Source organism: Nuphar pumila, chromosome 1, assembly GCF_984573655.1.
Source record: "Nuphar pumila chromosome 1, dmNupPumi1.hap1.1, whole genome shotgun sequence".
NCBI lineage: Eukaryota > Viridiplantae > Streptophyta > Magnoliopsida > Nymphaeales > Nymphaeaceae > Nuphar > Nuphar pumila.
Genome location: NC_143249.1, coordinates 162,559,504 through 162,631,592, shown reverse-complemented (window position 1 = coordinate 162,631,592; position 72,089 = coordinate 162,559,504). Strand labels below are relative to the sequence as shown.

Sequence of the window (72,089 nt, the reverse complement as noted above, 5' to 3'; positions counted from 1 at the left end):
CTAAAAGAAAGGGGTGAGAGAACATACCTCAAGGGTTGTCCGACGAGAGAGGGGGTGTGGTAGAGCGGTCAATGGAGATTGAAGTCGCGCCCAGCACGTCTTTGAAGGTCTGCACGGTGGTTCTATGATGGTGCACCCGTCCGGAGGTCGATTCGAGTGGGTTAGAAGAAGAAGAAAAAGACCGTGTGGGGGATAGGATCGGTCCTCCCCGTAGATGTAGACGGCACACCGATGGGGACAACCTCCTTAGGTCTGCAACACCTGCAAAAACATAGTCTAAAATGATAAAAAAAAAACATGGTAAGAGTGAAAGAGAAAGCAAAGAGACATAAGGAAGAACACGCAGCGGAGGGCGTGCAATAGAGAAGAAGGGAGAGAGAGAGGGGAAGTGAGGAAAGGAGGAGAGAGAAAGAGGAGGGCGTCAACTCTAAACTCCAAAAATGGTTCAGCCCATTTTTCTAAACTATTTATATGTCCTAAAGTCAACCATAATTCCAAAAGCCACCTACATAAGAAATTAGTTTTGGTTAAATGCCTAAACTCTATGTTATTTGCATCTAACTACCAAAACAAGTTAGAAAGAGGGGGGTTTCGAAAAAAAATTATGAAAAATGTGTTGGGTCATGTGGGTTTATGGATATTTAGGATTTGGGTCCAATCCAAGATCCAAATTGAAGCCCTTGGGTCGGAACCGGATCCCGTCTACCTCGAAATCTGATCCAAAACCTTAAAAATGCAATATTGTCTTTGCTTTAACTCCAATTCGAGTGAAATTTGAACCGTGAGCTCTTTGAACCTAAATACATCAATACATGGGTTTAAAACCATTAAAAACATGTGAAAATGCATGAATATCCTATAAAATTGATGTGCATTTCATGCATCAGCAGCCATCTTTTTCTTTTAATGCAGTCAGAAAGAGGAGGGTCACTCGTGTTTGGTTGAATATTGCATGCCCACATGCTCAAACTCGCATTGGATCAACACCCACATGCAGTAAGCATGCTAGTGACATTATTTGTTCTTGTCCCATCGGGAGGCTTCTTCTACTATGCTTGCCAGTGTGGACGTCCCCATGAATTCATTCGGATGTACAGCGCCATGAGAGATGGAGCTTTTTAAACCATAAGGTGGATTTGAGTAGGTACAAAGAGGAGATTTCTTCAAGTTGTCAGAGAATTGTATAAACTGGTGCAAAGCAGTATGTTTCTGTAGCTGCAACATACAGTTTATTACAAAATACGATCAATGTTGTATTATTCATTGAAATACGACGCACTTCAAAAAGGAGTGTTCACAATGGCACATATTCACAGTACATGTAATAAATACCGATTCATATTTGTGCAATTGTGCTTGATTTTTCAAAGTTCAACTGCTGACTAAGGAATGTATTTTTTCCAACTATTGAAAAGATGCTGTAACAGCAACTCTTTTACGCAAGATATGAAACGGATAGAGATTTTGTTGTATTCCACATCCTAGTTTGCCAACTTATCTTTCATTTTCTGAATAAGAAGCACCCGAAGACATCTCTAGTGTGAAAAAAAGGAACTTAATACAACATCATTAAGCATTATAGGCACGTACAACATAACTTCAATGGCTCATCACCACGTGGACTCCATAATAGATCAGGGTCATGTTTGTACATAACAGATTATCGGTTATATTGAATTCCTAAGGCATGTCTAACGTGGGAACCTTGCATCTCGCTTGGGAACAGAGTGAAGCCCACACACTATATCAAGTGAGATGTACAATGAAGATTAAATATAGCATATAAATTACATGAATGTAATCTGACCTATGCTTCTCTATAGATTAGAAACAGTGCACAGAGAAACCTATTTAGCACACAAAGCTTGCAATTGAACCTATGAAATGTGCCCTGCAATAGAGAAAAAGAAGGGATGAAAGGGCAAAAGGAAGCTAGTTTACTTCATCAGAAAGCGTAAGTAAATTTCTCCTGAAAAATCCTCAATTGCACTGTGCAGACACGCAAAAAGCAGTGTCATCGGATGGAAACAATCCAAGTTATATGCAACCGACCACGGACTGTGCACCACTATCAATCGACAAAACAACTTCACAAAAAGCCCACCTCAACTTCCGTCTGCATGCCGAACCATCAACCAGAATCGAGCTCCCAAAATGTGGTCCGGCATGCAGGACCAAGATCAGCCACCTGTCAAGTCGATGTCTCTGTGTACTGTTTCTACATATGACAAACTTGCACAGCCTTGAAATCAATTAGTACCAGATCAAGTCAAGCTACTTCAGTGGGGTCACTAAGCTATGACATTACAAGTTTTTAAAAGTTGAAGCAGCAAAAACATCCTATTACTGTGCAAATTCAACAGTCACTATAAGGATGAGGGTTAATAGCGGCGATTTTTCTTGCCGTTATTTCCAAAAATGTCGCCGCTATAGGCCAATAACAGTGACTTAAAGTCGCCGCCTAGAAATGGCCTTTGTTGGCCAATAACAGCAATTTTTTTTCTCTCCATTAAAGGGTGAACCAATAGCGGCGGCCCAAAAGTTGGCCATATATCCAATAGCAACGACTTTTTGTTGCCGCTATAGGCAATAGCGGCGACTTTTGGTCACCGCTATTGGTTCATCCCTTAACGGAGACAAAAAAACATTGCCGCTATTGGCCAACAAAGGTCATTTCTTGGCGGTGACTTTAAGTCGCCGTTATTGGCCTATAGCGGCGAATATATATATATATATATATATATATATATATATATATATATATATATATATATATATATATATATATATGTATATATATATATATGTATATATATATATATATATATATATAAGAGTCCTGGACATTCATATATATATAATATATAATATATAATATATAATATAATATATATATATATATATCAGCATGTGAAATGTCTAATGGAATAGGTCGAGGTTTGAATCCTAACCCCCAGCTTGGCAATAAAAAAATAGTGCAATGGCACCCCTCTACAATTCATCAATATCCACAACAATAAGTTAGTTCAATAAGTGAAAACCATAAAGAAACAGGGAAAATGAAAAAAAATAATAATAAAATCCTTTGTGCTTAGAATCCAGTTGAGAAACTCTTAACAATCATGGGTACTAATTCTGAGGCCAAATTACTTAAAAGGTTTTGAATTCAATATAATATAGCAAATAAAAAGCATAGACAAGCCCTATCTACCGTCACCATTCTCAAATGTTTGATCAACTTTCATTCTCTTATATATGCCTATGAGAGCTTAATATAAGAAAGAATGAGGTTATGCTTCATCAATGAAAGTCTAAATGAGACTTGATTCAAGCTGCAATTCCCCAACAAAGTCCCTAAAACAATGTAGTAGAACTTGCATGTATACAAGTGATTAACATCAAGAAGAATTCTTGTTTCCAATAAGTATTGAAATTGAGATTTAGAGAGAGGTGTGCAAATGAACAGGCAGGTTAAAGGGTTTTTGTTTATGGCTTGTCACTGGTGAAGGCTGACCAAAAAGCAAAATTTTTGTTAACCAGTTTACAAGCTCATTTCAAATGCCAGATGACTGTTATCATCTACCTGATTGGAATCTGGAGCTATGGGTGTTTATGGAGTCTATGCATTTTAATAAGTGGCAGCTGACAAAATCCATGATTTAGTGTAAATACAAAGGAGAAAGGGCCTCACTTCCCATCCCAAATGCATACCCAACAGAACCACCAAGGTAGTTTGACCAAGATTTTGCGTCAGGACAGCCAAATGCATAAATGTCCATCTCAACACAAACAGGCTCTAAATCGCAAAGAATAAGCCCTTTCAAATCACACTTTATTTAAGAACCTGTGAAAATTTTAATATTTGTTCACCACCCACAAAACCACTAAATAAGTATACAGATTATCAACAGACACTAATTTCTTGCTAGGTTCAGAAAAATGTTAGATCAATTGTTTACATTAAATGTGGTGTCAAAACAAGCCTCTCCAAAACAATCAAAGTTTAGTCTTGACTTTGCAACTTGAGGGCGATGTGCTGCTTCTCCTGCATAGAAAATTTCAGCATAGACAGCGAGCTTGGAGGTGGAGAGATAGAGTATGTTGGCCCCGCTCAGCACTCTGAACTTGGTGAAGCAAGGAAAAACTCAGTGTCACTGAGTGCAAGAGAAAGATCGTCATTGTTATGCCTGCTTTTGAATTCAATTGGGATTGGACTGCTGGACGTTTTGCTCTTCGCTATTCCATTCCTAGATGTTCCATCACTTACACAGGTTGGCGTATAAGAGTATGGTGCTTCTGCTTTACCATATCTGGCATGTTTGGCACCAAAAGAACCATTACTGAATGCAAATGGGGAAGGAAGTATGGCTGCTGCAGACTAAATTCTAGTTCCTAGTCTCCTGTTGACAGACATGTCAACCAAAAGAACAAGGGTGAAAAGGAAAAAGATTCAAGCTCCTTAAGTAATCCACAAAAATGCAAAGTTGAGTGAATGAATATACAAACTATATGATCTAAATTATATATCTTGATGTTCTCAAAGCAAATCTATCTAAAACAAGGTATCTTAGTCTAGGCATCCCTGTATTGTTTAGTGAATCTATCATTTACCATCGAATCACTTTGGCCCTTTTGGGTTCATTGGAATAGCTTAGTCAGTTACTAACTCATTTTTTTCCGATATTGGAAATCTAATTAAAGATCTTAAGTTTAGTGGCAAGAATTGGCTCATTTCATTCATGATTGATCATCACAAATGATCAGGTTGTTAACTAACTTGTTGTCTATTCATCTTTCTTATAAATGATGAAATAAATGTATTTCATTCGTACGCTAGAATGAATCTGCGGTCAAACTGGATACTTGTTAGATATACATATGCGGCCGTGGAGAATATAAAAAAAATAGAGTAAAAAATCAATCAAAAAATATGGAATCAAGCACAACACAAAACTAAAAATCCAAACAACCAGAATGAAAATATGGATCAGAAACTAATTCACCAATTTTCATAAACTAAGGCCAGTCCCGCCAAACTTTACTTGTATTTATGAGTATTCTGAGCCAATCTGATTCCTATGACTTTTTAACCTGTCTGCTGAACCAGAATTAGCGAAATACCTCAAAGTGACTCTCCTATTCCTTAAAGAAAAAACTTGATCAACTCGATATATTCTTCACCAATATTCAACCAAACTCGAGTCACTCTCCTCTCTGTCACTGCATTAAAAAGGAAAAAATGCCATCAAAAACTATCAAAAGTAGAAAAAAGAAAAGAAAAGATTAAACATAAAGTTCAAAACTTTTCACCATAAACACTAGCATAATATGAATCAGACCATAAAAACAAGAGCAATGTAAGATCATAGAAAAACGCAAGAGCGACAAACAGTATTCTCTAAAATTATAGAATCTTCCTTAATTCTAAGTGCTTAAATTTGTTTTTTATATGAGATGCAGATGTTATGACAAGGAAGTTGTACACGATAATTCAAGTACAATATTTTGATGATGAACAATTAGAACAACTGGATTTCAGCTATGGCAATAAAGAAAGAAGAAAAGAATTGAAGAAGTTTACAAGTTTTACATTGAAGAATTGATTGAAGATTTTGTGCAAGTGTAAATCTCTTTAAATTCTTAGATTCTTGTAAGAGCCTTACTTTGATTGTATATCTCACTTGCATTACACCTAAAAATACTTAAGAAAACTTTTTTAAAAAAACCTTTGCAAAAATCATTTTAGAAAGCCCTTTACCTATATTTTTAGTTTTATCAGTTGATCAATAGTCTTATCAGTCGACCGATTTTCTCGCGCCTTTTTTAAAGCCAAATGTCTATTTTTTGATCAGTCGACTAATCTACTCTTAGTCGACCGACCCGAATGTCCGATTTCTGAAAAATTTAACAGAAGTCAACTAAAAGCTTTTTTCAATCTACTGATGATTTTCATCAGTCGACTAATTTTTCTTTAGTCGATCAATTTTCAAAATCTCGAATTCAAAGTAGTTGACTGATTTAACAATCAGTTTGCTAATATTTGATTTCAGTCGACTGATAACTTTTTTAGTCGACTAATATAGTCATTTTTGAACTTTTCAAAAGTTGCGTTCTTTCATTTTTCAAACATTTTGACTATTCAAAACTATCAGTTTGACACCCCTTCGTACCACCAACGTCTAAAAATTTTCAGCTATAAATAAGAGTGAAATCTACACTCAAAATAAATAAATTGAAACATCGAATTCTGTGTTTTTCACTCTTATTCTTTCAAACATTCGTTTTCTCACTCACTAAGTCTTTTCACTCAAGTTCTTCACTCTAATTTCTTTTGTGAGTTAGTGAAATTATGAGTTGAGTGTTTTTGAAGCCTTAGAAGCCTCTGCAAACATATTTCATTTTATTTGCATTCATAAGAAAAGCTCATAGGCTGATTGTAAGTTGTTTATTTTATTTTATTTTTAAAAGACAGAGTCTTCTTGGTTTAAAGGAGAAGTTTGCTTTCAACAGGGTTATTGCTGAAAGTGAGACCGGTTTTGGTCTGTTTGATCTTGTGGTGACACAAGTTTGATACTAGAAATCTCAAGCAGATTTTGCTTGGATACTGGATGCAGGTTTGGAGGACCGAACTAGGATAAAATCTTTGTATTCTTTGTGTATAATTGCTTTGCAGAATTCAAAAAAATTTAAATTCTAAAGACAAGTTTAAAAACACTATTCCCCTCCCCCCCTCCTATCTATATCAATCGATCCTACGGTCAGCGGAGAGAGAGAGAGAGAGAGAGCAAATTGCATGACTATTCAATGAGATTTTTTATTGAAATCTGAAAATATGTCACTAAAACAGAAAAAAAATGACTATATCCATCAATTTCTTCACAAGGTGTGCTCTAAAAAAATTTCTCAAAATGCCGCTTTCAGGGTCCGAAAGCAAAGAAAAACCCTCAGCTATCTCAATGACTAAAGAACGACATGAATATCATAAAAAACGACCCACAAGAACTACACTTTATGGACGAAATCCATTAAAACCCGTACGGATTATATGCTAGGAACTGCCCAAGCATGGCCGTATCTAATTTCACACTAAGATCCAGGAATATTCAGCGCCTATTAACATAAAAAGCAAATACTTTCATTACAAACACTAAATCTCAATCATTTCTGAAAAAAAATGACATCACCTAAATCTTAATTTATAGTGAGTAAAAAGATGACAATGGGCTTCACCTCTATACTGCCGTGAGAGAGAGAGAGAGAGAGAGACGAGGGATGAGGTGAAAGAGGTAGCTCGAAAGGCAGGAGCCTTTTTTAGGCCCGTACAAAATTTTTTTTTTTATTTTTTACATTCAAAACTTTAAGCATTGACGAAAAAGCGAACGACTCATTTTCGAAAATGACACGATGTGAATCCCCTGGGAATGCTTCAGTTTACATGAGGCTTTGTTGGACTGTTGGTCATCTGGATCTCTTAATTCCCTTTGTCTAGACCCGACAGAACAGAAAATCAGTCGACCTGAGGGTAGGGGTGGCAATCCTGTCGGGTTGGCGGGTCGACCCGACGGGTTGGTGGGTCAGCATACCTCAACCCGAACCCGACCTGTTTATTAAACGGGTCGGCTGTGGCAAACACGAACCCGGCCCGTTTAATAAACGGGTAACCCGACACGACCTGTCATCCAATTTAATAAATGGGTTGGGTCGGGTAAACGGGTTCTCAGGTTCGCGGGTCAGGTTGGCGAGTCGACGGGTTGACGGGTCGGGTTGGTGGGTTGACCCATCCGCCTAACCCGTTTATTAAACGGGTCAGCCGGGTTGGCATACCCCTAACACGAACCCGATCCGTTTAATAAACGGGTTAGGCGGGTCGACCCGTTTATTAAACAGGTTTATTTTTTCCAAACCCGTACCCACCTAAGAGGCGGATTGGCGAGTCGTGTCAGGTTTTGCCACCCCTACCTGAGGGTCCTTCGAACTTGTATTTGGATTGATTTTGGGGGCGCCTGTGCAGTTTTACCTGCTGCCATGAGACTTCTTCGCCGGACAAGTCATTGCAGAATGATTTGTCGAACCACACTGCGAACAGTAGCAAACCTTCTGTTCATAAAATGAGATTTCTTGATGTTGATGAAAGGTTCATGGTGATTTAAATTTGATGCTTTAGCATCAAGTCCAACAAGACAGCCACAAAGATTCTTGCTAAAGCACAACCAATTAGGGATGGCAGTGGTCTCCACCCCCGCCCCGCCTCAAGATTAGAACCTCCATCCCCGGTGGGGATGGATTTTAACCTCCACCCCTGCCTTCATCCCCATTTCATGTCCTCCATCCCCGGTTCAAACGGGGATGAGGCGGGGTGGGGATATTGCGGGGAAAAGTGATGGAGATGGGTGGGGGCAGGGATGAGGCGGGGATCGTGGCAGGGGCGGGGCAGGGAAAAGTGTACGTTCATCCCCGCCTCCATCCACGAACGTGGATGGATTTTAATCTTCGTCCCCGCCTCCATCCCCGTTTCATACCCTTCATCCCCGGTCCAAACTAGGGATGGCAGTGGACCAGGGGAAAGCGGGGCCCCGCCTCGCCCCGTTTGGACCGGGGATGAAGGGTATGAAACGGGGATGGAGGCGGGGGTGTAGAATAAAATTCATCCCCGCCGCGGAGGCGGGGCGGGGGTGGACGTGCACTTTTCCCCGCCTCATCCCCGCCACAACCACTTTTCCCCGCAATATCCCCGACCCGCCCCGCCTCATCCCCGTTTGGACCGGGGATGAAGGGTATGAAACGGAGATGGAGGCGGGGGTGAAAACCTTGTCCCCCGCCCCGTCCCACTGCCATCCCTAGTCCAAACGGGGGGGGGGGGGGGGGGCTGCTTTCCCCTGGTCCACTGCCATCCCTACAACCAACCATCCATGACTTTAGTATACGGTATACCCATCAATATCAAGGAGATGGCCCTGGCTATACCTTCGAACACATCGGCCGATTAGGAGAACCCGATTTGACACCTGAAGTTTCAACTCCATCCCAGGCTTCCATTGGTGAGCAACCATGATTTTACCTGTCACTTTTCATGGGCCTCCATTCAACACGCAGATCATATCCTTCCAATTACTTAGCCTTATCATGAAAAGGTCATGTTGAATTGATGAGAATCAAAGGGGCGATGAAAATTTCCAAAGCGCACTCAAGTCTTTGAAAGCAAATCGGTATTCCAAATGCTTTCTGGGATTGCCTCCCAAAAATCCGACCAACAATGTCCATTGAATTCAGGTCTAGCATCTCATCGTGACGATTTGTCGCCATGAATCACCATTGTTGCCTTGGGGAAGCCCCCAACATATGTCAAACCTTCCACTACAGTCGTTGCCTGGACTGTGAGGGGCGTCATTTTTTTTTTCTCCCAGGGGAAGAGGGCGAGAAGTGGCGGAGCTGAAGGCCAAGGTGGGCACGCGCCCACCCTGACCCTAAAATCCCCCAATAACGGGGTTCAGATCAGGGTGGGGCAGGCGATCGGGTCAGGTGCAATTAGGGATGGCAGTGGACCAGGGGAAAGCGGAGCCCCGCCTCGCCCCGTTTGGACCGGAGATAAAGGGCATGAAACGGGGATGAAGGTTAAAATCCATCTCCGTGCCGGGATGGACTTATGCTTTCCCCCACCCTGCCCTGTCCCTGTCTCAATACCTGCCTTGCCCCACCCCGCCCCATCCCCAATCCTTCTAAGGGATGACACTAAACCGAGGGGAAATGAGGCCCCGCCTCACCCCCGTTTGGACCGGAGATGGAGGACATGAAACAGAGATAGAGGCGGGGGTGGAGGTTAAAATTCATCCCCGTGTGGGGATGGAGGTTCCGATTTTGAGATAGAGTGGGGGTGGAGACCTTGTCCCCGCCCCTGCCCCGATCCATTGCCATCCCTAGGCGCAATATGATTGCACAAAAAATTGTGCATTAAGCACTCCATCAGGTCTTGGGTCCCACACCTGACAGGCCCTGTCCGAAAGATGAAGGGTGATCAGATGCTTAATGCTCAAATATTTGTGCTATCATATTATTGCACCTGATCTTTTCACTGGCCTGATCTTTTACACTTCTCTTTCAGAGGCAGTGAATATCTCACTATTAGTAAACTTGAACCTGGTTTGAGTATATTCATAACCTTTGCACATGACCCATGGTTAGCTAGACCTGAATTCAGACTGAATATAGCTGTCAAAGTTGCACCCTGTTTAGGCTATAGCCAGTCCTTGTGGGGGTGCTTTAAATTGGACATTGTTTTTTATTCTGAAGTTTGGTTGAGTATGATCCGTTTTCATCACCAATTTGAGACAACCGTTGAGACATGATTATTATCGGGTCAGTGTCAAGTTTAGTTGGATAAACGCCTTGTTTCCCTGTAACCCAAAGTTAGCATGAAAAAGGGTCAAATTTGAGTCGGATCAGAATGACTCCAAACTCTGTCTGAAGTTTGAAGAGACTCCGGTTTCAGAATGAGATCCAAATTGAATATCACATTGAGGTGGGTTCTAGATTTGGTTATGAGTTGTGTTGTGGTACAGAATGTAGTGAAATTGGGTAAAAACAATTGTTATCATGTGTAAAATGTAAAAGATGGATAAAATTTTACTAGATCATATCTTGGATCCATCCATGTCTGTTTACACTAATTCAGATATGAATTCGAACCAGACCCGACCATATTGATATATGAACTTCATGACCCAAAAATCCCCCCAATAGATGGGTTTGTGCCCACCATAGTTTGGATTCCTAGCTCTGCCCCTCGAAAATAAATGACTTGGAGACCTATTATCTAACTACATAAGTTTGTCATTAGAAATTTTCAGAGTAATTGAACACGCTACGTGAGTAGGTGTTGCATGCCAAACCCGGGTCCCACCCGAGTTTTGATTAAGGTTCACAATTTTTCATTGTCAAAAACATAAAGATATTATTTTACTGAGTATGGATTAGGTCTGGTTTATGTAATTCTTATCAGATCCGGGTATGGTTTTTCTTATAAAAAATCTTGTCCGACTTGAATTGGAATCGATACCCACATCATTTAATCGGATCCAGGTTTGGACCCACACATTTTAGTAGGGGTCCTACCCATTGGCACCCCAAGACTAGGGCTGCAAATGGATTGGATATGGTCAGATATCTGATCCGAGTCTGACATGGTTTTTCTGGTTATGGATCATTTGAGTAATATCCGAATGTACATTCATATCAGATTCGGATAAGTTCAATTTGATTACTTTCGCATTTGAGACTGATTCAGATCAACATTTTAAGTTGGATCTTGAATTGATCATATTCAAAATCTGACTCGATTACAATTTTTTACATGTAAATAGCTTGTTTTTGTTCAATTTTTTGGGATTTAGTATTATTACTGTATTTCAGAATTAGATTTAACCTTACCTCCTTAGATCTGGATTCAAATTCGGATCTACTGTTTATATTTTGGATTTGGATTCAGATCTGGAAAGATCTGTCTCGAGTCCTACCCATTTGCACCCCTACTCAGGACACAATGTAAACGAACTATGGCCTAGTCTGAAACAGCCGATTCATGTTTACTTTAGCATCTGTCTTTTATCAAATGAAAATCTACGTGACATTTGGATTTACCTTGATATGAATGTGAAGCCTATAATCAGATTTGACTATGATATAGAATTTGCCAAATCCAGTTAATGTATTTTGGGTTGATCTGGTGCTGTAATCCATATCATCGAGCATGCGTGTACTCGCACGCGCATGCAGACACACACATGCAGCGGGCAAGCAGCAGCTAGTATCAGAATCATGGTAGGATCAGCAACATGCATTACTGGGTCTTTCCAGATTCAAATTGAATCTGAATAGCATAGTTTAAAAACTCGCCCGGTGATTCAGCCCAGATCGCCCAGTCACCGGGTCAAAAACCAGGTTGAACTCGGCATTAAAAAAACTCAGGCGGGTCATGCAGACATGTACATATATAATATACTTTATATATAATTACATATATTATATGAAATATAATATAAATATTATGTATATTCTATATAGAAATATAATTATATATGTATTATAAAAATATCATATAATGTATATTATATATAATATATTGGTAAAATACTATAAAATATAGATAATAATCATAATATATACATATATTTATATATTTTATATAAAATATAAAGTTAAGTTACTCAAGTACGAGCCGAGTGACGAGTCACCGGGTTTTAAAACCTTGCTGCATAGGTGTATGAAGTCGGATCTGGTTTAGAATCAAGTCAATGCTGTTCTCTTTTACATTTTTACCTTGTTAAAGCAATAAACCTAATCTGTTTTACCGAAGTCGATTGCACAAATCTCAGATCGGATACAGTCCGGGCTTTTAATGCGAGAACCAAATTAAGACCGCATTCCGAGTTTAACCCGACTTCAAAATTTTGAAGTGTCAGTTCAGCATTCTGATCTTAACCCGCCTTCAAAAATTCATGTCAGTTCAGGATGATCTTACCCAATTGCATTGCTCTCTCTCTCTCTCTCTCTCTCTCTCTCTCTCTCTCTCTCTCTCTCTCTCTCTCTCTCTCCACGCATATTTCATTATATCTTCTGCAGTTCTGATTTTAACAAGCTCAGAAACGTTCTATTTCCAACATCTGGAAAATTCAAAATAATGCCTTCTTCGGGTTGGTACCGTACTGATCTTAAAACTCCTTGAGAACGTCACCCAAGTCTTTTTAGGGAGCGTTTGATCCCACAGACAGTGGTGTCCGTGGGGTGGGACGTCCATCAAGTGGGGCCCATGCTTCCATGAGAGGGCAAAATATGACACGACCCGCCAACCCGCTTTTTAATCGGGTTTGGGTTTGACTTAAACGGGTTCATGTCGTAAACAGGTCGACCGGTCTAACCCGTTTATTAAACGGGTCGGGTTTGTGTTAAGGGTAAGACAACCCGGCTGACCCGTTTAATAAACATGTTAGGTGGGCGGGTCAACCCGTTTACCTGAACCCCGACCCACCCGTTTACCCGAACCCAACCCACCAACCCGCCCGCTAACCCGCCGACCCGACCCGTTTATTAAACGGGTTAACCGTGTCGGGTTACCCATTTAATAAATGGGTCGGGTTCATGTTTGCCACAGCCGACCTGTTTAATAAACGGGTCGGGTTCGTGTTGAGGTATGCTGACCCGCCAACCCGACCCGATTGCCACCCCCTAACGAGAGCTCACGCAAACCCAGATGGGCAGGACAGCACATCCCCAAGGGGCACTTTTCCTGTCCCATGCTGTTCCACCATCCCCTGGAACAGCATGGGCGGTTTATGAAAAAAAAATGGTTTTCCATCCACATGCCATGGGCTGACCACAGACAGGACAGGACAACCGTCCTTGTCCTACTCTGTCCGTGAATCAAAAGCCCCCTTAAATGAAAGTGCCTTCCCGAGAGTTTAGTTGGAACTTGGAAACAATCCAAAGTAGTCGAGCTCCCGCCATGTCATGCTTTAATTGTATGGATGTAGTGTGGCATCTTAGAATGGACAGCAAAATATGGAGATTTTAGAGAGAAATTATTTGACATTTTCTGAATTCGGTACCGGATCAAGATATCATTTTCGAATTCAAATGCTTACTTTCCATAAGGCTTACATTACAATAAACAAAATGGTACTTATGGCGTGCAACACATTATACAATTATTATTTTCTCTTGTTGATTGGAACCACGAAGTGCAGTTTTCATAGTAATACCACTGTATTGAGTCTTGACATTCCACATACTATTTGATCAAACAGAAGATGTTCAGGGTCTCCCGAAGTATAACCACACTTTAAAGCCCTAAACAATTTTCAAGGATGAGTTCATGCCATACTCAATCTAATATGTAGGATTTAGCTGCATAACAAACCAAATACATAATATGTGGATGATGGAAATAATCCATGATCAACAGTATGGATATTACTGGGTGTCATCATTGTGTTTGGTAGCAATGAATCAGGAAGCTCGCCCAACGGTATACACCTAGAGAAACCAGAAATTCCACATGAAATATGATGAGCAACAAAAGGACAATTAGTTCATTATCAAGTATTGATTATCACCTGAAAATCTTTCACAAATTAGTTATCGTTATCATCATCGCTATCCTGATCATATATTTCATAGTCATGATCACTTAGATCAACATCCTGAGTTCTGCTTTCAATTTGGTCATCCTCAGCACCCACAGCAAATGGAAATCCACCAAAGAGTTCCTGCAAGTAGTTTCCTGCATGGGCTTCTTCTCCAGGATCTAGGTTCATATAGGAAATTACAAATCCTGAAGCATGAAAAATAATTGCATCTAATTGTCAAGCAAGAACCAATCACCAAGTGTATTCCACATGAATAAATAACCAAGCATGCTCACCGTTGGGTGTGAGATTGAGTTCTCCAAATTCCAAGGGATTCCACATCTTCCAGTGCTTTAAAGTTAATTATCCTTGAATATTTAAGCACAAGTCCATCTGATTCCTTCATAAGCCTAAGACAAGGCCTATGTAAACTCATCGCCAATATATTATTCAAAATATTTTGTGTACGTGTCAAGAGATGAACTTACATGAGCATTTGCAACAAGCAGCAGCCAATTGTACTCGAGCAGTGTTGTATAGTAACAATACATACATAACCAAGTCAACTTTCAAACAAGCCAAGTGGCCAGCGGCATTAACTCTGACGTGGACTATTTACCAAGCTAGTAAATATGTCAAGCTATGTCACAGGGATTCGGCTAGCAGGGTGTCGCACCCGCATCGACGCGACTCGACGCGGGTGCGGGTGCGGCACCGGGTGCGGTCAACCCGATCCTGGGTGCGTTGACTGCACCCAGAATCATTTAGGTCCATTTTTTTTGGATTTTTTTTTTTTAAATTTGCCCTATGAAATGGGCTGCGGAATTTTTTAAAAAAAAATTTCTGCTGACAGCTGCTGCTGCCTTTTCAATCCTGGTCCTTCTTTTTCGTAAAGGATTTTCTCTCTCCATAATAAATGATAATAATGGTGGTAGCCTTGCTTATCCTTCTTTTTCGTAAAGGATTTTCTCTCTCCATAATAAATGATAATGATGGTGGTAGCCTTGCTGGCTATTAGTATTCACTGTTCTCCTGACGAGATGGGTGCGCTATCGTGCAGCTGTATATAAAATGAAATTTGAAAAAACCCGCGTCGGGAGAACCCCCGAACCCCCTTACCCCCTTATATATATATATATTACATTTTTTCCCCTGTCACACCCCCGCACCCGGGTTTTTTGGAAGTGCCGAATCCCCGCACCCGCACCCGCACCCATGTGACATAGTTGTCAAGCAATCCTGTGCTGCTCATAAATGAACCTGCTAAAACTATCAGCCTATATAAAAACATGCATACATAAAAAAGGTCAACTTTCAGACAATGCCAAGCCACTGGTTGCTTGAGCTCAGGGCATGATCCTTTATACCAAACTACAACTTGACAAGCCTAAGCTGCTTGCAACTGGATCTGTTCCTTTACCTTTATCTGGCTTCTATAAAGCTCAAGTAGGGATAATCATACAAAAACTGATTTGCTTTATTCAAAATTGACATGAAAAGCTTTTGGATATAGCATCATATAGAATCTTCTTTCGGATTAGGGATATTTACGTTCCTCTTAGGAAAATGACGTACAAGAGAGAGAGAGAGAGAGATTTGAGGGGAAACAAGAAGTTGGATTCTTCCTTCCTATCAGTTGTATTCATGGTTTTTAAAGGCAATAGGCCTCATTGATGGGAAGTGAGGCCCATACCTCCCCAGCAAAGAGGCCTAACCCTCCTCTACATAAGGCATGAACCCCTATGAGAGGCCCATGCCTCTTTCGAAGATACTTAGACTTACTTGCCTTAGGTATTAAGTTACCTTTATAGGTAACATTTGTCAGTTATTGTTTAGATAAATTTACATTTGAGCCCCAAAAAAATGCGAAAACTTCACCCACTTATGTTGCTAAAAATTGTAAATTGTAAAATGATTAATTTATTCAATTTTAGCTATAAGTTGTATGCCTACACAGAAAAAGTTAAAAAGAACTCTACACTATCTAACTTTATATTACCAGAAAAGAAACAAAAAATCAAAGGGAGGATATTTTTCACCAAAAAGTTAATTATAGGTAATTATTTATTATTTATATTTTTGCTCTTACATATTTTAATAGAATAATTTCTGTGTAAGAAATTCTAGTTAATTTTGTTCTTATATATTTGTTTGATGAATTCTAGTGTTGTCTGTGTTTGTATACATGTTGGACAAACAAACTGAAGGCAATTATTTTTTATTTTTATTTTTGTTCTTATATATTTTGATAAAAAATTTATTTTTGTTATATGTTTATTTGATCTATTTCTTGTGTATGCTACAACAACTACAGCAATCAACCTATACCTATAATTCCAGTAACAAAACTTGGAATTGCATTTCTCAAGGATACATGAATACTGCAATGGAAAGGCACCTGCATGTCCACCACCCTGTAGGAAAAGAAACAAATGCTTCAACTTATATTGGTAAAGAAGTCCAAATTAAGTAAAAGAATCTTAGAGAACTGGTATAATAAATACTCATTCATGAGAAATAGATCGCAGTAAGATCAAATCAGAAAGGCATTCTTACAATGTGTGGTGCTCCATATACATCATATTCTTCTTCATCTTCATCTTCTTCATCAACTTCATCGCCTACTTCCCCTTTATCATCACCATATAAGTGATCCATGTCTTTTGAGTTCATTAGTTGTGCTCGTGAAGTATTATCATTGGGATCTGCAAGTTGCAAGACATCCATACTTAGTATAGTGCATAGAAAGGATTCTTTATGGTTACTCCAATATATAGAGCATTATCTACATGATACAGGCACTCAAGAATATATAATATAACTCATGCAAAAATGTATCTAAACATCACTTGAGGGTAATGAGGGCTATGGAATGAGACGGCAATTTTAGACAAGAAATTACTCAAACTTACAAAGGGAACTGGCATAAAGCTCATGTTAGTAACTGTGTGCTATTAAGAAAACCAACAGTAGCATGTCCCTCTTACAAAGGGAACAGACCACAAAGTTTTTGCATCCTAATAATATCATGCTCCTTATTAAAAGTGCTCAGATTGGCAATTCTACAATATTTGCACAAATCTTAGGTGCAGAGACATAATTATTGCAAGCTATATATCACATGGATGCCTGTTTAGCCTTGAATGTGTCAACATGATCAAGCATGGAGGCACACAGGATACTTTATGACACAGAGTAGAGAATCAATGCAATGTCACACCAAACCCCATTGTAACTCGTGATAAATATTTTTTTCTTTGAATTAGTTCTTTGTTCTATGAAGAAATTTCAAGTTGAATCTTTTAATCACAATTTGTAGAACTCTCACTTCTGAAATTGATGCTTTTAAATTGACAATTTTAGTGTTCTAATTTTGAATTTTACACACACAGGACTCCGCCCATGTCCATTTTAGACATCTTGTCAGAAAGAAAATCATGCTAATAAAAAAAATCAATATTGCATGATCGTTCTAAAAGTAATTTACTAAAACAAAGTCATGACAGCAGCATTTGCTTTGTACCTCCATCAGCAAGTTGAAGATCCTCTTCATCTGACAACAAACCCCCTTGAGTTCCTATTTTTTTGCAGTTTTCAAGGCGTTTAGATGCAAGCTTTAGCAAATTTTTTGCCTCTGGGCTAGAATGTATTGAAAGGAATCTTATATGAACAGAAAACTGCAAGCGATGGAATCTGCTTCGAGAAAACCATCCTGTTGAACGCTGCATAGAAGTAAAACTTCTCATAAGAATCTAAGGGTAAGTGCTGACTTACATTTGATCAATGATACAGAACGAAAAATACATAAAAGCCAATTATCACAGTAACTGCTAAATAGAACTATGGATTCATGCATAATATCAAGATGCATCTAACATAAAAACACCAGAAGATGGAAAGGCAATTTCAATTTTATCAAATTAAAAGAATCCTTGTAGAAGATTAATAAAATACTTCAAGTTGCTCCATCAACATATCCTAACTTATACTGGTATTTCTGCAGAGGTTTTGGTACAGAATATAATTTAAGATGGCTTCAAGTTGCCCAGTTGAAGATGCAAGGTCCATTAATTGCCTTAACAGGTGGGTTAAAATAGTTTTGAACTGGTTTCGTTGAGTTGAATTTAGATCCATATTGATCCATTAGTCCTTGAGTATTTAAGTGAACATTGTAATGAGGGTTTCAGTCATTGTTGAATGATGTCAAGCTTTTGAAGGTTTTTCCCCTCAAAGATAAGAATGTTTAGCGCACGTGCATGGTTTGTGGTGCATCTCTTTCTTCTATAGCACATGTTCTTTTATCCCTATGGTGATTTCAATTTTCAACCGAACTTTATCACACAGTTGGTGAAGGTAAATCACCAAGGAATTGGCACTGAGTGGTCTCCACAAGTGAGTCCAAGTCTCTCTCTCTCTCTCTCTCTCTCTCTCTCTCTCTCTCTCTCTCTCTCTCTCTCTCTCTCTCCCTTGAGCCCTTGTTTCTTGTCACTTATCATGCTCATTTTTGCTCTTTAACCTCTCTCTCGTCTCTGCTCTCACTCTTTTCATCTCTCATGCTCTCTTCACTCACTTCTTCTGTCGCCGCAGCCCAGGCTAACATCCAGCAATAATGTAAGGAAATGAAGATCTTCCACGAAAGTACAAATGCTTACAACAAGTGTCTATTAAAGACATCTTAATCCTAACCCACAAAAGGGCACAAAATGAGAGAACTCAAAAGAAAAATAACAAACTTATTTCATTCACATAAAATGCTGATAAAGCATTTCTTACAATGAGAGGGGAGTGAAAGAATCTCCTCTTTAACCTGTGTTGAGAAGAGAGAGAAAGTAATAGGAGAAGAGAGGTTGCAGCTGTCACGATTTTGTTAATGAAATCGTGACCTAACGACTGTATTAATATGTTTAAGTTTATATTGTGGGTTCGGGTCTGGTGTAATATCCAAACCCGGAACAAAAGTAAAAATACCGAGTAGAGAGTTAGACATGAATGGACTCGGGTCTGATATAAGATCCAGACCCCGAAACACACACACTTTTTCACCCCCTCTCAAGTTGTTCATGGTTCTGAACCATGAACAACTTGCCTTTAAGCATCCAAAAGCGATCTTTTGTCAAGCCCTTGGTAAAAATGTCAGCAACTTGTCTTTCGGTGTTAACAAATCCAGGCTCAATCTCTTTTTCTTCAACCTTTTGTCTCACAAAATGTTGGTCGATCTCAATATGTTTGGCGTGACTGTGGTGTATTGGATTGAATGACATATTGAGAGCATTTTGATTGTCACACAGCAAGGTAGACGGAGAGATAGTTTCTCCTACTTCAGTTAGTAAATGTCTGACCCATGTGACTTCAGCAGTAGCGGCAGCCATGGATCTATACTCAGCTTCAGTGCTTGATCTAGCAACAGCCTTTTGTTTTCTACTACTCCAAGAGACTAAGTTTCTCCCAATAAAAACACAATATCCCGACGTGGACCTTTGCTCATCAGGATTTTTTGCCCAGTCTGCATCACAATATACAGTAAGTTCATGCACATTCTTACTAAACGATTCTAGAGAATATATCAAGCCATCTCCAATAATCCCTTTCAGATATCTGAGTATCCTTTTAACTGCCTCCATGTGTCCAGTACGAGGTGCATGCATAAATTGAGACACTTGATTGACTGAATAAACAATATCAGGTCGAGTAAATGTGAGATACTGCAACATGCCTATTAGACTGCGGTACCTGGTGGGATCCTCATACAGGTCTCCATCATGAGTACTTAATTTTTGGTGGAGCACACTAGGAGTTGCTAAAGGTTTGCAGTCTTTCATACCTGCCTTGCTGAGAACATCTATCGTATACTTGTGTTGAGTGAGGGTCAACCCATGAGCCTGGCTATCGACCTCTACGCTAAGAAAATAGCGCAAGGATCCGAGATCTTTCATTTTGAACCTCTGTCCTAATAGGTCTTTTACTTCTTTGATGTTATCTTCAGAGTTTCCTGTGATAACTATATCATCAACATAAATTAACAATAGAGTGATCACATTCTGACTTCTAAAAATAAATAATGAGTGATCTAGTAGGGAGCGTGAGAATCTATGCTTCTGAATCTTAAGAGAGAAGCTGTCAAACCAAGAGCGAGATGCTTGTTTTAGTTCATAGATAGCCCTTTTGAGCCTGCACATATGCGTTTTGCAATTTTGCTCTTGATATCCAGGGGGTTGTTCCATGTAGACTTCCTCCTTCAAATCCCCATGTAAAAAAGCATTCTTAACATCAAGCTGACTCAGCTTCCATCCATGTTCAACAGCAAGTGAAAGAATAATTCGAATTGTTCTCATTCTCACTACTGGACTGAATATCTCATCATAGTCTTGCCCTGCTTCTTGAGTGAATCCTTTTGTAACCAATCTCGCCTTGTATCGTTCAATGGTTCCATCTGGTTTATACTTTATTTTGTAAACCCATTTACATCAAACAACATTTTTGTCAGGTGGTCTGTGGAAGATTTCTCAGGTTCCACATTCATGTAAGGCTTGCATTTCATCATTCATGGCTTCTACCCATTTGGTAGAAGTAGCTGCTTGATAGTACATGATAGGTGCATCTTCCTTATTCAGAGCTGTTAAGAAGAGCTGAAAGTCTAAGAAGAAATTGTTATAACTGACCCATCTATCAATAGGATGTCGCATGCGATTGGATCTTCTGACCTCAAGAGTATGAGAGGAAGTAGGTGCAGTTGCTGAGGCATGATTTGAAAATTTTGGTGGCGCCATCGTTCTCTGTCTAGTATAGCAAATGCCCTTGTATCTGCCTGGTACATATGGTATTTCTTCCCCATTCTGTAATCCTGATGTGACAATAGTCTCAGACATTTCTTCTTCCTGCTGCCCACAATCTGGAGAGCAGACTTCATTGGAACCAGCAAAAAGTTCTGAATTCAGCCAAGGATGGTAGACTTCGGTGGTGGTAGAGGGCATATCCATTGTGCCAGCTTTGTGATTAAAATTGTGTTCATCGAAGATGACATTTCTTGAGATTCTGATACGTCTATTGATGGGATCGTAACACCTATATCTTTTGTAGTCTTCGGCATATCCCACAAATCTACACTTTTGAGCCTTATCCTCAAACGTGTTTCTTAGAGACCGATCAATATGCACATAACAAACACATCCAAAAGCACGCAAATCATGATAACTAGGATGAGCTCCAAAAAGACATTAATAGGAAGACTTATTTTCTAGAACCATAGGCAGTCTATTTATCACATGTACGGCGGAATGAAAAACTTTTGTCCACAGATTAATGGGAAGATTACTATCATGGAGCATACTCATGGCACTTTCAACAATATGCCTGTGTTTTCGCTCAGCAAATCCATTTTGTTGAGGTGTGTGTGAGCAGGACACTCTTCTTCTTATCCCATTGTTTTGAAGAAAAGAAATAAAGTCACTAGATGAGAACTCACCACCTCCATCACATTGGAAGAATTGAATGGACTCAGAGAACTGATTTGTTACTAAAGAAACAAAGTTTTGGAACAAAAAGAAAACTTTCGACTTATTTTTTATGAAATATATCCAGGTGTATCGAGAGTAGCTATCAATAATGATTAGGTAGTATCTGCTCCCAGACCCAGAGGCGGTTGAGACAGGTCCCCATACATCAGAACATATTACCTCAAAAGGCTTTGAAGCTCTCTTATTAATAGAATGGAAAGGCAATACATGACTTTTGCATAAAAGACAACTGGAACACTTTTGACTTTTCTCATCCACATTGAGACTTTCGTTAGGAATGAGATTATTGGAAACAAGTTTTTCAATAAAATGACTACCACAATGTCCTAATCGACTATGTCATAAGGAAGGCTTATTACATTCAGAAATACTAAAAAGATTGTTGAAGAGAAGGAACACGACTCTAACGAAGGCTTCGAATCTAGATGAATAGGGCGGACGGGATGACATGGAGCTTCTTCAAAGACATACATATTGCCTCGTCTCTTTCCTTCAGCGAATGTTTCCCTCGTGCGAAGGTCCTTGACCTGCACAGAGAAGGGAGTGAATTCGACTGAAGCCTGATCATCATCAACAAGCTTAGAAACAGAGACAATATTTTTCTTGATATTTAGAGCATGAAGGACATTAGTAAGTTTAAGAGTACAATGTGACATGGGAATGATAGATTTTCCAACATGAGAAACAGGATGATAGGATCCATACAACAACAACAACAACAATAACTACGCCTTCATCCCAAAACAATTGGGGTCAGCGATATGAACCAAAAAAGAAATTCATTTTGGGTCTTCCACATGAATCCTTTTCCTCCAATCATTTCTATCCAACGCCATGTCCTCGGTGAGGTTCAAAGCATTCATATCCTTTCCTATCATCTCCATCCAAGTCTTCCTAGGCCTACCCCGACCTCTTTTAACTAATATATTTTCCCATTTCTCCAACCTTCTAACTGGAGCATCATTAGGCCTTCGCCGATCCATCTCTAGTGAAAATTTTACTTTTGCCAAAATAAGGGATAGGTTTAGAAAGTTTAACTGCATCACCAGTCACGTGAGTTGCCGTCCCTAAATCGACGAACCATGTGCCTTGATCATTCTGCTTTAGTTTCAATTCTGACAGGGCAGATATTAACAGATCTCTAATCTCTGCATTGTCTCTGATATTAGTGGGCTTTCTTTTTTGTTCTGTTTGTGGAGTCTTTCCTTTATTTTCAGGGTTGTGCCAACAATTCGCCTTGATATGCCCCCTTTTGTTGCAAAGGAAGCAAGTGGGGATTGACCTTTGTCCTTGAGTGGAAGTCCAGATATTCGGAGTGGGAAGCAATCCACGTCCTCCGTGTCCATTTCGCCCTTGTCCCCCTCGCCCTCGTCCTCGACCATAAGTCACTCCTGTGGCAAAAACTTCTTGAGAATTTGCATGAGCATGTGTTTCTTCAGAAAATCCCTTCAAAGTCATTTCATACTGAATCAATTTAGCTCGCAACTCATCAAAAGTAGGAAGAATACGCAGACACAATAGTGAAGTGACAATCATATTATAATTGGGTCCCAATCCACTAAGAGTTTATTGCACCATATCACTATCACTCACGGCACATCCTATAACTGCAAGTTGATCTGTGGTAGTCTTCATCTTGTTGAGATATTCTATGATGGTCATGGAATCTTTTTTCAGCTGCTGAAATTCCATTTTTAGAAAAACTATCCTTGCCTGTGAAACTTGTGAATACGTCTGAACCAGCCTCTCCCAAAGTTGCAGGGTTGTACAATTGTCGGGGATTGCAACAAGAACCTCTTGAGACAAGGTAGAAGTGATGTAAGCAACTACTGTTTGATCTTTCCTTTCCCAGTTTAGATATTCTGCAGTTTTGACATACACAATTGAACTCGCCCCTTTATCATCTTTCTCTTCTCTCGTAACAAATTCTAGCGGGACTGGAGTGGTTTCATCCAGGTGACCTAAGAGACCTTGGCTCTTTATAAAGGGTATGATTTGTCTTTTCCAAATCAAGAAGTTTGAGGTGGTTAATTTTTCGGAAACAAGTTGATTGAGAAAACTCGAAGAAAGACTTGATTGAGAAGAATGAGGATCCATGAAGAAAAGGAATCAGACAAGGATATTCGAGTGTTCACGGAGTGCCCAGTCTGCTGTCAAAAAGGTTGGCTCGTCGCAAATTTTTTTTTGGCTGAGCAACCTTCGAGAAAATAGCGATTAGAGATTGTCATATTCAAAAGATCAGATCTGAATATTGCCTTCCCTTCCTTTTGTTTTAACTGAGATTGATGCAATAGAAATTTCTCACACGATGAACAAAATTTGAAACTGTCAACTGTGTTTTCAGATCTGGGCAAAAATAGCTGAAGATAACGTTGAGAGTCAACTGTCAATTGAGTGCCAGTTGAGACAACGAGAAGAAAATAGGTTGAAAGGAGACACTTGATAGAAATGAAAGCAAATTAAAAAAAAAAAGTCAAATATCAGATCTAAACAGCAAAATGTTGATTCCATTCCAAATAGCAGAAGGATGCGCGGGGGAGTAGTGCTCCAGATCTGGTGCAAAAGCAATCAGATCTGAATACGGCAATACGAGTAAGAAAAGGTTGACTTTAGGGTTTCACGCGAAACAGTAGATTCACGTGAGATGGGATTTTTGAGGTTCACGATGAGACAAGTTTTTTATTTTTTGAGATTCACGTATTCACGATTTACGTGATGGCTTAGAGATTCACGTTAGGGAGATGTGAATCCTTCAGGAAAGAAACCAAAAGAGGGGTTGAAAAGAGATGAACAAAGTTGAGAGAGGAGAAAACGAAAGAAAAGGAGAGATCTCAAACCTTGGTCGCACCTTGTGGAAGTCTTTTCAAGCCCTAAGTAGATCTTGGCTCTGATACCATGAAAGAATCTCCTCTTTAACCTGTGTTGAGAAGAGAGAGAAAGTAATAGGAGAAGAGAGGTAGTGGCTGTCACGATTTTGTTAATGAAATCGTGACCTAGCGACTGTATTAATATGTTTAAGTTTACATTGTGGGTTCGGGTCTGGTGTAATATCCAAACCCGGAACAAAAATAAAAATACGGAGTAGAGAGTTATACATGAATGGACTCGGGTCTGGTATAAGATCCAGACCCCGAAACACACACACTTTTTCAGGGAGTTGCCCCTATTTATATACAAAAGAGAGGGAGAGAAGAGAAGGCTCTCAAAAGAGTTGTTGGAGCTAGTCCAACAGCTCTATTTGCTAGTCAAAAAGTTTGACTACTTTGAGTCTAGTTCAAAATTAACTAGACAGCCTAAAAGGATAAAAATAAAAAAGGAAAAAGAAAAAATATAAATAATATATAAATAAATATATTATATATAATTATACATATATATACATTTTTTAACACCTTCAAACTTACGGTACAATGAGTAAAAGTATGTTTAAAAGAAAATGAAATCTAAGAGCAATTGGTGTTTTTCATATTTTACATATATTCATGTTTTTAATATGATTGTAATTCTCCTTTTTTCTTTCTTTTAAGTAGTGTACCTGGGTGGGGGGGGGGGGGGCACTCTAGTCGTTGGGCCCCTCCAGGGCCCACTTTGGTGCTCTATAAAAGGGGCTCATCCCCTTGTATTTTAGTTGGGCTTTAAGACAAAGCCATTATTGTTTAATAAAGTTTCTCATATTCTTTTATGCCTTTGTGCATTTGTGAGACATTGTTGGTGGTGCCTTTGTGCACAAGTGTTCTAAGTGTTCTTATTGTGCCTTTGTGCACACTTTATTCATCAAGAACTTAGTGTCTTGATCATAGTGACTTCTTTGGAGATACTTTCACATAAGGTTCTTTATACGAGTGTATTAATGCAATGAATGCCTTGTATGTGGGAGAAAAAGATTTGTAGGACACAAATTTACCGAGAGGTTTAGAGACTCTGGATGACCTTATGGTTTGTACTTCTGAATATTTTTTTAATCCACATGGAAGATAGGATTCCCTACGTCTTGAGTATTGTAAACAATTGGTATCCCTGTGGGTTTGCTTCTCATTAATTACATTATGTTTTGTATCTATAATATCTTAACCATTGTCAAGGTCACATTCATAGTTACATCTATCAGACTTTGAAGTCAAATCTATCAAAAAAGAATATTTGGTTACTTCCTTGGCCTTTTCAAAATAAAATAAAAAACCTTTTTTCAAGAAAGATACATTTCTTGATACATACAATTTTTCATTTTGAATATCAAAACACCTATAGCCTTTTTGGTTATCTACGTAACCTAAAAAAGCACAATTAATGACACGGGGAGAGAATTTATCATTCTTGTTAGTGAAAACAAAACATTTGCATCCAAAAAAACTCTTAATATAGAGTAATCAAAAGATAATTTAACAAGTTTTTCAATTGGGGTTATATTTTTTCAAAAAAGATGGCATTCGGTTAATGAGATAGGTAACAGTTAAGGCTGCTTTAACCCAAAACTCTTTTGGTATTTGGTTTGCTATCAATAAGGTCCTAGTAGTTTACATAATGTGTCTGTGTTTTCGCTCTGCCAAACCATCTTGTTGTAGTGTGTGAGGGCAAGATCATTGATTTGTAATGACATGTAAATTGATATAATCTTTAAATTCTTTGAACAAAAATTCTCTCCTTGAGTCGGTGCGAAAAATGAAAATATCATTTTGAAATTTATTTTTAGCCATTTTGTAAAATGTTTGAAAATGCAAAAAGACCTCCGATTTATGTTTAAGAAAGTAAATTCAAGTATGCCTAGAAAAATCATCAACAAAAATTACATAATATGTGTATATGCCTTTTGATATGACTGGTGCAGGACCCCAAACATCCAATTAACTCAAGTGGTCCAGATGAAACAAAAGTTCTATCATGAATTGGTAATCTCTTTATTTTACCAAGAATACAATCTTTATAAGCAAAATTTTCAAAATTACAAAAAATTTCTAAACTTGGAAAGTGTTGGATTTTGAATATATGAGGATGACCAAGACTTTTGTGCCATAGATCTAAATTCAATTTTTGAACATTATAACAAAAAGCATTCTTAGGAAATTCCAAAAAATCCATATAGTAGAGTCCTCCTTCTCTGTGGCCTTCTCTAATCAGCTTTCTTAACTAACGATTTTATACCTAACAACCATGAGGAGAGGAGGAGATGGCATGCTCAAACTTTGCAAGACTAGAGCATTTCTTTATATCTAAGTCACAGGGACTCTACAAAGCAGGTGCCGCACCCGCGTCGATGTGATGCGACGCGGGTGCGGCACCCGGTGCGGTCAACACGACCCTGGATGCGGTCAACGCACCCAGGGTCATTTTTTGTCTAATTTCTAGACGTAAAAAAATTGCCTGATCATAAGGCTGTCGAAAGAGTATTAGGGCAAAATCCTCTCCTCTCCTCTCCCGCGCAGCTCCGCTAGCCTCCTCTCCTCCCGACGCCTCTCAGGGGAGCCTGACGCCACCTCCTCCTCTCCCTCGTCGCAGGTACCCTCTGGCTCCCTCTCGCTCTCTTGTTGGGTCGGCAAGGGAGGGGACGAGCCCCCACTGCTCCCTCTCACTCTCTCGTTGGGTTGGCAGGGTAGGGGCCGAGCCCCCCTCCCTGTTTTCGGAGGGGGAGGGGTCGACCCCCCTCTCTACTCCCTCTGATTTCAGGGGAGGGGCCGAGCCCCTCCTTGTTTTCGACAGAGGAGGGGCCAAGCCCCCCACCCTGCTCCCTCTGATTTCAGGGGAGGGGCCAAGCCCCCCTCCCTGCTCCCTCTTATTTCAATATATATATTTTTTTATTTCAGGCATAATTGATTTTAATGTAATTTTTTTTATGTTTTCAGGATAAAAATGACGGATAAAGGAAAAGGACTTGCGTTATCCTCATTACCACATGTGAGTTCTGCTGCTAGTTTTGTTGAGAGTTGTAGTGGGAGTGATGATGTAGGGTCACTATGGGTATATATGTAGATAAACTTGCAAAAACTGGAGGAGGTGGTGGAAACAAGAGATTTTGTTGCAAGCTCTATGAAAGAGATTTTGTTGGGTCTTACATAAGAGTGAAGGCTCATTTGTTGAAGATACCAGGACATGGCATTTCAGGATGCAGAAAAGTTGATGAGGCAATGCGAAGACAATACAAGAAAATACAAGAAGAATATAAGAAGAGAAAGACAATGAGTGAATCTTGTGCAATTAGTGTGTCATTTGGAAGCCACCAAGAAGATGCTGAAAAAAAAAAGTTAATATAGGAGGTAGATGAATGATATAAGCAGCATTCAATACATATGGAAGGGAGGATATGGATAGAAAGGTAGGGAGGTATTTTTATTCTAGTTCACTCTCATTTAATGCATCTAGAAATCCTTATTGGAAGGATTTAGTAACATATTTGGCAAATTGTAATTTGAATGGCTATGTGCCTCCAAGCTCAGAAAAACTACGAACCACACTTCTTGCAGAAGAGAGGGCAAATGTGGAGAGATTGTTGGAGATTAAAAAATATTCATGGGAGCAAAATGGTGTTTTTATTGTTTCTGATGGATGAACAAATATTCAAAGGCGTCCATTGATCAATTTCATTACTTGTTCGCTTAGTGGCCCAGTATTCTTGAAAGCAGTTGATGCATCTGGGGAATATAAAAATGCAAAGTATTTGAAGGGGTTGTTTATAGAAGTCATAAAAGAAGTGGGTGATCAGAAAGTGGTACAAATCATTAAAGACAACGCTCCAGTTTGTAAAAGTGCAACGTTGAGTTTGGAGAGTGAGTACCCTCATATTTTTTGGACTCTCTGCGGGCCCTAAAAAGCATCTATAACCCCAAAGAAGAAAAAATTCACAAGCATATGCTTTATGTTTATGGATTGAAGATTTAGAAAGAAATGTCAAAAGCGTTAAGAATTTTTTTGTTAACCACCATCGTGCTAATGCTATATTTAATAGGCATTCTGACCTGAAATTGTTGAAGGCCACTGAAACACGTTTTGCGTCCATCATTGTGACGGTGAAGAGGATTAAAAAAGTGAAAAATGCTTTGGTTAGCATGGTGACTGATGAAAATTGGACATTCTATCGTGTTGATGATATCAAGGCTCAAGAAATTAAAAAATTCATTCTTGATGATGAGTTTTGGGACAGAGTGGTATACTTCATTCAATTTACGCAACCTATTTGGGAAATGTTAAGAGAAGTTAATAAGGATGAGCCCATGCTTCACAGAGTTTATGAAATGTGGGATAATATGATTGAAAAAATACAAGCTATAGTTTTCAAGTATGAAGAAAAAAATCTTGCATTGGATGATTCAGAATTTTTTAACCATATTCATTCAATTTTAGTCAAAAGATGGGATAAGAGCAACACTTCTTTGCATTGCATGACACATTCTCTTAATCCAAAATATTATGCAAATAAGTGGCGGGCATATGGTATTGGTCGTGTCCCTCCAAATTTAGACCCAGAGCTATCAAGACATAGAAATATGTGTATGATAAGACTTTTTCAGAAGCATATCTTATAAATCAAGTCACACAAGAGTTTGAAAAATTTTCATCTTCGAGATTATATGGACCGGCATTATTCGCGAGAGAGGAGGATAATATAGATTCTATCACATGGTGGTCAACATTTGGATCAGAAACACCTCTTCTCCAACGTCTTGCATTAAGATTGCTATCGCAGCATGCTAGTTCATCTTGTTGTAAAAGAAATTGGAGCACATATTCTCAAATCCACAACATGAAGATAAACAAATCCACCAGCAAGCATGCAGAGGATTTAGTATATGTTCATTCAAATCTTCGACTACTTTCGCGAACAAATGATGAATACATGTACTAATTTGCTCTCTTAGTTATTTGATTATTTCTTAGTTTTTTATTTAAATATACTTGTATTGTATTTAACATTTTCAATTTGGGTTTGTAATGCAGACAAGAAACATCCAAATTTTGAGATGTAAACCTAAAAGAGTGTAACTTCAAGGGAGAGCGTGATTTCAACATGACAAACATGGATTTAACTAAGCCCAGTATTCCTTTTAACGATGCATTTGATGATGAAGAAGAAAATCATTAAGATCCATTACTTCATCGTCATATACATTGTAGGATATACTTTTGGTATGTAATTTAGTTCTTTTCTGCTTTACTTATTTGATTGATATTTAGGTTGATTTATGTAATTGCTTTACTTATTTGATTGCTATTTAGGTTGATATATTGCATGCATGATGAATGATATTATGACAATGTTAATTGTTAAATTATGACAATGTTAACTGTTAAAACTTCAAAATTATATATATATATATATAATATATATATATATAATTGTTTACATTTTTTGCCCTGCTGCACCCCGGCACGCAAGGTTTTTTAAAGTGCTGCACCCGCACCCATGTGACATAGCTTTATCTCTATGCTATTAATTAGCCAAGACATGATCTTGGCAAGACCCATCCTCCGTTCTTTCCACTTTTTCTCATATATAGTTAATACCTTAGTTTTCTCTCCTTCCATGAGAGGTACCTTTTTCTCATTTTCAATTTTTGTGCGAATTAGTTTTGGTTCCAAATCAGAACCATCTATTAACCCGACAACCCCTTCCTCCAAATGTGGTGCTTCATAGTTGAAGCCCACATCACATAATTGGTATCATTTAGTTTTACGAGCACGATGGTAACTTTATCATTGTCATCCATTCTTACAAGGATGAAAAAAAGAGAAAGGAGACGAGAAGAAAAAGAAAGAAGAGAAAAAAATGAGCGAAAGAAGGATCAAGGGCACAACCACGATTTCATGTTCTTTGAGTAGCAATGATCCTTTGAACCACTTCTTTCTTCAACTATATAGGCACAAGAGTACTTGAATCACGAACATGAAGACAAATCAACTTCTTGCTAAAAAATGCACGAAAAATGAGGCAACAACTTTCCAAGATCTAGAAGCTTCCAAGCTTTGATACTATGTAAGGAAATGAAGATCTTCCACGAAAGCATAAATGCTTACAACAAGTGTCTATTAAAGACACCGTAATCATAACCCACAAAAGGGCACAAAATGAGAGAACTCAAAAGAAAAATAACAAACTTATTTCATTCACATAAAATGCTTAAGAAACATTTCTTACAATGAGAGGGGAGTTACCCCTATTTATATACAAAAGAGAGAGGGAAAGAAGAGCCGTTAGAAGGCTCTCAAAAGAGTCGTTGGAGCTAGTCCAATGGCTCTATTTGTAGCCGTTGGACTGGCTCCAACGGCTATTCAAACTAGTCAAAAAGTTTGACTAGTTTGAGTCTAGTTCAAAATGAACTAGACAACCTAAAAAGATAAAAATAAATAAAGAAAAAGAAAAAGAAAATATATAAATAAATATATTATATATAATTATACATATATGTATATACACTTTTTAACAAATAACTGAATCTAGGTTGGCCAGATTGGTTGGTTACGCACCTTCCTAGTTTTTGACATTATTCTTGCATAAGGCCTGGATGCCAAGACAGCTTGTCGGTAGGCAAGCTGCAGGACTCTTGTTCAGGCTGATTCTATCTCAGCCCTGCCTTCTGACAGTATGAAATCTCACCTCATTAAAAAGAAATGACAATCCAGATACAAGTGTACATGTAAATAATCCAAAACTTAACCTTTTCATCATATCAGATGTAATCATTTAAGAGTATTTAGGGAACAAGCTTCCTAGTAGTCTACAATCCACTACATTATATGAGCCATTGAGTTACAAATTACCTGCCATGTCTGAGCATGAACAAACAGAAACGTGCTATATTGAGTTCTTCATAAAAGTAAATAAACTCACTTTGCAACTGGTTTGCTTGGTAGGTTTTCTGATCTCTTGCTGAATATAGTCATCATCAAGTTCATAGAGTTGCAAACTAGAGAAGCTTTTAGATGGAAAAACTCGAAAGGCGCATATATCCTTCCATGTGTGCTTTTCCCTGGGAGTAATGAATTTTCAGGGATCCACATAAAGGAGACAAGTACAAAGACCAACAAAAATGATGGAACATACTTGAACATCCGAAAACCATATTGAATAAAAACATGAATTTATAAACCCTTCAAAAAATAGTATGCTCTATCTGGCATTAGTGCTAGTTAACTGTGATTCTCTTGGAACAAATATCCTCGAGAGCTTCAAGCAGACAACACAAAAATATATGCACCAAGCCGACAACCCTCTCTTGGATCCTCATTATTCAGACACATTAGATTGGTGGTGTAAATTTTATATCCGGTAAACTCATTTGACCTAATTACATCAAACCTAAACACAATCACAATTATGTTTTAAGTTTTATTTCCAACAATTTGTCATCCAAACAGCAATAATTTCAGTCCGTTCGTTGTTTGTAAATAGTGACAAAATATACTAAATTTATTTATTTATAAACAGTAAACATAAAGACATCCAAAAATCCACCACCATCCCCCCGAAAATGAAAAGGTATGGACCAACTATCTCAATTTTTTCCTTCCTATGACCTTATCTGCCCGTTACAATGAGAATCAACAACAAAGGCATTTAGAAGGGAAACATTGTATATCCCTTATCAACATCTAGTTTGGTATCAAAGATTTTAGTAACTCATCATCAGTTAACCCATACATTCTATAGACTAGTACTTCACAGTATAGAACTATAGATACTGCCAGGAAGAAAATCTTCTTGCTTCAGTTTTCATAAGAATCAACTTGAAAGAAATGATGTACAGGAAATAATTAAATCACATATTTAGCAACATAGGAACAAAATCAATAAACATGCATTTCTAGCAAGAATTTTAAAAGCTATTACCAATCAAATACAGAATGCACGAAAGTTTACAAACATTGACATATTTCAGTATCTTATAGGGTTATTCTAGTGAATAGACAGATAAATAAGTTATTTAAGCTGGATTTTGTAAAGTGCACACACCAAGTGCAGTTGCTATATTTTTAAGTGGCCTGAGACTTACTCTCCACCTGTGCTCATGTCCTTGATACTCCGCAACTCTCTTGGAACCCGGAACTCGATTCTTTGATATCTATGAAAAGAAACTCATTTGAGTGCATAACTTTTGTTTCAAAAGTGCAACCAAAGACACATTTGAATTGAAACTAATGTGTTATCAATAAATTCAGAAAATAAAATTTGAAGTTTAGCCCAAAAGAAACTTAGATCTAGAAGAATCTTGTATCAAAGGAAGAGTCGAAATTTAACCTCATGGCATGTTGATGCAGAAACAAGTGCAGAGAGGCGAATTTGACCACTACTCTAATAGTTGCAGTGGGTCCACAACAGTTCCCTTTTTTATTTAATCCATCATTGGTATGACACTAACAGTTACATCAATTATCAAAGGTCAAAGGACACCCAGATGGATGAAGTGATCCATGCAGTTAGGGATGGACATCTGATCGGGTAGCCCAACAGCTTTCCACTACCTGATGTGGGAAGGACCATGTTGGGCCCAAAATTTTGGGCTCAAGCCTAACTGACATAAGGCCTAGGCCCAGCATGATAAGCAATGGGCTCAAGCCAGGTGTGGACATCTGATCGGGTAGCCCAACAGCTTTCCACTACCTGATGCAGGAAGGACCATGTTGAGCCCAAAATTTTGCGATCAAGCCCAACCTATGTCACAGGGACTCGGCAAAACAGGTGCTGCACCCGCGTCGACGCGACGCGGGTGCGCGTGCGGGTGCGGCACCGGGTGCGGTCAACACGACCCTGGGTGCGGTCAACGCACCCAGGGTCATTTTTGTCCACTGTTTGGGCGTTTAAAAAAAAATCCCAGATGAAAAGGAGGATTAGGGCAAAAAAAAAAATTGCCCTAATCTCTCCTCTCCCCCTGAGCTCGAGCTCTCTCCCATCGCCGCCCCAGCTCCGCCTCCCAAGCTCCTCCTCTCCTTTCGCAGGTATGTACCCTCTCTCACTCTCTTCTTGGGTCGGCTGGGGAGGGGCCGAGCACCCCCTTCCCTTCTCGCTCTCTTGTTGGGCCGACAGGGAAAGGGCCAAGCCCCCCCCCCTTCTCTCGGTCTCTTGTTGGGTCGACAGGGGAGGGGCTGAGCCCTCCCTGCTCCCTCGTTTTTCGGCATAGGAGGGGCCGAGCCCCCCCCCCCCCCTCTGGCTCTTTTTTTGGGTCGACCGTTGATGTCTGCAAATGAGTGGCTCGATATCTTGGTTCAGATAGGATCCTGCTTGTGGGTTCATCTGCTGGTACGTTTTCTTGCTCTTCTCTACCTTGCATTTCTTTATTCTCACTTCTCAGTTGATTTGTCATGTGAAGTTTGTAGCATTAGCCTCTTTATTTTTCATAAATTGTGTTTTTAGATTGGATGGATTCAATGATATCCAAGGAAATTACGGGTCTTTTCCTTTCTCTGCTGTGTCGATGTTTTTTTAATGTAGAATCTATGAGTTCAATTAGATAATGAGTGATTTTCGTTTTTGTTTTTTCCCTTGAGCTTGATGATATGGATGTGGGTGTTCCATGCAATTGCCTAGATGAACTCCTATGCTTGCGTGCATGGTTCATGTACAAGGATACTGAGTTTTGGCTCATATGTCGTTTTAGGCCATATGAGTTCATGGTTTCTGTACATAGAATCATGTCCAGGAACGCGAAAGGAACTTGTAATGTTCATCAAGAATAGTATGCATTTCGACCAGGTTAAAATAGGACTACAAAGGGGATTCCAGTTTGTCTCTTGCCATGAACATAATTTGTGTCAGATGAAGTTTTATATTATGCTACAGTCACTGCACAAACACAAATGAATGGACAAACCAAGTTAAGGTAAATTGTCATTTCAAAAAAGAAGATTGTGGGAATTGGGTAGGCATGGCAACTATATCCTAGATGCGTACAACTAGGGAATGAGACAATCAAACTAAATCTGCACTATTGAGCCTGGAGCATTGAAGAGAAACATCACATACAAGGAATCCTCTTTGGTTCTTTTCACAGCTGAATGGAAGAACCTTTTCCAATTGCAATTGTGAGTAACCTTTTCTCAGACCGAGGCCAGGTGGGTGAATAGTACTAAAAAGGCAATGATGAAATGGAAACACAAGTCAAATGCAATTGTTGCCATTTCATTTCTGATCTCCTGCATGCCCAAATTCTCCTTTCTTCTTTTGCCCTCTTTTATTCACCCTGTCTTCTTTATTCACCCATCCCGTTAGAGAAATGAAGGGAGATTTTGGAATACATTGAATTTATTTTTCTCTTATACCTTGATAGCCTTTTGCTGTCTAGCCTGTCTTATATGCATGTGGGATTTATTTACACGCCTTGACATTTGTTGTGATCAGATTTTTATGAATGTTCATCGGCCTTCTTTTGAAGTTGCTTTCAATAATATTGTTACTTCTTGATGTGAACATAGTTTCCTAAGTACAAGTCCTCTAAGTAACTAAGAGAGCAATCAAATATGTAATTGCTTTACTTATTTGATTGATAATTTGATATTTAGGTTGATATACTGCATGCATGATGAATCATATTATGACAATGTTAACTGTTAAATGTTAAACTGTTAAAACTTCAAAATTATATATATATATATAAATTTTTTTTACATGTTTGCCCCTGCCGCACCCCCGCACCCGGGTTTTTTGGAAGTGCCGCATCCCCGCACCCGCACCCGCACCCGCACCCATGTGACATAGAGCCCAACTGACATAAGGCCTAGGCTCAACATGATAAGTAATAGACTCAAGATATTGTTAAGATTAATGTATTATATTATTATATAAGTATATATATATATATTGTTTAATATATAATAATATATTATATTAGAGCATGAGGTTTGAGGTGATCGGATTGGATCTAGATCTTGATCTAAATCTATATCACTCACGTCATTGTTCACAACGTTACTGTTCACGTCTCCTAGTTTCTTATTGTATTTTATTATATATTGTGTTCCTAAAATACCCTTTATTAGTCTTCTTGTATTTTGTGTTAATAAAGGTGTTTTAGTAAAGATGTATTTTAGTGTAAAGTGAATATAAATAGTCACAATGAGACAATTTTTCCATATTGAGAATCGTGAGAGTTCAACCCAAACCTTTCTCTTGTCTTCTTTCTCTCTGCAAGAATCTCAGAAAACCTAAATCTAACATGATATCAAAGCCATGATCCGGAGTGGGGCTAGAAAATCTTGGTGACCTTCAAGATTTGGTCTTTCTTTCTTCAGGTAATAGTTGAGTCTTCTATTATTTTCTCTCCTCCTCTCTTTTCTTTCATTTTATGTCAAATCTATGTCTCTTCTCTCCATATCTGTGTATTTCTTGATTCCCTAATCACTCTTTATCTTCGTTTTCTCATTATTTCTTCCCTATGTCACAGGGATTCGGCTAGCAGGGTGCCGCACCCGCGTCGACGGGACTCGACGCGGATGCGGGTGCGGTCAACCCGACCCTGGGTGCGTTGACCGCACCCAGGGTCATTTTTGTCCATTTTTTTTGGTTTTTTTTTTTTTAAATTGCCCTATGAAATGGGCTGTGGAATTTAAAAAAAATTGCCCTATAACCCCCCGCCAGGGGCGGGCCCCCCTGGACCCCCGCCCGCTGACCGCGCAGCGGGACCCGCATCGGGGGGAGCCCCCGGACCCCCCTTCCTGCAAGGGCAAAAACAATGAATCAAGCTCCACAACTCATCACTTTCATCTTTGGGGACAACCATATAAGATAAAAAAATGGTAAAAAGTAAGTTGGGCATAAATGTCATGGACCTTAACAGCTACCATACATTCATACATATACACTATACATGATATATATATATATATATATATTTACATTTTTGCCCTGCCGCACACCCGCACCCGGTTTTTTTGGAAGTGTTGAATCCCCGCACCCGCACCCGCACCCATGTGACATAGTTTCTTCCCCTTCAAATCAGATATGTGTATTTCTTGACTCTTTCTTTTTTCCCTAAGATCTGGATTTGAAATCTCTTTTATAAATTTTGGCTCATTTGTGTTTTGGGTTACATCTTTCTGTCCGAACCAGATTTATCAGATCTGAAAAACAGATTTATGTCACCTAAGGCCAATGATTCCTGTTTTGCATCATTCAACAAAAAAAAGGATTCCAAGTTGACCTTGACGTGTGATTTCATTAAGATATTTTATTTATAGTGGCAGATCTGATTTACTGTTCACGTTCTTTTCTGCCAAAAAAAAAAGATGTAACTGTTATTGCTGCCAATTACTATCGTTAATTTTTTGCATCTTGGTTATTGATTATCTCATTTCTTCTTTAATTATTTACTGCCATGTTTTGTTCGTTTTGCATTGATTTTTTATTCACCTGTCATGGATTCAAGTTCCTCTTCAAGATCCATCTCTGCTAACTTTCTTGGCCAATTAATTTCTGAAAAAACTGAATAACTCCAACTACCTTACCTGGAAAAGACATTATTCTTGTTATTAGGAGTCAGGATCTCGCTGGTCACCTCGATGGATCAGTTGTTGCTCCATCTGAGTTTCTTATGCAGGAAAATAAAGATGACAAAGGGGATGTCTGCAACGAAAACCATTAGGAATCCAGATTTTGTCAACTAGATGAAGAAGGAAGCCTTAGTGGCCTATATCACTTCGACCCTATATCAGGAGGTATTAGTGGGAATTCCAGATGATTGCACTGTGATAACGTTATGGAATACATTACAGCAGACCTACTCACAGATTTCAGAGGCCAAAATCATTTATTTGAAAAGAGAATTTCAGATGGTGAAGGAGGCATCCATGTCTATTATGGAATATTTCAACAAGATCCAGTCTATTACATATCAGCTAGCATTAATTGGATGTCAAGTGTTAGAGAAGGACAAAATTCAACAAGCTCTAGTTGGCTTGGGACCCGAATTCCATGTGTTGTCCACTACTTTACAGTATACTGGAACCGTTTGTACTTTTGATGACCTGAAAGCCAAACTCCTCAGTTATGAGATATCGTTGAAGGGAATGGCAGATACAGAAAAGACTGAAAAAGATTCTCATGATGTGTTGTTTACGGGATCCTTTTCAAGCCGTAGACGTAGTAGAGGCAGAGGTTATAATCAGGGAAGCCAAGGAATTCTTCCTACTCCCAACATCCCTCCAGGAGGAAGAGGTGCATTCAATAACAACATTCTTACATGCTACATTTGTAAAAAGAAAGGATATATAAAAGCAAAGTGTTGGTTTGAAGATTATCCAAGGTACAATCCTAAAGCTAAAAGAAAATATTTACCTAAGGATCAAGGGCAAAACAAGGGGCAAACTGGCCCTGACAAGGAGCTTTTGTTGGCTGCCCTTTCTGGACTCACTTTCAAGCAAAACGATCAGGATGTTTGGTACGTTGATTCAGGAGCTGCTAGTCATGTTACATGTAATGCAGGTAAATTCTGCAAACTAATTCCTTATTCTGGTAAAAATTACATTGTTACTGGAGATGGTAGACGCCATCCCATTACACACTCCAAAGATATTGACCTTTATCTAAATCACATTTTGTTCAGTTGTCTGATGTATTGTGTTTCGCTAATATCAAAAGAATATAGTCTTTGTTTCTAAGACTGTTGATGATATCAATTCGTATGTTGAATTTGCTTCATCTTCTGTGTATGTCAAGGATCTTCAAACGAGGAAGATGTTCGCTAAAGGAGAAAGATGTGGCAATATGTATGTTTTCAAAGAAAATCCCTTGACTGCTCGAGCTACATTGGATAGTCACTCAAAACCTAAGTCCTCTGCGTGTGTTTTCAGTATTTCAAAGTCCAGTCAGTCAAATGTTTGGCATAATAGGTTAGGTAATTATGATAGAGTTTTTTTTGAAAGACTAGTTTCAAATAAATTGTTACTCAAATCTGTCTTGGGTGAAGACTCTTGTGATAGTCTATGTCCTAGTTGTCAAGTTTGTAAGAGTTATGTTTTGTCATTTAATTTATATAATAAAAAAACTTTAAGACCTTTTGATATTATTCATTATGATGTCTGAGGACCATCTTCACTTCCTTCCTCTTCTGGTAGCAAATATTATGTATCATTTATTGATGACTATTCTCGTTACTCTTGGATATTTTTCTTAAAGCATAAGTCTGATGTTTTTGATGTGTTTAAAACCTTTTAAGTCTATATTCATACTCAATTTTCATCAAATATTCTAAATCTCTAGTGTGATGGTGGTGGTAAATACTCGTCAAAGGAATTTGTTGAATTTTTACAGAATAATGGAATTGGTCGAAGAGTTTCATGCCCGCAAATACCTCAAAAAAATGACATTGCTGAAAGAAAACATCGGCATATTGTAGAGAGTGTGATGTCTATGATTCATGAGAGTAAAGTTCCCATAAAGTTATTTTATGTTATACGTGAAGCACCCAAATTATAATGAGTTAAAGGCATTTGGATGCGTGTGTTATGTTCGTGTGAACAACTAGTTGAGAAACAAATTTCAAGATAAAGCCCTTGTTTGTTGTTTTGTTGGATATGTTGATGATTACAAAGGTTACAGGTGTTATGATTCCAAGTCAAGCAGAATTAAAATATCTACAAATGTTGTGTTTGATGAATGCAACTTTTTTAATGATCAATGCAGCCATTATGTTTTGCAGGACAAGAATAATATTGAAGTATATCAGCCTTGGCTGGATAATAGCCTATTTTTAACGATGAATGATAGGGTATAGTAGCCGAATCTTTTTCCTGATCAAAGTCAGACATCTTAGAAGATCCACTAGCCGAATTGGATTGTGACATAGAAACCGATTCAGGCAATGTAGAAAGCACATCAGAAAGATTCAAAGAGGGATGCATTTATACAGGGCGTAATCAAAGTCAGTCAGTTCTGCAAGAACAACAACAATCGTCAGATCAAGAGAAACAATTTTAGTCAATAAGAAGATCAAGCAAGGTGAGACATGATTAAAAGATGGGTGAGTTATGAAAATTTCAGCATAGATTTTCAATGTGTCCTTACTCGAATCGAACATCAGCAAAAACCCAAAACATTTCAACATGCAGTGCAGTCAAATAGGTGGATAGAAGGTATGAATAAAAAAATGCAGGCCTTGCATGAATGTTAGATATGGGAGATAATAAAAAGATGCCTGATAAAAATGCAATTGGTTCTAAATGAATGTATAAAATAAAATATAAGCCCGACGGAACTATCAAGAGATATAAAGCTCGCCTAATAGCAAAAGGTTCACTCAGGAGTACGTGCATGATTATGATGAAACCTTTAGTCCTGTTGTCAAAATAGTCATTATACGGATCACCCTTTCTCTAGCAGTTGATCATGGGTGGCAACTAAGTCAGCTGGATGTAAAGAATGTGTTCTTACATGGGCATCTTAAGAAGGAAGTTTATATGGAGCAACCACTAGGGTATAGTGAAAAGGATTCAAAAACTCATGTTTGTAGGTTAAAAAGAGCTATTTATAGACCGAAGCAAGCTTCAAGGACTTGGTTTGAGAGTTTTTCGATTGCAATTCAAGGCTCTGGTTTTACTAGATCCCCATTAGATCATTCAATTTTCATTTACAAAGGTAACAATTTTATCATTGTGTTACTAATTTATGTTGATGATACAAACATATCGAAGAAGTGAAGAGGTTCTTGCATAAAAAATTTAAGATGAAAAATCTTGGTATGTTAGAGGTAGATCGGCAAGTTGATTCCCTTATTTTAACTCAGCACAAATACACGAAGGATCTCTTAGATAAAACGGGCATGAAAGATTGTGAACTTGCTGCAACCCCAGTTCTCATTCATCAGAGGTTGGACGCAAATGATGGAAAATTATTTCGTGACCCAACACAGTTCAGAAGCATAGTTGGAATGCTGCAATATCTTACTTTCACTCATCCAGATATTGTTTTTGTTGTTAATCAGGTGTCATAATTCATGCATCATCCTAGAACATCACATATGGAGGGTGTGAAAAGAATTTTGAGATATTTAAAGGACACTTTTGGAGTGGCTTGCTCTACAGAAATAGGGTACCACATGAAGATATGTTAATGGTGAAGGTCTATTTCTGGATACTGTGTTTTCCTTGGAAGAAATTTGATCTCATGGAGTAGTGAAAAACAAAAGACTGTTGTGATGTCCAGTACAGAGGTTGAATATCGTTCCAGTTACAGCTGAGATGACATGGATTAGACACATGCTATATGATTTGGGAGAACTCATCCTCAAGTCACTCTTGTTGTGTGATAATCAAGGAGCTATCAAGATTTTCGTAAATCTCATTCAACATGAAAAGACAAAGCATATCGAAATTGATCAACATTTTACTCGTCAGAAAGTGGAAGATCAGGAGATTGAGACCAGCTATGTCCGGATTAAAGACCAAGTGGATGACTTGTTCACTAAAGGCCTCACAAAGAACAGGTTTTGGTATTTAAGAAGCAGGTTGTCTATATTTGTTAAGGGAAGCTATTAGAGCATGAGGTTTGAGGTGGTCGGATTTGGAACTTGATCCAGATCCATATCACTCACATCATTGTTCACGACATCATTGTTCACAACGTTACTGTTCACGGAACTGTTCAAGTCTCCTAGTTTCCTATTGTATTTTATTATATATTGTGTTACTAAAATACCCTTTATTAGTCTTCTTGTATTTTGTGTTAATAAGGGTGTTTTAGTAAAGATGTATTTTAATGTAAAGTGAATATAAATAGTCACAATAAGGCACGATTTTTCCATATTGAGAATTGTGAGAGTTCAGCCCAAACCTTTTTCTTGTCTTCTTTTTCTCTGCAAAAACCTCATAAAAGCTAAATTTAACATATTATATATATTATAATAATATATTTAATATATATGTTATGGGTCAAGTCAAACTAGTTTTGGCTTGCTCCCAACAACTAGAATTCTAGCTGTTGGGAGCTCTCTCATTCTTTAATGAGGGATGACTTCCTCTCTCACATTTTTACTTTTGTCCTCTTCTCTCTTGTTTTGTACTATTCTTTTTCTCTCTCTTCTATAAATTGGGGTGTGTGTATGTGTAAGGGTTAAGAGAGTGATGGGTAGTATTAGGTTTGTGTGTTGAGTGTATTTGTAGCAAGGTTTAAATGTAATTTTTTTTTTAGTATCCATTATGAATAGAGTTATTCATTCACCAATGTAATTTTTCTTTTTATATTCTTAATGTCTGTTATGAATATAGTTATTCATTCACATTTTTATGTGTCTTGTGTCCAAATATATAATGGTTTTATTCTTGGAGTTCATTATAGAGTGCATTGGAATTCGTACCATTTCGTGACATAGTATCTGAGAGAGGCATCAAAGTCTTGAAAAAGATTCATATTAATGAATGAAATAGATTCAAGGATTTTGCATTCCAGTATGTATCTTTGGGTTCTTGTTTTTCATATGTATGGTAAGTTTTAAAAGGAATTATGTTTAAAAAAAATATATTTTGAAGTATATAGAAATCGTTGTGTTTTGATATATATATATATATATATATATATATATATATATATATATATATGTCTTAGATTATGGATATATGTAGTGAAAATCTATATTTTGCAAAGACTATATGCTTTTGCACACTCACTTCTTTTGAATAAAAATATATTTTTATATTGTGCCTTATTGTGTATCCCTTAGTGGGATTTGTGATTGTGTTCTTTTATAACACCTCTTCTTGGTTGCCTTTGTGGGTATTGTGAGTGTGTTCCTTAGAGAACACCTTTGTAGTTTTTCACTCCAATTGAATACGTGGCCTCTTAAAATATTACGTGTTTTACAAAGTACTTAAAAAAATCACATTTCTTTACATATGTATGGACTATCTTTGGAATATTATGATGTGATCAAGAATGAACTTTTATCGTGATTGATTTCCAATGAGGCTTTTTTTAATATGTTATTTCATATATATTCGAGCAATATTTTCTCTATTAAGTAAGATTATTTTCAATGACATGTGTTGGATTAAGATTTTCTTTTTGGCATATGCCTTAAGAAGTCCTTATTGAATGACATAAGCATGACTTGTTATTTTATAATGTGTTTATCTTTTGTGATTTCTCCCTTGCGTATTGATATTCTACATCATGCTTATTAAAAGAATATTACATTATGAGAAATATCTCTTGTTTAATGTGATCATATATGTGTGGATTTTTATGGCTCTTTGGGAGTATTTTATCAAAAACATCTATATTATTTTTATGAAGATTGTATGTAGCCCTTAGTTGGCTTTTTTGTATCTCGCCCACTAGTGGCTTTGTATGTGTGTAGTTGTGTACTAGTGCACTTAAGTTTTTTTATAACCCTTTGGGAATCTGCATATGATTGTCTTCAATTGCCTCATAATAGACTTATGATTTAGCTCTAACCTCTTATCATACGTGTTTTTGTCTCTTTAATTAGACTTATTGACCTTTTATATGTGATGTGCTTAGTACACTTGTTTCTCGTTGGTAGATTTATGAAGGATTTTCAAACATCATGTATTGCATATAATTGCATCAATTGTCATTATTGTGCATATGATTGCACTAATTTTGTATTGCATATAATTGCATCAATTGACATTATTGTGCATATGATTGCACTAATTTTATGTTAAGGTTTTTACCTAATTTTATTAGATTTGATTTGAAACTTGTTTTTTCAAATCGAATATTTGATATAAACTCACCTATTTGGAAATTGATGTCTGTGACTATGTATTGCCTTTTTATGGCATTTGGATTGTCCATCACTAAATTTTATATAATGCATCATTTGTCTTTGTCTTTGTCCTTGTTGTTATTGGGTCAGGGTTAGTCATTGAGGTGAGTTTTGTATGTATCTCATGTCATCTTATCAATCTAGATTCTCAAGTTTATGAGTGATGTGTTGTCATTTGCCTTGGGTATGATTGATGGATGATTGGCCTCTAACCTCATTGTTGTTGGAAATCTAAGTTAGTCATTGGAGTGAGTTGTGTGTGCACCTCATGTCATCTTGTTAGTCTAGGTATGTATTTAACTGACAGGTGATTGACCTCATTTTCTATAAGTGTGTTTTATCATTCATTTGATTATATGACCATTGTTATTATTATGGATGCTTATAACTCTACTTATATGTGATGACAATCTATTATTTGAAACCATGGTATTTCAAAAGATTGTTAAAATTGATTTTTTTTGTGACATTAGTGTATTTCTATTACAAACTTTCTTATCTCGAGTGTCTTCTTTTTTATGCCTCTTATCTACGTGTCACTATATGTAGACAAGAGATGTTTATTCACACCTTCGTGTGTGATTTTAGGCCATTGTTGGCATTATGATTATACTCTTTCTCTAGTCGCTAATACACTTGTTTTGAGTGTCATTATATATAGACAAGAGATGTTTATACACACCTTCGAGTGTGTCTTAGCCCTTTGGTGGCATTATGTTTATGCTCTTGTTCTAGTCGTTGATACACTTGATTTTTCAGGATTGGAGGTCTAGTGAGGTGATTGCTTATGATGGTCAAACTAGTATTTTGATTTGCAAAATTCATTCATTTTGATATATGAGATTTTTTAAATCTCTTTATATTTTTCTAAACCCATTTGCTATTGCATGAGAAATGGTTATTAAAAACATTTGCAAGCACCTTGTGTTATAAATGTTTTAATTGCACGATTTATTCTATCTTGCATATTCTGCATAAGTTTAATTTTTGTTTTCTCAAGCATATAAGTGGACTTTGCTTTTATTCTTGTAAGCATGTAATAGGCACTTTCTTATTCATATTCTTGTTTTTGTTTGACTAATGCTTCTCTAAAACATTTCATTAGTAGAATTGCATATTGTGTTGGGTGTGCCCATAATGGCTTTTCTGTGCATTTATTATGGTCTTGAGACTGTTGACACTTTGTATTATCTTTTGATGAATTAATGTTTTTTAACACTCAATATAGTGTTACTGATGCTTGGATTCTCCTTTTGTATTTATGTTGATCCGCATTCCGATCACTTTTGTATTTTCACTTATATTGCTTTCTAAGCATCTAAAGGATATATTATTTTACTTTGCAAATTGTTTGTGTGGTTCATAAGTGATCATTTTTAGGTATATTACTTCTAAAATGAAATTGAACTATGTATTTGGCATTTCTCAAATCTTTGTTGAGTAATTGAAATTATTTATTGTCTTCCGCTGTGTAAAAATGTTTTGTACTTTTAACTCTTTTGTGAGTTATTTCTTTAATAATCATGTATTTTATTCATTATTGTGATAAATATGTGTATTGACTTTAAATGATGCATGTTTTCATGAATGTTTAAAGTGATTAATGATTTATAAACCTATCTTTTAGATATTTTATGCATGCATCTCTCATTTTGATATTATGCACTTATGTTTTCTTATTAAGAACTATGATTTCTCAAAATTAATGAAGTTTTCAAATAACTTTTGAAAAATGGTAAATTGTCTTAGTAAATGTTTTCTATATATTGTACTTTTGGTGTGTTTGGCCATCCTCTCTCCATAATATATAATTAATAATCTTTTCAAAATCCTTTTATAATACATATATGTGTATAGTTGGGATATTTTATGAGCTTTATTTTCAGATCTCAAGCTTTGATAATATTGGAAATCCTAGAGACCGGCTTAGCTCACATGTTTGAAGATCAAGAGTACCCTCGAAGGAAGAAACAAATGAAAGTACTTGTTGAAGTCAAATATAATGGGGTATTAACTTATATTTGCAAACCTACAGTGTGAGTCACTGTAAGTTTATGGGGGGTGTCAAGATTAATGTATTATTTTGTTATATATATATATATATATATATAGTTTAATATATATAATAATATATTATATATATTGTAATAATATATAATATATATGTTGGGGGTCAAGTCAAACTATCTTTGATTCTAGCCGTTGGGAACTCTCTCATTCTTTAATGAGAGATGACTTCCTCTCTCATTTTTACTTCTCTTCTCTTCTCTCCTAGGTCACATGGGTGCGGGTGCGGGTGCGGCAATATATATATATATATATATATATATATATATATATATATATATATATATATATATATATATATATATAATTTTTAAGTTTGATTAAAAAAGAACCAGATTTGATTCAATTAGTGACGGATTGCATATTTTTTGTCGTTTTTAAAATAGTTTTTGGATAATTTTGTTATTTTGGTCTAAGACTTTCTTACTCCTCTTAGCAGGGATGTCGATGAATCGGATTTTATCCATTTAATTGCATTTGGTAAGCCAAAACCATATCCGATTATAAGAAGAGCAGATCTGTGATCTATCAAGTCACTGACATCTTCACAGTCTATTGCTTCATCCCACATCGACCTATGTTGTGGACGGTGAGGATGCCAAATCACTTTTCTAAAAGTGATTTGTCAGATCACTTGCTCTCGATTATAAGTGAATGTGGATACTGTTTTGATTTTTTTTGCTACCAAATCCAATAATTATCTGAATTTGGGGGATATCTGAATCTGCTTACATGTAAAAAAAAAGGCGAACTAGTAGAAGCTTTTTCACCATCCTAATCGAATATGTTTAGCTAACATCTGTTCAGTAGGATATGGTATTGGAAACATCCTATCCAAATCTGAACCATTTACATCCCTACCTCTTGGATCGGTTGAGATTCCGGTTGGATGTAACCCTTATTGAATCCGACTAATCACGTATTGGCTAATCGGATTCGGATGGACAAAGGCTAATACCAAATCCAATTATTTACATGAATTGGATCTGGATGTTCGTCAGAATCAGATATCCACGAATTCGATTATAAAATTCTATGTCGAATTTGAATCTCATAATTAATTGGATTCGTATTTTCCTAATCCAGCTAATAGCAACCGGATTCCGGTTGGGTGTCGGATAACATCCGAACAGTTGAAGCAACCTCTCCAACTATAAAGGGGGAAGCAAAGGGCGCCATCTCAAATTAGGGTTAGGGTTTTGTCTTGTAGAGTGAGGAGGGCTCGCCGTCGCAGCAGAGAGAACGCTAAATTTTTTCGGTGATCAAAGAGATATCGGGAGGTCTCTGAGGCATTTTACCATGAGATCTCTCTATCTCTTTCTCTAGTTTTTAGCCATCATATTTTTTTTTTGATAATTTTGCTCGATTTTGTGTTCGTTGGTGTTTTCTACCGTTTAGGGTTTTAGCCTTTTCTGGATATTGGTTGGAATATGCTAATAGGTAGTTTTCTTTTTCTTTTGAATAGTTCGAGGAGTTTGTTTTCGAAACTTGTTTCAGTTTTTTGTTACGCACAGTTAAATCAAGGTGCTTGAGAATCGCTGTGAGTCCTTCATCTGTTTGTTGGATAATACGTTATAAGAAAAGAGGAGGATAGCAGAGGGAGTCGGGGGCATACCTGAAGAGGTCCGGCAAAGCGATCGGCGGCGGGGTTGGCGAAGAGCAGAGGGAGTCGGAGAGGAGCGTTGACCGCACCCAGGGTAGGGTTGACCGCACCGGGTGCTACACCCGCATCGCGTCGCGTCGATGTGAGTGTGGCACCTGGTTGGCCGAATCCATGTGACATAGCTTCTCTCTTGTTTTGTACTATTCTTTTTCTCTTTCTCCTCTATACATTGGGGGGGGCGGGGGGGGGGGGGTATGTGTAGGGGTTGAAAGAGTGATGGGTAGTATTAGCTTTGTGTGTTAAAGTGTATTTGTAGTGAGGTTTAAATGTAATTTTTTTTTATATTTTTAGTGTCCATTGTGAATAGATTTAGCTCTCAAGTTTGTGTCCAAATGTATAATGTTTTGATTCTTGAAGTTCATCATGGAGTGCATTGGAATCCATACCATTTCGTGACAGATATGACCAAGGGTCCCAAGCACCAGCCAATCAGTTGTGGCTCTGCAACCCATACACATCATCCATGATAAAATGCACTCAAGAAGTGTCGAACCAAATCAGAAGCTTGGAGGAACAGTTGGCATTCATGTAATAATGCAACTATATGAACATCCTTAAAAAGGTATTGAAGGCCTATTCTTGCCCAAAAAGTCATCTCCCTAATGGAGGCAACCACTAGGCGCACAAAGCTGGTTCAGTAATGCTCATTATAACCAAAGGTGTCATCAAAAAAATTGCATTTAATGCATATCATGTGAAGAAAGGAGGGTATTTATGGTCTCCATGAAGCAATGAGAGATTCATTTCAAATGACAATTTTTTCCAGGCTGAAGTGATGAGTATGCTGGAAAGACTCCACTTGGAAGAAAGGGATTCCTCTCCTCCACATATTTTCAATGGCATAGAGCAAGTCCAAGTTCAGAAAAATAGCATTGAAGGGGTAAGTTCACGGAGTTTTACACTGTCAGGACAGGACCGCAAGTATGGCAGGCAAAGCTAAAGCGGCTAGGTCTTTGATCCTGGGGGTGGTTTTTCCATGTAAATATAAAAAAATATATTCTAGTGATTTTACTCTATCTTCTGCTTAATGTTTTGGAGTTCTTTCAGAGGATGTTGACAGCAATAAAACTAAAATTGCATATGCATCCCAAATTCCAGGTAACTAAACAAGTAATTGAACATCTACATCCCGAACTTGAAACAACTGAACAAATAATTGGATGTCCTTGACCACCACGCTATCAGAAAAAGGCCTAGCCTACTAGAACCTGAGACAGTAGAAATAAAATCTTACATCCGTGATTCCGAATCATTCCGTGGATCATATCCTTTCCTAATCCAGAACCCTCTGAATGGTCCAGTAGCAAAGTAGTATCCAGATCTGAAAAGAAGCCTGCATTTTTTACCAGTTACAATGGCAGTTAAAACTACTAACAAATTCAACACAAACTGTCAGAATTTGATAAAGAGACTTCATCAGATTGTAAACACAAGAAAATTAAATAGCAAGTACCTCTTCAGCTGATCATTGGACACCTTTAGACCTTTCTCAAGAAAATGGGCATGCAAAGAGCATCTAGGCCAGATAGGACGCTCATTGAAGAAATTTGTTATAGCCAATTGACAATCCCAATCAGCTGAGTACTTCGAAATTTTTTCCATCCAGTCTATTGGACCAGGGATCTTTGCAAATTTTAAGTTGAACAGGTAAAATATATGAAGACTAACTAATATGTGGATTCAGAAATTCGTATAATATACCCTTGCATGCTTAGAACAAACATCTAAAAAATCAATTCTCAAATAAGCCTTCAAACCTATAATTGACAGAGTATTTGGAAAATATCATAACTCACAAGCTCTCAATACAGTGAAAAAGAAAAAGTCAGCCTGAGAAAAATATGAAGGGAACTAGTGAACATCAGCAGTTGACCAGGATATCTTTTATGTTAAAATCAAGAGCAAAACAAGGCCCGATATCCATCTGCATAGAAGTCAAACTTGTGCCGTCAGAAAAACTGTAACATATAGCCAAAACATATGCATCAAACGGGAAAACACTATAGCTGAAAAAAATGTGTTCTAGCAGGCAAGCAATCAGCATACTGAAAATTAAATGAAGGCAATGGCAAGAAACCAGAAATGATAAAGTAGAAGCAGTTGTTGTGCCACTGTCATCTAACATAAATTAGCATGAGACCAAACATCTAACAACTCAGCAGAAAAAAGAGCCCATGCACCAGTATCATCTAAGGTAGAAACATGCACTAGCAGGATGTAGCATAAAATTTCAATGAATATTAATCACTGACAACTTCCCACACATATCGGCAATGCTATGCAGTTCTATGCATTAGAATGATTATGCTAAGATGATGTTCTTTCTACATCCAGGAAGGAGTGAAGGAAAAGCAATCAACAGAGCATAAATGATATCTCATATGCAACTAAAGGTTGAAAGTATAAGACCATGAGATGTCACTCCCATGACAAAATAGATCCCCCTTCGGATATCTACAAAATGGCACGCAGAATATGTGAAACTATAGAAAACAAGATTACTGAAAACAAGTTAAATATAGCAAAAATGAAATTAAGCACAAGAAAAATTCCACCTGTGAATTTTTTTCACATAGTTCTCATTTTTATTGAATGATTGGAGATAAGAGTCTCTAAATTTGCTAAAACATTCTATAGTTTGCAAATTGCAGTTTAAACCCTCAGACTGGTCATACAATGTGAAAATAAAATATCATAAAGCAATAACATTAATGCCCTCCATCGATGCAAGGGACATAAGTAGTAAAACTGATCAGAATGAAAGGACAATCTAGACCTAAAATCATGTTTGTAGATATATAAAGGAAGATAGATAGCCATAGACATAACTCTTGGTGGGGACAAAAGACTTTCACATTTCCCATCCTTGGATTACTTTGTACAGAAATTATACATATGTATGTGGCCTCACTGGCAGAAACTGCACCACTATCTGCTTAACATAATCAAAGACATAGTCTCAATGACTTTCATCCTTGTAGAACTGTAATTGAGATACATAGTACTTAAACAGCAGCTCAGATTGCACCAAGAAAGCAATTAGTTGTATTAGTGCTTCCTGAATATGGCATAAGAACAGTGATTCTGTAGCAACATGCAAATCAGATGCAGCTGAACTGGGGTTCACTATAAAATTCAATGTTTTATATAGTGAGGCCAAAGTAGCAGGGCATTGAGATACAAGTTTCGGAATAATACTCAAGAGATGTACAAAAATAAATATGTCTATCAATCAGATGCAATATATACTGCACTACTTCGAAATATTTCATTTACTTCTCATCTACAATGCAAGTTCATTGATTTCTTTTCCCACTTTAATTGCATTTATTTCTAGTTCCCATTTCAGTCACCACCTTTTTTTAACCATTTCACCGATCATTGGGGCACAATCCTCCTCAGAGAGAGAGGAAAGGCTGGGAGACGGGAGAACGTTTGATTCTTCTTCATGCAACTTTCGAGAGGAAAGGCTGAGAGAGGGGAGAACGTTCGAGAGAGAAAAACCAAAAAGGGGAAAGGGCGTAGCCCTTCCCTTTTTTATAATGCATCTTTGTTGACCAAGTTTGGACCTATGTCACAGGGATTCGGCTATCAGGGTGCCGCACCCGCGTCGACGCGACGCGGGTGCGGGTGCGGCACCGGGTGCGGTCAACCCGACCCTGGGTGTGGTCAATGCACCCAGGGTCAATTTGGTCCAATTTTCGGACTTAAAAAAAATTGCCAAGAAAAAAAAATTGCCCTATATGTCACAGGGATTCTCCAACTAGGTGTCGCACCCGATGCCGTCAACCTGACCCTAGGTGCAGTCAACGCACCTAGAATCATTTATGTCCAACTTTTGGACTTTATATATATATATATATATACATATATATATATATAATTTTTTATATTTTTTCCGCACCCCCGCACCCAGGTTTTTTGAAAGTGCCGCACCCCCGCACCCGTACCCATGTGACATAACTTTGGACAAGTCCAAACCTGGTCAATGAAGGTTTTTGAGTTTGGGGAATTTGGACAGGTCCAAACCTGATCCAGACCCAAACTCTTTATATATATATATATATATATATATATAAAGAGTTTGGGTCTGGATCAGGTTTGGACCTGTCCAAACTCCCCAAACTCTTTTTTAAATTACCGTGTTGTACCCTCAGTACCCGCACCCGTACCCCAGTGACAGAGCTAAAAAGCAACAAGAAGCAAAATGCAAGTGGAAAAGATGCATATGCTAAGATGGATGTCTGGGGTTTAAGATGGTTTAGATATGTTGCACGAAGACCTCCCACGGCACCTGTGAGAAAGGTTGGCATGGTATAAGTAGAAGATAGATAGGAATGGAGAAATATGAATCATAAAGCTAACCCCATGTAGTTGGGATAAGGCTTGATGATGATGATGATACATGGGTCAACATGTAACATCGGCACAACTGTAATAAATGCACCTTGTGTTCCATTGATCCAGTCAAGTAAGACTCTCCTACACAAACCAAGGATATACATGCAAGCAGATCCATAGGCATATAACTGTATCTCTGAAAAAATAGTGTAATCATAATGTGTCAAACAAGTACCTCCCACGGTTGCTGCATTACTCTTTCCTGTTTCAGCTTTGAATTTTCACTGCCTAATGGCCTCAACCTGAACAACAGAACAACCAGGAAAGAACATGAACGTTAAGAATATATAATCAAATAAGATTTCTCTAGGAATAGTACATTATGGGATCAGAGGTGGCTGGAGAACAAAAGCACCGACGTACACAGAGAGTCAATATACATAATACCAGGAAAATTAGAAGCGGATGATTTGAATCCTTAGAGACAATGCAAAATAATATCAAGAGACAGGATAAAGGACCACATAATTATCTGAATTTTAAAAGATAGCTACATGAAACAAATATAAAGAAATATCAATGTCCTCGTAATCTCCTTCATTTGCCACAATTGGAAAAGACTACAAAGATAAGAGACTACAGATGGAAGCTTCTTTCATAATTTAAAACCACCAAGCATAGAAAGTTAGAAACTGCATCTTCTGAAACAGCTGCAGTAAATAAATCAACCATATGGCTTACACGAGATTCTCAGGTATGTCCTTAAGTGCGAACAGTGGAGGTACCAACATCATCAGGTCCTGATCTATATCCATAAGGCCACCCTTTTCTGAGAAACAACAGGGCAAGTTAGTAGGAGAAAACGAAGAGATACAAGCAATGTGAACTACACAATTAACATTTAAATAAAGGAAATAGAGAAGATATTAAGTCCCTGAGAGATACCAAATTGTGGTTGAACCCAGTGCCTCTTCTTTCTCCTTGCAATATCCGCATGAACAGCAAGGACGTGTTGGTAGTCTACCATGCCTGAAACGACGAAACCAAAAGAAGAAAATAAAAGACTGTTTAGAGAAATGGACAACTCAAGAAAACAAAATCCTTAGTTACGAGAGACACAGGACTCCCATCAAGGGATAAATATCTTTTATTATTCATCTATCATTCATACACCATAGGTACAATCATTAGATTAAGAAAAATGGTAGTTGCAAGCTAGATAGCCAGCTCTGGTGAACCTCACCATCAAAATGGTAAGCATTGACCACCCTAGCTATAATATCTGCACACAGCTGTGAGGATACCACTGGTTCATCCTGCCTCACATGCTTGTCTGCATTAGTAGTTGTAGATTCAGTTTCAGTGATGGTGGGGTTTTTGTCACCATTCCTCACTTCATTAAGCTGCTCCAAATTGGCTACTTCAGCTTCCGGAGACACTGAAAAGTCTTTAGCATGAGCAGCAGCTTGACCATGAGATGAGCTCTTTCTTGATAGCCTGAGCAGAAGACCTTTGCAGGGCCGCAGTTCTCCAAATGCAGGATGTGAATACGGGTCTTCAGGCCGAAAACGGAGCTCCAAATAGTTGGACACTGAACTACGTGCCTGAGAAAAAACATGTCAGTCCACCAAAAACTAACTACTAGTATAGCACAAAGAATGAAGAGGCTATGATGCAGCACGTCATTGAGCAGTCCACAAGCACGGCGAAGAGATAACTTAACCCAGATTTTTGGGTGTTGAGTTATAATTTTGAACCCATGTGAGTGTGTGAATACAAACAACAACAACTACGCCTTCATCCCAAAGCAATTGGGGTCGGCGATATGAACCAACAAAGAACATCATTCTGGGTCTTCCACATGAATCCTTCTCCTCCATTCATTTCTATCCAATGCCATGTCCTCGGTGAGGTTCAAAGCATTCATATCCTTTCCTATCACCTCCATCCATGTCTTCCTAGGCCTACCCCGACCTCTTTTAACTAATATATTTTCCCATTTCTCCATCCTTCTAACTGGAGCATCATTAGGCCTTCGTCGAATATGTCCAAACCACCGTAAACGATTCTCTCTCATCTTATTTTCAATGGGTGCAACGCCTACCTTCTTACGTATCTCCTCGTTCCGAATCTTATCTTTTATTGTATTTCCACACATCCATCTCAGCATACGCATCTCAGCTACACTCATTTTTTGAATATGATGTCTCTTGGCAGCCCAACATTCCGTACCATATAGTGTGTGAATGCATGCATAAATCTATATTGGCAATATCTTGAATTTATCACAATTTAAAGAGTTCTTCAAGATAAAAGAAACACCAGAATATCACCGTAACTTACAAAAACAAAACAAAAATATCATGACATTTTCCCAAGAAATTTATTTTTTCTGTTACACTTTTTAGTTAAGAAAACCTTGAGATTAAAAACACTTCTAAATCAACAGAGAAAAACCTGACCAATAGCCTTAAAAGACCAATACTTGTAACTTTATATAGTCATCAAATCTCACATCGTTTAATTTTGGTGATTTTACAGGATTTTTCATTTAAAAATAAAGAAAGACAAATATCATCACACGTTGAACAAAATCTTATAATGAATCCACAATAATATTATCATAGAATTTTCCTTAAAAATCAATTTTCAAAACTTTCATTTCCCTTTGATTGTTTATTTTTAAAGAGAATTCCAAGATCCTTGAGAAAACCACTTATTACTAAATTCTCCCAAGAGAGACACTTGTTGATAGTATCACTATTCCTACATATAATCAGAGTTACCGGAAGCGCCTATACCATCAGGGAAGCGCGCTTCCCCGATACGCGTTTTGGAAGCGCGAAACGTCGCACTTCCGAAACACACGGGGAAGCATCCTTTTTTTTGGGAAGCGTGTTTTCCTTTTATGGGAAGCGCCCTTCCCCTTGCTTCCCACACGCTTCCCTCTTTTTTCATTTTTTTTCATTTTTTTTCATTTTTTTCATTTTTTTCATTTTTTTCATTTTATTTTTTTTTCTTCTTTTTTCGCTTCCCCTCACTTCCTAGGTCGCTTCCGGTTTGCTTCCTAGGTCGCTTCCGAGACGGTTCGTGATTCGCTTCTAAGTCGTCCCATGCTTCCTGCTTCCTAAAATTTTGAAAGTGCCTTGCTTCCCGCTCCCGCTTCCTCGACTGGCAACCATGCATATAATATAGATAGATAAAATAAACAAATATACCCTTTGTTAAGATAGTATGACTACCAGTCACATTCAACATTTGTTTTATACTGTTCATTGTTTACTTTACTTCACCTTTCCCTTTTTCCTCTTTCAGCAAATCCGGAGGTAGTAACCTGTAGGGCATGAACTTGAGCCCCTCAATTAAGGACAACATTTTTTTTCTTCTTAAGGATAGAATGATCCCACAGCCCTAGCTGTCACGTTTGATCCAAGTACAACATTTTTTTTCTTCTTAAGGATAGAATGATCCCACAGCCCTAGCTGTCACGTTTGATCCAAGTATTGAACATGTGTTAGGACTTGTGTATATACATGGTATGTTTGTCATTTTAGAATTTCACTCTGCACTTATCCTCCAGATACTCTATAAGAATTTCATTTGCATTGATGCAAAACATGAGACTCCCCCACCCCTCCGGGGGTTGATGTATAATCTACCTGTTACCAGGCTGTGGATTTTTCTGTGTACCTAAATAAATAAAAAAAGTCTTTTGGATAGTTACTCTGTTTTTCATCACAACGCTCATTTTAGGGTATTGTTCAAACTCAGCTTGGTAAACCTTTACAGGCAGCTCATGGATCTGGTTGCTTGGCTTATTCGACAACCATAAAGGAGACAAGATGCAAGCTAACCGCCTTGTTTCTAACCTTATCCATAGTTGTAGATATGACATTTGAACCAAGAATAGACAATGGCAAGGGCTCATCAGCTCCGGAAGAGCACGTCTAAGAATTTAAGAGTTTCTTTCCTGCTTTGCTTGTTCCAACTTTTCTGTTAACAGGCTAATGTAATTTAAAGTGTCATAATTTAATTGCAGGTCAAGTAATTTTAGATTATTTGCTACACGATTCATATTGTACCATTCCATTCGAACATATGCAAACCCTGGAATGTACAGCATTCTTAGTTCAATTCCTTGGCGAATGTAGTTCAATTCCTCGGCGAATGTAGTTCAATTCCTCGGTTTCCTCGGTGAATACACAGCATCTTGCAATTCTCACTGTGTAGGCTAAAGATCATACAATTGATACAGATTTTCTAGTAAACACAAGTACTCTGTCAGCACAGATTTTTCTCTTTTCATCACAAATTCTCATCATTAACCAAACAAACTCTATCTATGGAGGTTGCTTGGATGTGCATCAACTTATCCAGAAAAGACTGGATAAGCTGGAAGTCACACAACCCAAATTCCCTATTTATCCTACATTCACAGATAAGTGGCTTCCTTTTAAAAAGGAAAAAGAAAAATCCCTCACGCCAAAACAAGCAAGGGAAGGCAACCATAACAGCAAAGTGATCCAAAGAAAGGCATGAATTTCCTCGAACGACCAAAAAAAATGAACCCCAAAAACTCAAGGAAAGCAACGAAAGAATCCCAACTTGAATACTTGGTTATTAGACCGATCGACCGAGTGAAAGCAAACTTTTCCCTCTCAAAAACGGAAAACAAACACGGGAATGAAAAATATACACCAAGAAATCGATCAAAAAGAGATTAAAAAAGTCCAACAGAATTCTGGGGGGAAACAGAAAAAACCCTAAACCTTGAGGATGCCGTCGGTGCCGCCGAGGGTTTCGAGGGCGCGAGCGGAGGAAGAAGGGTAGCCGGGATATTGTACGGCGAAGACCTCCTCCTTGGGGAGAAACCCCGAGACTCTTCCGTCTCGGACGACGCCCATGGCCGTTACGGCGGAGACTCGGAGAACCCTCTCCTCCTTTTCTTCGCTGCGTCTGCTTTGGACGTCGGAAACCCGGCGTTTGCTGCTGTCGCCGCCTTGCAGCCGCTGGGTTTTTCCTAACTGGACCAGGACATGGGTCCGAACCAGATCCAAAATATTAGGAACTTTCGACCAGTCTAGAGTCTAGACTATGGAGCTTAGGGCTGTCAATGGGTCAGGTTTGTATCGGGTCTTCGACCCCACCTGAACGTGAATACTCTCCTGCGTATGTAGGGTTGCAAACGGGTCGGATTCTAAAAGGGAAATTTGTAAATTTTGGTTGTCCCAAATTCGATCCGACTCCCCAATGTATTTTGGGATCCAAAGGTTTGCATCCCCACGCGTATGGGTATAAAAATCGCTCTTGAACGTTATTTGGGTCGACCGGAAACCTACCCAAGTAAATATGCTGGTAAGGTTTGGAATATGATTTGTATTGGATAGACTCTAGCTTGACCCAAGTATTTTATATTCTTTTAAATAAAAAATACACTCCTTAAATTATAAATTATATGGATCCAAAGTTTGCCATTTCATTTTCTCAAATTATTTGAGTACACTTGGGTGTATTGATTACCTCGGATCTCTAAAGAGAATCCAGACATGGGGCACATGCTTTTGATCCAACCCCCTTAGAAACGAATGACCTCAAAATCGAGGTTTTAAGCTCTACCTATTTTATACTAAAACTCTCCCAAAACCGAGGTTTTAAGTCCAATGGGAAGGGGTTGGACTAGAAAATCTCGGTTTTGACATCCAAGGATATCTTGTTAGAAAACCTTGGATCTTAGATCCAAGGTAATGAAATGCTCCCGAAGCATCAGATATCCGGCCCATTGACAACCCTACGTGGAGCTGGGTAGTTAAAAAGCAGATGTATAAAATATACACTTTAATATGCGAAAAATGACTATACTCTATGGAGAATTTGATACATTTTTCGAAAATACCTTATATTTTTTTATATTCTCTTCATGTCCAAAATCGCAAATGCCCAACTTTGGGAAGACATTTTTACTCTTCACAATTGAGAATTGATGGGTTATTGCGATAAAAATTATACCACTCGTTGGCTACTACAAACACCCAATTAAATCTAGAATCGCATGATTTCTTACTTAGACCTCACAAAACTCGCATAAATTTATTTGCAAATATTCAGTAAAACTAAAACCCTTAACATCTCAAATATCCTACATAATTCATATATATAATATGAACCTCGTATAAATTTATTTGTGCACATCCTATTAGACTGAAACCATTAAAATCGCAAATATCATACTTATTCGCATATACTTCACAAATTTGCATAAATATATTTGCAAAAATTTGGTTAAACAGAAACCCAGGACATCTCAAATATTCTACTTATTCGTATATACTTCATGAATTCGCATAAACATATGTGTGAACCTCTACTTAAACTAAACGTGTAATATCCCAAGATTTATAACTTTAAAAATTCATGAAAATTTTAAAATTTTCTTTGGCGATGTAAAACAAGGTTATAACACAACATAAATTTGTTTGGTTGGCCTAAGTTAAAGAATTCTTGAGTGGGTTACAGGAGAAAGGTGAACTTCGTAGGCCTAGATCCAACTCCCCCCATAGGGTTCGGATTCGGGTCTAACGACGAGGATTATATTTAGAATTCAACCCTTTGATTTTTTAAACAAATCTGAAAAGTACGGGAGTAAAGCAATTTAATCAAAACATGTATATCATTCTAAAAAAAATGCATAGGATGAACATTGCAAATCCAGAGTTTATGAACAGTAACATGTTTATCAAAATATAAGAAATGAATCCAAAATATCAAAAATGAACCGAGCTAAGAAGTCCTAGTATGTCGTCCCTGCCGTGCATCATGGCTCGTGCTACGCAGTCAATGCTCACCTGCACCCATAAAAAGGGGTCAGACTGATGAAAGCCTGGTAGATATATACACCAAGTTTATACTGAAATATATAACATCAAAACATATATTCTCATACAGATATAACACATCAGTTCAGATATCCAATAATAAAATAGTTATGTTCATAATGAAAGCAATACAATATGCTAACTTTCAGTATGACCTCAGTCATAAGACAACTTTCTTGAAGCTCATAGTTTTGCATACAGCTTACTCGAAGCTTGTACATGTTCAATTGCATTGATCCGTATAGACTAACTGGACATGTTTTCAATACTAAGTTGTGTGGTTTGTATTGTCTTTGTTTCTCTTGATTTGGAGGCTCACTTGGGTTTTCGGGGAATATGACATCGAAACATAACAGAACACTTCGGGTGTTTATTATGTTATAGTATTTTAAATTGCTCGAAGGTCTTCCAGTATAGGAGTCAAAGCGGGTGGCCCATGGTCGGAAGATGGTTCTCACTTAACACTTGCAAGACAAGAAGTAAGATGCATTGGAGAGATAGTTGGGCACTATCACCTGACACATATTGATAGCCCCGATCTCCTAACTCTCGAGTGAATGAAGACCCATCAGGATGCCTTGCTTCCATACAATACCAAGAATATAGGTGAATCTCTCGAGGTTTGTGTCACCTCTCATCTTCAAGATAGCGCTTGAAGACAATGGTTATGAGGGTTATCTATCTCATAACCATCTATTTTTTCTCTGGTGCCTTGAACCACTTGAGCGTCTCACCAGTGATGGCATCATTATTTATTTAGGTGTGCATGGTTAACATGTGTGTTTTTTCATTCAGAAGGATTTCTTAAAACCCCCAACTCATTGCAGAGCCATCAATAGTATATACATGCCTTATATCCCTTACAGTACCCAGATACATGCTACACCTTATAGTTATCAGGACCTGAGTCTGGTTCCTTTAACCACAAGCTCCATATGAGCTAAAATCAGTCCTAAAGTGAGTATGAGTCAACTCTCATGAAGTAGGGGTCAATCCAGTGACAAGGGCCAACTGACTATGGTACAGGGGTCGACCCTTCCTGGGTCTTCTCTAAGTAGGGGTCGACCCTTCAAAGTCAAGGTTTGATCCATAAGTGTATTTTGTAACTTGTATGTGTGGGGGTCAAGCCATCAAGACCAAGGGTCGCATCATGGATTGGGGTCCAACACTGTGTTCAAAACAGTGGGCAGTGGGTCAACCATTCAAATAAGGAGTTAACTCTTTTCTGGGTTATGGTTGTATAACAAAACTTAACAAGGGTCGACCTTTTAAAGTGAGGGTCAACCCTTAATGGGTCCAAGTTTAAAAACATTCAATAAGTCCTAGCAGGGTTGACCCTTAATGGGTATTCCTTGAATAAGGGTTGACCCTTCTAAGTCAAGGGTCTACTCACTAGGGTATTGGATAAAATTATGCATAAAGACCAAAGAGGGTCAACCCATCAAAAGCATGGGTCGACTCACAAAGGGCCTAGTTAACATTATGTAATAAGGGCAAAGAGGGTCAACCCATCAAAAGCATGGGTCGACTCCTAAGGGTTTTAACTACATTAGGAAACAAAAGCATAGAGGGTTGAACCATCAGACTCATAAAGGGTTTATCTATAGTAAGCAACAAGAGCGGAGAGGGTCAACCCATCAAAAGCGTGGGTGGACTCATAAGGCGTTCAGTTTAAAATAGAGGTATAACCAGCAAGGGTCGACCCTTAAAAACAAGGGTGTACTCTTTCTGTCTAGCTTCAATCCTTTTCGAGAGTCTACCCTTCAATTGCAAGGGTTGATCCTCATCAGATTTAGGGGTATAAGCCTATCCAAGAGTCAACTCTTCAGATCTGAGGGTCAACCCTCAGACAAGAGATCCTTAAAGCTACTTGGGTTGACCCTTGATTGCAAGAGTCGACTCTTGTACCTTAGGAACTCACTTATTCCTTTCCAAAATTGTGTTTTCTTCCCAATTTTCTCGAAATCAAACATCTCTACTTAATTTATGAACAATCTATACACAAAAATATATGTACAAAGATCTCATACTTCAATGTAAATTCGCATAAGAGTACCCATGTAGTGCGTAATGATAAGAGACGAAAAAATTCCAAATATACAGAGAGGAATTTTCCTCCGTGAATATGAGGGGTGTGCGATTGAACTGGACGAGAAGGAGGTTGCAGATGAATGGAAGAACCGAGGTGGAGCTCAATGGTGTTCTGCCAAGTGAATCCATGTTGACGACAGGGCTGGGTGGCTGACGATGATGGTGGTGGCTAGTCTAAAATCTTTGGCCAAAGCGATGGTGTTGCAACGACAAGAAGGTGGCAGAACTGAGCTAAGGTGAATCGAGCTGAGGCACGTGTGGTGGTAGAAGGGAGGATGACTCCGGTGGAGGTCCAGCCAACTGAACTGGACCTGGCTTGGTGGCGGGTTGAGATAGGGTGGAACCAGGTGGAGGAGGGCTGAGGGCTTAGTGGTTGCAGCTAGTGCAACCACCATAAAGAGAAAGGGAGGGCTGAGAATAGAGAAGAAGAAGCGAAGTTAGAGAGAGAGGAGGGGAGTTGGGACTCGAATGGTGAAGAAAAGGGGGGGAAAGGCCCCCATTAAATAGGGGAGGAAGGCAACGCTGGTGTTGCCAAATGGCAACACCAAGCCATTCACGTGAATGACTTCCTCTTAACAAGTGTTAAACCATTTTAACACTTGTTAAACTTGGCAAAACCATGTGTATAAACCCATGTTCAATATTTGGAGTGAAGAGGTAGGGGTCTAAATCTTGGGTAAGATCCAGATTCAGCCCAAAAGTAGCCTAATAAGATCTAGTCAGGGTTGGATTTGATGTTCAGATCCAACTCTAGCCTGAGTGTGTTGCTCCCCAACAACAAGGGTAGACTCTCTATGGAGAGGTTTGACTCTCAGGCCCAAATGCACACTAGTAACAAAGATGAGTCAACTCTTACTTAACAGGGGTCGACTCTCAAGCTATTTTTAATGCGGCCCGCAAGCAAGGGTCAACCCTTCCTTAGTAAGGGTCGACTCTTAAAACCCTAAAACTTGTCAGGTGCACTCCAAATGCATTTCAACTTCATTTTTATGAAAAAAAAAACTTTTTTTTTGTCAAAATTTTGATATGAACACAACCGTAAACTCGAAAATCATAAAATATACTTCAAATTGCGTGACTTAGGAGCCACTATAACCCTAGTAGGGCGAGGAGAATGAAGGTGAAACTACTTGTGTTGGAGAGAAGGGCAATAGTAGTGTGGTTTTATAAGGTGAGTGCATTCTTGTTTTACTTATGTAGCTCATGCTTATTCATTGACATTGGTGAAAAGTCGATTCATTCATCGTACACCAAATTGTTGCAAGACCTGGATTATGCCAATCAATATGCATAAAGAGTAACCTCACTTGCACACTTGTATGCAAGTTTGAGTAGTGTGAGGTATCGGGATGTTGGTGTTGTTGAAAGTATTTATTCCTTCATTGTACCTAAACTTTTGATTTATACTCATACATTATTTAACATTATATTGTACTTACATATTGTGTATTAATCCTAAACTTTTGATTTATAGATATATATTGTGTATTAATTCTTGTTAATCATTGTATTAATTTTTGCACATTTGGATATGGGAGCATACATTCATTGCAAGGCCCCAGATGCATGAATTTCTCCATGAATTTCTACATGTCATAATATGGAGTTGGTCACATAATGAAGAGGGCCTTGATCAAAGATTGGTGAGTCCTCACATGAGACGTATCATTGCACAGGTTGACCGGGGCAGTCATGGGTATTGTTGTTGATATTTCTTATATTTTTTTTATAAATGTATGTACATAAAACTAACCATAAAGGAAATATAAGTAAATTGGTGCTCCCATGAAAGCGCAAAGGAGGAGGAAGAGAATGCTGACGTGGTTGTGGGGGAAAAGGACATTGCGAGGAATGATATTTTATTGCACGACATGAATGAAGTTGAGAGCCAAATAGCCAGCGGAGTAGTCCGACAGTTTGTGTTTATTCAACAACTACCCAATCATCCTCACACACTTAGCAAATTTTTGTCCCTTTCCATAACAAATTGGACAAAAGATTACCCCATGGTATTTCTCTTTGAAGTTAAAGACTAGTGCGAGTGCAGCAAAGACATTGACTTGTCGTCCATGGTATGTGCCACCAATGACGAATTTATAGCTGCCCAACAAGTTGCTTGTTCTTCCTCCGCAAAGAGGGTCATTAAGAAAGAGAAGAAAGTTGGGGCAAAGCATAAAAGAACCTAAAGTAGATTGAAAGCAAAATCGGCTCTTCACTTGAAGAAAATTGCATGCTAAATGATATGATATGGAGTCAGGATGCCCTTCTCAAAAATGCAAATAAGGTCATCGAGGAGCTACGATCGCGTCATTGACAACATCTATAATAGTGACTTAATGTGATTGTTTTGTGATATTGAGTCATGTCGGCTTTATAAATTTATGTGAAAGAAAAAATATTGTAACTCAATAATATTGTACATAATGTCATTTGAATGGATGCATGTATGAGTAGTTTTTTATTGGAATAAGGAAGTCTTCATAAAATAACTATAAAAAATGACAATTATTTACTGAAATGAGTAAGTCCGCCTAAAATAATTGCAAAAATTGATAAATATTTGCGAGAATGAAGAAGTTTGCATAAAATATTTATAAAAATTGGGCGTTTTTGTGATGTTGAGACATTCTGCATAAAATAGTTGTGAAAGTGGACAAATATTTGTCTCATCATCACAAATATTTATCAATTTTCTCTATAATTTTATGTGGACTTCTTCATCATAGCAAATATTTGTCAATTTTTGTAGTTATTTTATGCGAACTTTCTCATTTTAGTAATTTTTTTCATAAAATAACTACAATAATTTATAAATATTTGCAAGGATGAAGAAGTCTGCATAAAATAATTATGAAAATTGATAAATATTTCTGATGATAAGACATGCTGCATAAAATAATTGCAAAAGTCAACAAATATTTGTTTCATCATCACAAATATTTATTGATTTTCATAATTATTTCATGTGGTCTTCTTCATCCTCGCAAATATTTATCGATTTTCACAATTATTTTATGTGGTCTTCTTCATTCTCGCAAATATTTGACAATTTTTGTAGTTATTTTATGCGAACTTTCTGATTCTAATAAATATTTTTATAAATTTATTAGTATTCATTTTTTCAAAATAAACCTACTCATACATTCATTCATTCATACATGTGTGTGTACATATACAAACCATAAAAATAATAAAATTCTCTAGATCGAAGCAAAAACTAAAACTAAACCATATAAACAATAAAAAAAGTGCAATAGTATCCATAACTCATATGTGTGTGCGCATTTATATCCTTAATGTTTGAAGTTTATAATACAAATTTACATTGAACCCACAAGTGTCCATAGCTCAACTATCAAGATATCAACACCTAGCACTGTGATGTCTCCTCGACCTCCTCCTTTTTATTAGCATATGATTCCTTATAAAAAGTTGATCTATATGATTCCTTATATTTGTGGCATCTTGCTGAATAAAGGGTTATTAGCAAACAACTAACTACAACAAACATCCTAAAAAACTGAACAACATGACATATAAACATGTACCTGCATGAAGTCTAATCCTCAGTTTCTGCCCAAGTATTGCATATATATTAGGACAAATATACCAAAATCATACATATAACAATTATATACCAAGTCAAGAACATGTACATGTACGAATTGAGTACACAAACATATGCAAAGTAATTACTCGTTCTCTTACTAAAAAATATGTTACATGGTGGTGCAGACCGACCATAAGTTGGTTCACGACCAAGACACCATACCTACTATTCTATTGCGGAAGCTTTCAAATTGAGATTTTGAAAATACAAGGACTGCCACTATTGGAATTTGACACATAAGATCATAGATTTTGGAAAAATACAAAACTGAGAAAATATAGATGACAAAATGATCTTTTCAATGCTTAAAAAATTAGAATTTTTTCATGTCAGGCTGTGAATATACACAATGATTATTAGACTTGACTGTTGAGCTAGTAAGACAGTCTCTCAAAAATTGTTTGTTCTATTCAGGTCTATTTTCAGAGATTGTAAGAATATAATATGACGATGGACACAACATGAAATTTGAAGATATACTCATTATCTTTCTAACGAATTTGAGAACACAATTTTTTGACACCAGGGTGACGTGATATCACAAAAACACCAAGTCTGACTAAAAAACTGAAAACAAACATGGGAATGAAAGAGCTCTCTGTCTAGGTCCATTTTTGGAGACTATAAGTATATAATCTGCCAACAGACATAACATAAAAGCTGTTGAAAAATTCATCAGCTTTCCAACGAATCCAAGTATGCACAGATTTGATTCAAAGTGAGAGATATATATCCAAAATACTATGACTAGATCAAACATACTTGAATTCTGAAAAATCAAATAGCGAACACAAACATACAAAATGATGGTATGATTTTATCTTTAGGTGTTCAAAGTTCAACCTGCATTCAAGCACACTTCCAAAGGTGATTTCTATAATATTAATATCCCTTCCTCCTTAACCTAACTCTGGTTAGATCAAAATACAAGTAACACATGAGAGATATTAACCAAACACAAGATAGTGCGAACACAATTTCTCAAAAATGAAATCTTTCACAACACAACAAAGTTTTAAATATGATAAACACAAAATCAGAACTCAATAAAAAATTATCATGATAAAATATCAAATCCAAAATTCAACAACATTCATAGCACAAGTTTAGCAAAATAATCAAGTTTCTAGTCAAACCGAAATAGATGAATGTTGGTTGACTCAAACACCATGAATCGTCAATTCAATGGACACCCAGATGAAGATGCAGTCCATGGCTGCCAAAAAATGTCATAAACGAGTCCAAGGTCCATGAACAACAACAATGGTTCTAGAAACAAGGTTCACATGCACAAGGCTCGCACAAACAAGGATCACACAAATAAGGTTCACTCGAACAAGCTTGAAACAAGACCAAATTCCAACCTTCAAGACTCTAATGGCAGCAATGATCACACCGTTAAACAACTTCTTCAAGTGCAGAAAGGTTTCATGGTGCAACAAAAAGGATTCTCAAACATCAGCAACAATACTCTTGGCCACCTTTACAAAGCTAGGGTTCCACAAAAAAAAATCACTTATTATTTCTCTCCATTTCTTCTACAATTTTTTTCAAACATGCAAAAAAGACTCCTCTACAATTTTTTAGAGCTCTTTTAAAGAAAAAAGAAAGTGGTTGTGGCTCTCATTGGTCTCTTGGGAGGCCACCTCCCAAGAGGCCAATAAAGGACTATCTTTTGAATTTTTGGTTTTACTCTCCTCTTGACTGACCAATGAAGAGCCACCAAGAGAAAGATGAAAGCTCCATATGGGTGGCACTTTTAGAAGAGCCAATGGGTTTGAGATGAGGTGATTGGCCCTTGATTGGACTCTAAAATGGACACCTCACACTTTCGCCAATGGCACTCCAAAAGAGTTGGCTAATAGGAGGGCTCCAACCAAGATGGATTGGACCTCCAATATTCAAGACAAACTTTGATACAATATTCAAATCCATGGCTGGAATAAAATCTAAAACTATTTTTTTACTCCTTACACCCTTTAGTACCACAAATACATCCTAATGGGCATTAGAACTATTCGGATCCGTATAATCCAGCACTTTAAAAAAATAGATAAAAAATAAAAAAATACAAACAAGTGATTCCAAAAGACAAAAATGAGACCACATAACAATATTAATTTTCTAAGATGGATGAACAAAAAAAATTAAATCATGTAAAATAACCAAAATGCTTTTGAACCCCTTTTTAGATCCAAATGGATCATTTTGGCTTAGGGGGTCATGGGGATGTCTTTTGGAGCAGTTCTCTCTCCTCGCATACACCCGGATTGGTTTAGATGTGCTTCATCACATAGTTTGCATCGTGCAATCTCTGGAATAGTCACACCCAAACTGTGCTAAAAAATGAACTTGCAACCCATATGCAAAAAAATAAGATAACAAACATACACAACAAAGCAAGTACATTATTGAATAAGTTATGTTATTATACTATTTGTTTAATGTTTTTACCTGCTAAATATGTATCATGCATAGAATTGTACATCCTGAAGTCATTCTCCTTCATGTCCATTTCTCAAAGAACCTAGTGCTTGTTGCCCTAGTTGAAATGTATTAAGAGTTGCAACGTAAATCGAGTTTAAGGTCACTGTGCACATGGACATTTAAGTTTTATAAGAATTCAAAGTTGTGTAAATGCTACCTTGTTAGCTTCAAGAAAATGATATGGCAAGTCCTCTCTCTCCAATCAATCAACTGCCCCACTTGGCTGCCCTTTAGTACCTAGCTTTGTTGTATGCTTGGGAAGGATACATGTCATTCAAATTACTATGATGAAGATCAATGGCACTGGTTTGCTTACATGGTTTCATATCATTTGCAGTGATCCTTCGATCATGCATAACATCAATATCATTCACTGTTTGGGACAATTGGATGATCGACAAAGGACTGAGCTCGACAGATAGTGCATGAGATAAATGCACATTCTCTACAAAATTCACATCATTTCTGTAACACCCCAACAATTTGGACATGAAATTTTGGATAATTGTTTTTTTAATGGCGAAAGTGACGAGTCTAAGTGTCAAGCGGATTACAGTTAAGATAGAGAAGTACTAAATCATTTTGTTCATTAATTGAAAGTGTCAACTACATCTCATAAATGAAAAATACTAATCAACTAATCAGAGTCTGAACAAGAAATACTGGAAAAAAAGATCTCTTGGCCACATCCAAATGCGACGCCACGATGCTCCGATTTACTCGCTACCTGAAAAAGATTTAAAGCAGAAGGGTCAGACTCCCTTGTCTGCGTAAGAAGTATTATATTCATATGTCGTGCTTAGTGTTCCGTGTATAATATGTGCAACAATTTAAATTCTGAACTATCATGAATTTAAGAAAATTCTTCAAAAATTTAGGCATGCTTTCTAGGTCACTATAAAACAAGGAAACAATGTTATATCTAAGTTCATTTACATAAGCATGATTTTGTTTATACCATTTCTACAGTTCTGAGCTACTATTGACAACCTTTACTCATGGACTATTACTAGAACAATTCGACACTCTTTATGTTTATCTTACTCTTACCCTATGGGTATGCACAGGCATTCGACATCGTATCAGACCGATACTATATGGGGGTCTGTTATTTAGTAACCCATATGACTAGTCGTACGAATATCCAAAGGGGACGGTCCATGACCGAGAGAGAACTCCCCAGTGGCTAGATGTTAGAATTAGGATGCACCCTTGACACTTCTACAGAAGACTCAGATCTACCACCTAGGATGCATTGGTAGTCTTGGCCTCCTAACTCCATGGATTGAGGACCGGGTGAGACACCTAGCTCTCACAAAACTCGAATATCCACGGAGCTTGTACCACCTACCCTCTCCAAGGTAGACCATGGGTCTGGTAACATACACTGTCTTTCAGGTATACCTAGAGCTCGGAGAATCTAGTAATCATACACCATCTTTCGGGTGTACCCAAAATCTCGAAGGTGTTATATTTATGTTTTATTTAACCTTTTCTTTATAACCATGTGCGATCGCACCACGAGAGGTTCGGTAACATACACCATCTTTCAGGTGTACCAAGAGCCTCATAACTATATGAATTTTCATGCATTTTTACTCTTTGTTTAATTTCCTATGCGAGCCATTGCACCATAGGGGATTCACACATTGTATGCATTTTGTAGCCTAGGTGCCATAAGTACTACCAAGAAGTAGCATTTTTCAGAACTCTGCTCGACTCAGAGCCCACATTTAAACATTTGTTTCTGAGCTATGGCGTACGCATTCGTACCCACGAACTATGCCATCCACGTGGTATATTTGGCTCGATCTTTATATGTATATATATATATATATATATATATATATATATATATATATATATATATATATATATATATATATATATATATATATATATATATATTTGAAATGCTTCGGCCATGGTTTAGTGAAACCCCTAGCACACACGTGGCTGAAGGAGCCATTGACTCGGCGTGGCTTCATGGTTGCCACCACAAAGGGATACATAATCCGGGTGGTGCGACATTATTGTCGCTCAAATCCGTGATGTATACCGCTCTCGGGAGTAGGAACCACCACACCACTGCCCTACTACCGATGGTGCCAACATCTTCAACCCCCTCTCCCCCCCCCCCACCACCACACACACACAACAAGCCCTATCGGCCTGATTCTTGTGCGTTTCAACACTGCAGCCTAGCAAGACTAGCATGTCCACGGGTGCCGGCAGTGCAGACGCAGCAGCGGGACAACGCTTGCCACCCTACGAGATGGGTCACAACCCTGGCCAGACATGATGGTTCACACCGAACCCACCCAGGTCCGGTTATGACAGCTCGGCAGCAGGGTCTGTTCAGCTGGTGGTTGTTTCTAACAGAAAATGAGGCTGGTTTCACCCGAGCCTCTAGCATTTTCCTTCTTCCCTACATAACCATGTCCATTTTTTTCCTTATATTTTTTTTGTTTGAGTTCTAACTGTTTACACTGACGAACAACATACCATCAACACTTACGTTCTCATAGAACGTTGTTACATTACCCAGACACGTCAGGTGACTACACTGGATCACCCAATTTTTTTTTGTTTTCCTCCTTTGACAGACCAAGTGAGTTTGAGTGGCGTGGGTTCAGACGTATATTTTTAATAGGTGTAAAAATTTTAAGTGAAGCAACAGGTGAGGCAAGAAGGGGCCTCGACAACCACGTAACAACATCCATACCTATAATGCACAGTCTTATGTTTTTGATATTTTCTGCATACCCCTAGGTGTTTCCTTAAAAAAAAGAATGATTTCTAGACCATTGATGAGAATATGGGCACATAGTAAAAAAAAGATGAAAGAGATGGTGAGTAGGAAATCCAAACTCATCCTTTCGGTCATTATTTCAACCATAATCATCCATAGAATTCATTTGAGTTTTTCAGATTGGCAACCGAGACTACTTCTTAAATTGTAATAAGTTACATGCTAGAAGAACTTTGGAGGCTAGTAGATTGTAGTCTCATGGTCATGCGTGATTTCTTTGGTATGCAACATAGCACAAGATCGCGTGTAAACTAGTCGTAGCAACATGCGGCCCCTTGCATTGACCTCAATGAAGGTCTGGCCTAATTAAACGACCCTCAATGTCAAGCCTGAATGCCATGGGGTTGACATTGTAGGCGTTCATCACTTTAGGGTTGCAACTCGTGAAGGAGTGCAACACTATTTGGGCGGTCAAAAACCCATTACGATGGTTTCCAAATAAACCACACAACAAGGCTTTGACCCAACGCCAACAATGGCCATGATCACGGCTCGTGACCACAGTAGTAAGCACATTTTTTCTGCTAGAATGCGGAAGATGGGATGCAATGTACTCATACTACAGGGCATTAAACACTCGCATATAAAAACAATACCCCTTACCTTTTGGGGGCTTCGAGATGGCAACGACTATGCTTCTTCTTTTCGATGGAGCAACATGCCATCATGAAGAGAAAGACCTTCACCGTCCAGAAATGGTGGCCGAGCACAAGAGATAGAGAGAGAGATAATGTAGGGTTTAGAAAATCGTGTTTCATAATTTCTAAATTTCCTTCCTATTTTATCTCCACCCTCTTAGGTGGATTTTCAGATCTCAAACTTAAGTGCATCTCCCTCAATCCCATGATTTTTGGTGAAACCATCTCCTCTTCCGATAATGCCCCTCACTTCATGTATTAAGTTTTCTAACTTCCACCATTTTTTTTCTCTACTGTGGTACCCCTCATCCCATGATATTCTCCTCCTTTTTTTGGTAAAGTTAGAGGAGTAACAACTCCTCTCACATTTTTGGTGGAGAGAGACTAAAATGTAGGGTTTACCTTGAACCCACGTTTTACCTTTTTCAACAAGGTAAAAATTGTAGGTAGTTTGTGCAAAAAGGACTTGTGCATAAGGGGTTTCGATGCGTGGTCTACTCCCAAAGAAGCAACAAACCCCACCACTGTGCTATATTTAATTTCATTGTAATTAAAGCAAAATTTATTATACTTAACCTTGTCTGGGCCTATTTCCGGTATCTATGTAAAAAGGAAAAATGTTTTTCTTTATACCACATGTATGCGCACAGTGGGTTTTGAACTGGGGTTATCTCACAACTAGGCAATACCTCTTGCCATAACACCACTTCACCTCTTGTTGCTTGTTTTAGCATAATTAATTTATATACGCTTACGCTTGATGTTTCACTATTCGTCAGATTTTTTTCTCATTTTCATGAAGCTTTCTTGATTCTTCTTGTCTTTGCATTAACTTCCCTTTAATGTGTTTCGGATCTCATGCTATAGTCCTAGAATATTCGAATTCTTCAAATTAACCTCGCGAACCAGGTTGGATCTTCGAATCTCATTGAAGTCCAAATTCGAGTCCAATTTCAAGTATTCTTTAACAGTTTCGCACTAACTAACCCGTACGCATTGGAATCGCATTGGATATGACAAAAATCATATTATTTCACACAATTGCACATTTTTATTTCATTGAAAATTCTTTAAAATTTATGGGTTTTACAATTTCATTCTTCAATTGCTCTTTGATTAACTTTGTATACATCTAAGTAAATATCACTACTAAATAACATTGATTCTACATCATCATAGTCTAAAACATCTATCCATATTTGTTGGTTGTTTATGTTTGAAGAATAACTATACCGAAGGCTCAATAAGTCTTTCACATATCCTATTTTATGAGATATCGAATTCATAAATTTCTTAAAGCTACTATTTTTTGAGACCATTGTAGATCTCCAATTAGAGTAATCAAACCTACAATAGTGCACTTTAACCCTTTCAGATGCCATCATTGACTGCCTACAACAACCACTATAGATCTTCAATGCTTGTGCACAGTGAACCCTAGCCATATTACACCAACACACAAATAACAAATATTAACTAAAGGACAAGTAAACAATCCTAAATCATCTACAATAAAAGCAATATATATATGAAAAAAACCTAATCATAGTAAACCCTAAATAATAAATCTGGTGGCTGAAAAAGTCGATGACAACACAGGGATACATACAAAAAAACATTCATAACAATAACCAAACACAAATATGCATGGGGCTATTAAATGTTCATATCTACAAAAAAGAGAACAAAGTTCGAAGTAAAAAACAAACAAACAAACAATATATATATATATATATATATATATATATATATATATATATATATATATATAAATTGTTTGTATGAAACTCACCTTTCAAACATGTAGATGGGAAAGTTAATGACAATGATGATATCACAACCTCCTTAAAATACAATGCCAAATTTTACAAAAATCATTGCAAGGGAAGATTAACAATTTAGAGGGTTTTATAGGAAAGTTCTTTGTAGACACAAACAAAAAAAAGAAACTCTAAGTACAAAAATGAGTTTATATATGATTCTTGAATTCTGTAAATAATAAGAAAACTCGCATAGTACTCATCCCAAACATATGCGATGTATTAGAGAATTTCTCATATTTGTCAGAAAGTCTGCATATATGTACAAAAATCCGTATATATGTTATAAATTCATAAATATTTAAGTAGGACATTTGTGATGTTGTAACGCTCAATTTAAGTGGAGGTTCACACAT

General features: G+C 37.7%; 1 protein-coding gene across 1 annotated transcript; it reads right to left on the bottom strand.

Annotated features, from left to right (window-relative positions):
* Positions 1-13,703: 13,703 nt before the first annotated feature.
* Positions 13,704-56,385, bottom strand: LOC149851177 (uncharacterized). Its single transcript, XM_089999194.1, has 15 exons — positions 56,173-56,385; positions 52,647-53,007; positions 52,349-52,432; positions 52,145-52,232; positions 51,639-51,705; positions 48,944-48,986; positions 48,516-48,687; positions 48,297-48,395; positions 32,611-32,679; positions 31,449-31,587; positions 17,641-17,839; positions 16,674-16,822; positions 16,492-16,531; positions 14,106-14,296; positions 13,704-14,025 (listed from the first exon to the last, which is right to left on the bottom strand). Exons 1-14 carry the CDS (start codon positions 56,305-56,307, stop codon positions 14,124-14,126), a joined length of 1,818 nt encoding a protein of 605 aa, XP_089855320.1. The 5' UTR covers positions 56,308-56,385; the 3' UTR covers positions 13,704-14,025; positions 14,106-14,123.
* Between the last annotated feature and the right edge of the window lie 15,704 nt (positions 56,386-72,089).

What these genes read in the sequence shown, in the direction of transcription:
- LOC149851177 (XM_089999194.1), bottom strand. Translation starts at nt 56,307, where the DNA reads ATGGGCGTCGTCCGAGACGGAAGAGTCTCGGGGTTTCTCCCCAAGGAG. An exon ending in CAATGCTTACCATTTTGATG is followed by an intron (nt 52,433 to 52,646) that starts GTGAGGTTCACC and finishes TCGTCGTTTCAG; the next exon opens with GCATGGTAGACTACCAACAC. An exon ending in TCCAATGATCAGCTGAAGAG is followed by an intron (nt 48,396 to 48,515) that starts GTACTTGCTATT and finishes TAAAAAATGCAG; the next exon opens with GCTTCTTTTCAGATCTGGAT.